Genomic DNA, 72,089 nt, shown 5'->3' with positions numbered 1-72,089 from the left:
GAAATTTAAAAAAAAAAAAGTAGTACATAGTAATGCTGAGGATTCAAGGCCCTGGGTTTGGCATTGGGCCAAACTTCTCAATGGGTTATTGAACAGGTTGAGAAATGTGAGGTATTAAAATGCTTTGTAGCCAGGCAGTGGTGGTGCATGCCTTTAATCCCAGCAGCACTCAGGAAGCAGAGGCAGGGGGACCTCTGTAAGTTGGAGGCCAGCCTGGTCTGCAGAGAGAGTTCCAGGACATCCAGGGCTGTTACACAGAGAAACCCTGTGTCAAAAAAAAAAATGCTAAGGTTCTTTATCAAATAGGAGTTATTCTTTGGAACTCCAAACACCTCAGTGGTACTCTGTAGATGAAAATTAATTCAAAATTTAATTCATAAATCTCTCTCCCTCTCCCTCATCCCCTCTACCTATTCTCCCTTTCCTTTCTTCCAGGCACCTGTCACCTATGATGCCCTGGTAGAGATGGAGTATTTGGACATGGTGGTGAATGAAACTCTCAGATTATATCCAGTTGGTGGAAGACTCGAGAGAGTCTGTAAGAAAGATGTTGAAGTCAATGGGGTGCTCATTCCCAAAGGGACTGTGGTGATGGTACCAACCTTTGCTCTTCACAGAGACCCAAAGTGCTGGCCGGAGCCTGAGGAGTTCCGCCCTGAAAGGTACAGGGACATGGGAAAGATAAACTACCCAGAACTGGGCTAGTCCAAGCATGATGTGTCTCTTGGTATTGAAGATATATTTGTAGCAACAGTCTATCTGTGTGTGTCTCTCTGCCTGCCTGCCTGCCTGTCTATGTAAACTTTTAGAAAAGTATAACATCTACCATACTTTCCTCAGCACTATCTTATTTTGTGTGTTATGCTTTTCATTCACCTCAGGTTTTCCTTGCCATTTGCATTAACTGTCCCTGTCATCTTTAGAGAGCATCTGCATCTCCCATTTGACTAGACTTTGCCTCCTGGATCTTCTATTATGGCTGTAATGGTGTCACTGTGGGCCTAGAGGCCCTCCTCCATTAAGCTTAGAGCAGCCCTGCTGAAGATAGCCCATGGGTCCTCACAGTCCTATCTCTAGCTGTCATTCTAGCCACCTCCCTTATACTTAATGACTCTTCTAAGGCCAAGTCACCCTCTTGCCTAGAAACCTGAGACATGCTTCTTTGGAGATGCCTCAAGCAGATTCTTCTGGAAATATTGGAACCACAACCAGGCTTCAGTCAAATTTTAAGTCTAAAAATAACTGTTTTCTTGATCTCCTGTTGGTAACCAAAACAGAGAACGGAGGTCTTAGCAATGAGGCTAGCCAGTCAAAGGAGCTATGATCAAGATATGAATCCCTAACTGGATTTTCTGCTGTCAGAATATGTGCCTTAGCAGTTGTAGCATTCCTGTTGCCACCATAATATTTACTGAGGGAGTCACTCGAGGTTGGTCCATGCCATATGACTTCTGTGTTCCCTCCAGCCTCAGCAATTCCACCTCCTGTAGTTTTGTAGCTATAAAAGCACAAACCATTGATTTTTTTTATTTATGATGAATTTTTTAGTAGTGAAATACATGCCTATTTGTATAGAGACTACTCCAAACACTGATAAAATGCAAATTTTAATATATGTCTATTAGAGATTAATGTTTGACAAGTGCCCAAGAATAATATATTGAAATTATATATAGAGTAATATATAAAAATTATATACTCGGCACTCTAAATGGATCTCTATGTGCCTATCAACCATTCACCCATGTCAGCTACTCCACACACATCTTCAACAACTCTCTCAACTGCCATGTGGTATGTGTGTGTGTGTGTGTATGTGTGTGTGTGTGTGTGTGTATTATGTATATATAACATACAACTCACAAATACTTCAGAATTTTCTTCAAAATATAAATTAGGGTTTGAAATACATAACCACATTACAATTATCACCCACCCTAAAAATCACTATTCTTCTCTTAAATATTTAAATGATATCAAATTTAAATAAAATGTGTCTACTCTTCTGGAATTTAATACGCAAGGAAACATATAAAGAGAAACTTTGATGATATGACACTGGAGTGACTTCGGGTATTTTGTAAGATATTGACTTAAATACTCAACAAGGAAGGAAGGGAAGTAGGAAGAAGCAAAAGAAGGTGGAAGATGCAGAAGAAGAAAAGAAGGGATGGAAAGGAAGGAGGGAGGGATGAATGGAGGAGAATAAAGAGAAAGAAACAAAAGAAAGGAGACATAGGGAGGTAGAGAAATAAGGGAGGGAGAAATGGAGGAGGAGAGGAATCAAGGGAGGGAGGGAGAGAAGGTTGTTAGCTATAAGAAAAGAAAGACAAGGAATGTAGTCAAAAACAGACGAAGAATTGAGATTGGAGAACTATAGAGTGCAAATGGAAAACAAACTTTCTTTTTAAAAAAAAACTTTCAATAGTGGCAGGTGTGTCATCCTTGGAGCCCAATGAGCACGTGACCAGCAGAAGTGTTAGTAGAGGAAAAAACATGCTTTTGTTCTACTGGTCTCATTTCTTGTGTGTCAGAATATGCACACATCACTGGGCCAAATGCACTCCTCTTGCTTCAAGATAAATTTTCTTAAACTGGGTGTGGTGGTGCATAGTCCCAGCACTCAGGAGGCAGAGGCAGGTGGATCTCTGTGAGTCTGAGGCCAGCCTGGGCTACATAGTTTCAGACCAGCCAGGGCTATATAGTGAGACTTTATTAAATAATTAAATAATTAATTAAATAATAAATAAATGTTCTTTTGAACAGCATTGACATCATCTCAACATAACTTAAAGCTTCTCCACAGTAAAGACAAAGGGAGAGGCCTGTACCCTACAATTTCTACACTATATTACCAACTCCAATGCCTAAGACACGACACAAAAGACAGGGAGGACAGACTGAGGTGGCTAAAGGGTGGGGAGGGGTGCTTGTCTTCTGGACAAGGCACGGCCATTGCCATCATAAACACACAGCATCCATAACTTCCTATAAAAGACTTGCACATGTGCATTCGCGCGTGCGCGCGCACACACACACACACACACACACACACACACACACACACACACACCAGAGAGAGAGAGAGAGAAAGAGGCAGCAAAGTAGGAGGGGACTAGCTGGGAAGAAAAGAATGAAAGAAGAGGGATCACAGTGTATTGTATGTAACTAAAAAGCTGTCAAAAATTAACTTTTAAAAATCGCAGCAGAATTTCGACAAGCAGCCCAGGCAAGCATCCTGTTTACTATTGCTTGTGTGTATCTAAGAGATATCAAACAAGGAACTGTTGTGGGGTTTTATGATTTGTTAACTTGTCTTCATCTTCATCTACTCCTGTGGGACCAGGTTCAGCAAGAAGAACCAGGACAGAATCGATCCCTACACATACCAGCCCTTTGGGAGTGGCCCCAGGAACTGCATTGGCATGAGGTTTGCGCTCCTGAATGTGAAAATCGCTCTGGTCAGAGTCCTGCAGAACTTCTCCTTCCAACCTTGTGAGCAAACTCAGGTAAGTGTGCTTCCTCACTAAGTTACATACAGCTTGGTTTTTTAATTTGGGCCATCTATATGCAGAGAAGTATATGCTTGCCCACTTTTTAATTTACTCTATGAGCCAAGTAATTTCTTTTGTAATAACTGTTGAGTTTGCAGCCTCCAGTTTGGGAGGCTGTATCTTTTGTTTTATATATATATTATATGTATATAAATATTATATAATATTTATATTATATAACATATTTTATATAATATTTGTATAAATTTATATAAATATTATATTATCAATGCAGGGGCTGAAGAGTAGTTCATTCAGGAGAATGCCTGCATTATAAGCATGAAGACCAGAGTTTTATCCCCAGACCCCAAATATCTAAAATCTTGGCTCCTATGGAATGACAACTGGGGGAAAGGTCATTTTCACGTACATCTAAAGCAAATTGGTCCTTGATGAATCTCTTCCTTGCTTCTGTGCTTGGTGACGCTTCATTGCTTGGCTCTCACTGTGTTTGTGTAACTGTTGCAGATCCCTTTAAAACTGCAAAAGAAAGGATTTTTTCAGCCAGAAAAACCCATCATTCTAAGGGCTGTATCAAGGGATGGAACCGTAAGTGGAGCGTGACATGAAGCCCATTAGGAGTCTGTGTCCCGTGACGCCAGAAGCCAATTGATTTGGTGAAGAAAATGCAGAAATCAAGATGGCATTGATTGTCTTCATGTATGGGAGTCTCTGGGAAATCATCAAACTGCTCTTTCTCCTCTATCCACCAAAGTTCAAAAATCATTTCCCAAATTAGATAAAAGCAAGAGTATTTGTGTGTATGTGTGTGTTTGTTTTTCTTTGTTTCACTTTTGGGTTGGGTTGGCGAGTTGGTTGTTTTTAAAACAGTGCCACATATACCCCAGGCTGGCTTCAAACTCACTACATGGCAGTTGATATCCTGGAATCCCTGATACTGCCTTCCAAGTGCTGAGTTTATCATCCTTCACTAGCATGCCCAGCTAAGCTGTTACCTCACAGAAGAACTGGACGACTGTATTCGTGAGATAACTGTCCTGCTCTTATTTGGATATTTTTGCACAATTGGGACTATACGGGATGAAGACATGGCAGGGTGGACAAAGCACTCACTGTGCAAACTTAAGACCCAGAATTCAGAGCCCCAGATCGAAATTAAAAGATAAGCAGGCATGATGGCCACCTATAATCCCAACACTGGAGAGGCAGGGACAGGATATCCCCTGGGCAAACTGACTGGCTAGACCGGACAGTTGGTGATCTCTATGCCTCACTAAAGTGCAGAGGGACTGAGGGAGACTTTGTCAACTTTCAACTTCCACAAGCACCCTGAACACATGTGTACACGCTCTTATCAACATGTGTGTCACCACACATGCATAGGTGCACACAACATGCATGCATACAGAGGCAAAAAAAATTATTTAAAAGATTGTAACTTCTGGGATTTGGATGTAACATGCAGATTGTTCAGAGTAATGCTTCCCCTACCTTACTGAAGGCAATTCACTCAGCCAGTGGAAGTCAGTGTTTCCCATGGGTCATAGCACAGAAGGTATCGATTTAAATGAGAAGCAATAGCACAGTGATTGGAATGCTCATGTCACCAGGTGAAGGATCAGAAGGATCTAAGGGAGAGCATTGGGTATCAGCCTAACCAATTCCATTTTGTCCAGTTTGTGCCTCTTTAACTTTTTCTTTCTGAGTTCCTCTCCCATGCATTTATCTTGGAATATAAGAAGGATGTGATGGGTTGATAAGCATGAAAGAACAAAGCTACATTCAAACAACAATGAAATCTGCAGGACAGATCACACATGCAAACACATGAGAGAGAGGAGAGAGAGAGAGAGAGAGAGAGAGAGAGAGAGAGAGAGAGAGAGAGAGAGAGAGAGAGAGAGAGAGAGGAGAGAGAGAATGAGAATCTGATGGTGAGGCTGTATCTCAGAGTAGGAGCAATCATCTCTTGGGAATGCAAATGATGACCACAACAGCTTTTCTAGAGCCCCTGAAGAAGCAGAACTAAAATAGGATTATTTACATCACTGATTTGGCCAAGATTACCCTTCTGCCTATCATGCATATCTGCCTTAAGGTTTCTATTGCTGTGATAAAGCACAATGAGCAAACGCAACTTGGAGAGGAGAGGATTTATTCATCTCACAGCTTGGAGTATTTCCACCATTCAAAGAAGTCAGAACAAGAATACAAGGCAGGAATATGGAGGCAGGAAATGAAGCAGAGGCCATGGAGGAACACTGCTTGCTTTCTTGCTCCTCATGGCTTGCTCAGCCTGCTTTCTTTCTTTTTTTTTTTTTTTTTTTTTTTTTTGGTTTTTCGAGACAGGGTTTCTCTGTGTAGCTTTGTGCCTTTCCTGGAGCTCACTTGGTAGACCAGGCTGGCCTCGAACTCACAGAGATCCGCCTGGCTCTGCCTCCCGAGTGCTGGGATTAAAGGCGTGCGCCACCACCGCCCGGCCCCAGCCTGCTTTCTTATACAATTCAGAACCACCTTCCCAGAGGTAGCACCACTCAAAGTGAGTTGGACGCTCCCACATCACTCATTAAGAAAATGCACTACAGGCTTGCCTACAGGCCAATCCTTTGGCAGCAGTTTTCTCCATTAAGGTCCCTTCTTTCCAGATGACCCTAGCTTGTATCAAGTTGTCATTAAAAAATAGCCAGTGCAATCTCCTAAACCCATAATCCTTTGATTTTCTTTCTATAAAATCTCAAGGCCCAGGAGCAAAGGAGATGAGTCACTGAGTAAAGTGTTTGCTGTGAAAGGATGAATACATGAATCACTTCCCCCAGCACCTATGTAAAAAGAGACAGGAGAATCCCTGGGCTTGCTGTTTAGCCAGTATAGGCAATGGGTAAGAGACCCTGCCTCAAAGACTAAAGTGGAGAGCCATAGCGGAAGACACCTGGTGTTGACCTGTAACCTACATGCATTCACAAAGGTGAGGGCACCCACACACACATGTGGACAACATATTCATATGATCTCAAAGCTACTGTTAACAAACTTGTCAATGAACCCCTTTGTCTGTTTTCTCACCATAGCTTCCTTGATCAAACCTCCCCTCTTTTTCCTTTGCCTCTAATCATCTCTTTAATTATTACATACAGATGGTTGATTCAGCCTATGCTGTTGGGATTCTCAGAGCCCAGACTTTTGCACTAATGCTGGTATCAGATCAATAGCAAGATTGTATTTATTTCTAAGTCTAATACTTTCTTTGCTGTTATCTACAATTGAACTTTTACTCTTTAGGGACACAGAAAAGGGTAAGTACATCAATATTAAGTCTATGTGTTTCAAACACCTGTGTGACTAATTTTACTTAAGTGTGATATAAATATCACCTTGTCTCAGACTGAAACCAGAATAGCTTCCGGCTGTAACTCACCTCTGTCCTCTGTCTGGCTGTGAGTCATCTATGTACTCTAAGTATTTATAGAAAGTTGTTAAGACATGCAGTAAATGATTCAATAAATGTGTGTGAGGATGATAGTGCTGAGACTTTCAGCATGTATTTCCAGCACATAATGTCTGCCTTTACCTCTACAGCTAGTCACTGTACACATCTCTTCATATTTAAAGCTATCATTAGAAAATAGAAGACAGTTCAGAAAAACTATGCCTCCCTTTATGGTCCTTTGAAGGCTAAGACTTTGCACTGGATTGTCCATAGTGCTGGCTGGGTTTTATTCTCAAGAAATGACTAGGCTATCCTACCCAGTTAAACTATAACCAATAAGTGGGTAGGACAGACAAAGGTCATATTGCCCCTATTGCAAGATCCTTTTAAGCAAATTAAGTTTTCAGAATAAACTGTGTTAGTCCCAAAAAAGTTTTATGTTTTATGTGTATGTTTGTATGTCTACTGTGTGTGTGTGTGTGTGTGTGTGTGTGTGTGTGTGTGTGTGTGTGTGTGTGTGTGTGTCTTACTCAATCATGCTCCACCTCACTTTTTGAGACAGGACCTCTCACTGAATCTGGAGCCTGATGATTTGGCTATACTGACTAGCCAGAGAGTCCCAGGGATCCTCCTGTCTCTGCCTTCCCACCACTGGTCTTACATGTGTGACTTTCTGGTCTAGATTCTGGGAGTTCCAACTCAGGTCCTCATAGCCATGTGAGTAAGACTTCTCCCTTGCCCTGATTTTATACTCTAAATGTATAAAGGGTATTTGAATTTGGGCAAGCTCATTAAGCCATCAACAGTTAGAGCACAGTAATCTCTCCTTGTTTTCATGTACTTTGTGTACTTTGGTTGGGATTTCCACACAACAGTGGCATTATTTGACTCCTGATTTGTCCCTGATGAGATAAGACCAAGTATCAGTTCTAGAAGTCACAATGTAGGATGCTCTGGGGGAGGAATCACCGACAAAAATCTGACTCTCAACCAAATTTTCTGTTGCAGTCTTGAATCTCACTGCTTCCTACATTGACCTTAGTGAGGGAATGTGATATTCTGACTGTTAGTCTACCACAGCAATTCTAATTTTTAAAATATATATTTTATTTATACTTTGAGTCAATATATGTGGATAATGGAAATGTGGTACATGTGTACAATGGAATACTATTCAGCTATAAAGAAAAAGGAAATTTGCAAGTAAAAGGGTAGAACTAGAAAATGCTAGGTTGAGTGAGATAACCTAGACCCAGAAAAACAAAGTGTATATATGCTCACTCACCTGCAATTCATAGAAACATACCCATGCAGGCTACACTAAAGGGATTCATTGACTGCAGTTATATGTTGATTCATTCACATGTATATGTATTTGTAGCAACAATGACTAAAGAAGATGAGGCCTTGAATTTGGAAGAAGCGAAAGAAGAAAAATTATGTAGTTGTGTTTTAGTTTATAGATAGATAGATAGATAGATAGATAGATAGATAGATAGATAGATAGATAGATGAGAGAGAGAGAGATGAAAAAGATAAAATAACAATAATAAACCCACCTTAAAATTCGATCTGGAAGAGTCCTTCCTCACCAATCTCATCAAACAGAACTGTACTACTTTATCCCCTAAACAACTTTCATTATGTCCAGTGCAAAATTCTGTTTTTCTCTCTACATCCAAAAAGCATTATCAATTTTCATGCTTTCAAGGAGCATTATAGATTTTCATGAGTGTTTGCATGGTGAGATCATAAGCTTGGATATTATTCTCAGCTATGTCGATGTTTCCCAGTAGAGTACTTTGAATGAATTGGGGGTCTGAAACTCCGGTTGAAGTTGGTCATCTGCTTGTCCTTTTCCTGTGAACTTTTGGTGACCACTTCATGACCCTAAGTTATTAACAAAAGGAGAAGGTTTAACCAGACCTCAATCACCTTATCAACACATTCAGGCTGATCTGTATGGAGCTGATGACTACACCAACCAGTATCCATTTATGTTCCTTCTGATGCATCCTATGAGAGAGTCCAAGTGAAGAAAAAGTTATCCATATTATTTATTGAAAAAAAGGGTAGGGGTGTGTGTGTGTGTGTGTGTGTGTGTGTGTGTGTGTAGTATATGTGTATGTGCACTCACAAGTGTGGGTATATATTATGTGTACATATATATGTTTAGGCCAGAGGCAGATTTCCAATGTTTTTCTCAATTAGTTTCCATCTTATGTATTGAGGAAGGGTCTCTCACTTGTGCCTGGAACTAACCAACCCTGGCACTTGAACTAGCCAGCTTGCTCTGGGGTTCCTTTCTCTCCATCTCCCATGCACAGGAATTCAAGCAGGCTACCCTATCTGCCTTGTATGTGTGCAGTAGATCTGAGTGGCAGCTCTTATCTTGCTCTGCAAGCATGTTACATTGAGTCATCTTTCCATTCCCCAAATTAGCCAAATTCCTAACTAAAAAGCATCCTTGTCTTTGAAAAGACTTCATGTCCAAGATCAACATACATGGAATGACTAAAGAGAATAGTAGCCTGAAAGGACAGATGGACCACAAATACTCTGGCCAGTAATCTATGAAAGATGTCACCACATGTTGTGGTAACACCCATGCCACCACTACCCGTTCACCATGTCCGAGCAAGGGGCTGTGGATTAAAAAACAGAGACAAAAGATGGCGGTGGGTCATTCGCCCCAGCAGAATGCCAAATGCCGTTTATTGAAAGAGGAAGGAAATCTTAAATACAGGCTTACAGCACAATGGAGGAACCCTGGAGGGCAGAAGTTCGCTACCAAATGTTCTACATTCTTGCATCTAAGTTGTTTACACCAAATGCAGGATACAGAGACAAAGAACCTCGGGGGCAGGGGGGCGTTCAGTAAGAAGGAAAGCAGCAGGGAATCAGCATAGGGAGGACATCTGGACAACACACAGGACACCCAGGACTCCAAAATAAAATGCAATAAAAATGATTCCAGCTCTAATCTTGGGGAAAGGATTGTCAAAGAAAATATTCTCCTGCTTTGTGATGGATGTCTGATTGGGCACAGAGCAGGCTCTGAGAGGTGGTTTAGAAAAGCCTGCCAGAATTTTTACAGTTGGGATCCTGACTTTGAAGGGTGTATTTTATCTCATCAGATCCTCTAAGTTCCTTGGTTCCCCCACTTCCTCTCCTTATCTCCTTCCCAGTTACCATTGAGTAAATTGTTTTTCTCAACCATATACTCCATGTCATGATGCTCTATTCAGACTGACCACATGCCCACAGCAATGGAGCCAATCACCACAGACAAAAACTTCTCTTTAAAATTTATTTTTGGTTTGGGGAATTTAGTACATGCACATGATGAAATCCAATCATATGTAAGCCCCTATCTCTCCCTTCCAGCTCCTCCATACCTCTCCAATATGTCTTCCAGCCAACTTCATGTCTTATTTTTGTTAATGCCCCACTAACTCCATTTAGTGATGCCCATAAATGAATGCATGTGGAGCCATCTACTGGAACATGGAGTCCTCACAGTGACCACATCTTCAAAAGATATCTCCTAGAAAACATCAACTGCCAGCAGCTCCTCCGTGTGAGGAGGTCTGGAGACAAGCCACCCCATCTGTGCCAGAACTTTGAGTGGCTTGATCTTTGGCAGATAACCATAGCTGTGAGCTCATAACTGTGATAGCCCTGTCACATTCAGAAAACAGCATTTCTCAGCATTCCCTTGACTCCTAGATTCTTCCAGCCTCCCTTTCCACAGGACCAAGGAAGATTGAACACTCGGGCTCTGTTTCTTAGCACTTTGACCAGTTCTTCATCCTCCATTGACCGTGGGAAAAACTTCTCTGATAAAGTATGGAAGTGTCCTGAACAGGCAAATTCATAGAGACAGACAATCAATACCATTTGTGGCATACATGATGATAGTTTTTAATTATGGAGGAACCAAAGGTGTAAAGAAGGACAGTCCTGGGCACACTGGGACAATCACTTTAGCTATGGGATTCTCCCAAGTCTGCTTTGGATAGATTCTTCATGTTTGTTTCCAGGAGTATTTTCCAGGAGTGGTTTTTGTATTCTCATATGGTCACAGACCATACACACACACACACACACACACACACACACACACACACACACACAAATCCGTAAAAACTCAAAATCAGAAACCATAATAAACAAGTAAAAGACCAGTAAGGTTTAAAAGAAATGCCAAGACAAAGAAATATAAAATTTAAAAAAAAACTCCAAAAATACCATTGAGTTCGTTTTACATTGACCATCTACTGCCAGGCATGGAGCCTGCCCTAAAGTATAGTTTGTATGCCCTATGAGACTCCTTGGAGAAACTAATTTTTCCTTTGTGAGTGGTTGTCAACTGGAACTATCTTCTTGGTTAAGCATGTGAGTGTGTGTCTATTTCCCATTGAGTGTGGTGATTGCTGCGGCCCGCGCGCAGCTGGAGCACGAAATCTGGTGAGGGATACAGAGGTTAAATGTGGGCACCATGGGTCCTGGCCCCCGACTGTGAGTGGCTGCCGCCTTGCTTGCTGACCTTGACCAGATGTCCTCCCTATTCAGATTCCCTGCCGGTCTCCTTCTCACCTAAGGATCACCGGAGAGCTTACCGGAGGTTCTTTGTTCCTACATCCTGTATGTGGTGTAAACAACTTAGATGCATCCTGTATTTGGTGTAAACAACTTAGATGCAAGAATGTAGAACAATGGGTCTAGAATGTAGACCATTGGTAGCAAACTTCTGCCCTCCGGGGATCCTCCATTTGTGTTGTAAGCCTGTATTTAAGGTTTCTTCCCTCTTTCAATAAAGGGCATTCGGCATTCAGTAGTGGCGAATGACTCGCTGTCTCTTGTCTCTATTTTTAATCCGCAGCCCTTCGCTCGGACATGGTGAACGGGTATTGGTAATGCAGGCGTTACCGCTACAGATGGAGGTTCCTACCGAGATCTGAGAAAGAAGGAACGAGCTGACGGACACTCTTGGAAGGCCGGCTGGCATTTTAAAGAAAAAAGGAAAAACGTAAGAGTGAACTGAAATGGGTGCAGCTAGCTCACAGTCAGTTGGACTGTTGAAGCAGGAAGGCACCAAAGTTAAGTAAGAGCAAGACAGCTAAAGATTTTAAATGAAAAAGGAAATCTTCCCAATAGAGAAGAGGGAAGGAAAGGAAATTTCCCATTAGAAAAGGGAGAAAAAATTTTAATCAAGAAAAAAGAATTTTCCCAGTAAAAAGGGGAAAAATTTTTGAAACTAAGCCTAAAGATTTGAGCCCTGTAGAGAAAGGATGAAGGAAAGAGAGAAGCCTCTTCCCAGTGGTAATGGAGAATGTAAAGACTTTTTCCAGTTGTAGAGTTTTCAGGATAGCTGAAAACTCTTGAGTTTTTTCGTCCTGCAAGTGCAGAGCGGCAGCATCTGAATTACAAAGAATCGGCAGGTAGGCCTCATTGCTGCTGGCTGAATAGCAAGCGAGCCCAGAGCTTAAAGTTTTGCTGTCTGTTTGCTTAATTTTGGTTCAAATGTTTTTTATTTTTCCCTCAAAATGGGAATAATTCAATATTTAGGATCCCTTCGTGGGAAATGTTTTTCTGTTTTTCCCTTATAGTGGGAATAACTCGCTATTAGGTAGTCCCTTCATGGGAGTAGGAAGTATAAACATGAGTTTGTGTGTGCGGGGCGCACACCCAATGGCATGGCAGACAAAGGCATGCACGAGATAGCCCAAAGCAGCGGGCCAGCGGGCGGACAGGTACGCACCAGTGGGAGGCAGAGCTGTGATGGGGTGCGGCCCAGGTAGGCGCTGGCAATAGAGCCTGAGCACTGGGCAGAGCCAGCAAGCTGAGGCCGGGAAGGGACTAGCACTAAAAGTTTAAACCGGGCCTAACTTCTGGTGAAAAATGGTTTCGGTCAGGACATTGAATGCTAAGTCAATGCTGTTTGAATAAAGGATGTTCTGTTCTTTTGATTGTCTTGATAAATGTTTGGATGAATGTTTGGATTCTCATGGTAGATAAACTAAAGAAAGAGGATTCACAATTTTGAACTATATATTAGGTATGCTCTTGTCTGTTGATCATTACTGAAAATTTGGCTCTGTAATTTAAGTTGCTTTCTAGAAATTCTTGGTTTAATTCTATAAAAATATAACACCTGAAATGAATTGGGTTATTAACTTATTAAATAATGTTGCTAAGATAAACCCATAAAAAGTAATCTCTTACTGATAAAAAGGTTACAAAATTATTTTTCCAGTAAATAAAATACAGATAAATTGTTTGGTCCACATTGTTAATAATTGGCTATTTGTGCTAATGTGTTACTTGAAATCTATAAAAAAGAATCCTCTTTTTAAGATTTTATAAAAATACTCAAGAGTATTACCTAAAGTTTACCTTTTCAAATCCTATAGAAATTGTATTTAATGCTTTTATAATTGGCATATGTAATAAGGACCATGGAAACAGAAGCTGGTGATAGAATTGCTCAATTATTATTGCTTTCATATTTTAAATTCAAAATGGCGCCGATATGTATAACTGGAGGCTTTGGAGGTACAGGAAAAATGGTGTTTTGACAAACAGTTATCAATGATAAACAGCCTAAATTAAAAACAAAATTATGTGGGATTGAGATTGAAAGATTATTGGATTCTGGTACTGGATATATCTGTAATTTCACAAGAATCCTGAGATCCCAATTGGCCCCGTAAAAATTCTACCTCTAACCTACAAGGTATCAGCACAGCTCAGATGCCATTACAGAGCAGGCTACTTTTAAATTGGAAGAATGAGGAAGGTCATGCAGGAACTTTTCAACCCTTTGTGCTACCTGACATTCCAGTGAACTTGTGGGGAAGGGATGTGTTAAATGGTATGAGAACAGTGCTTACTACACAGCCTGTACAACAGGTACTGAAGAGTCAGGGCTACTGCCCGGGCAAAGGCTTAGGGAAAATGTTTCAAGGAGGCCCACAACCTGTGGCAAACAAAAACTGTGTCACTAGAGGTCCTGGGGATACTAGAGGATTAGGGTCTTTTCCATAGGGGTCACTGCACAGCAGCCTTCAATAATACAACCGATAAAAATCACTTGGAAAAGTGATGACCCTGTATGGGTGGAGCAGTGGCCCCTTACTAAGGAAAAATTGGAGGCTGCATATGCATTGGTTAAGGAGCAGTTAGATGCTGGACATATCATTCCTTCCACTTCACCTTGGAACTCACCTATATTTGTTATTAAAAAGAAATCAGGAAAATGGAGGCTATTACAGGATCTTAGAGCTGTAAAGAAAACCATGCTTCTCATGGGAGCAACACAGCCTGGCTTGCCTGCCCCTGTGGCAATTCCTAAACATTGGCACTTAATTGTGATTGACTTGAGGGATTGTTTCTTTACCATTCCTTTGCATCCCGAGGACAGTCCTCGCTTTGCTTTCAGTGTTCCTTCAGAAAACCTTAAGGAACCTTATTAGAGATATCAGTGGGTGGTATTGCCTCAAGGGATGGCCAATAACCCTACTATATGTCAAATTTATGTGTCTTTGGCCCTAGCTCCAGTTCTAAAAGATTTTCCAGGTGTTTATATAATTCACTACATGGATGATATATTAATGGCTGCTAAAGATAAAAAACTTGTTTTTGATGCCTTTTCCAATTTACAAGAGGTTCTTAGCCTGGCTAATTTACAGATAGCCCCAAAAAAAGGTACAGGTATCTTTTCCCTATCATTATTTAGGTCATGAATTGTTACGCACGGGCATACGCCCACAAAAGATTACTTTGTGTACGGATCAGCTACGCACACTTAATGATTTCCAAACCTTTCTGGGAGATATTCAATGGCTTCGGTCCACTTTAAAAATTCCAACAGGTCAGCTTCACCCCTTGTATGATGTCTTAAAGGGCGACCCTGACCCTTCATCTCCCCGTAAATTAACAGCTGAAGTACGTGTAGCCCTACAACGTGTGCAAGAGGCCCTGGAATAGGCTCATGTGCAGTATATAGATCTTAATTCTCCCTTATTGTATTTGATATTTTGTTTTACTCATTCACCTACTGGAGTGTTTTGGCAAACAGGTCCAATTTCTTGGGTGCATCCCCCAGCTTCTCCAGCAAAAATCATCACTCCTTATCCACAGGCTGTCGCTCAGATTATATTTAAGGGAATCAAGATCAGTGTTCAAACTTTTGGTAAGGAGCCAGATATTGTGGTGACCCCATACACCCAATCTCAACTAGCATGGTTACAAACTAATGATAATGATTGGACCATATTGACATGCTCCATGCAGGGTTGGTTTGATACTCACTACCCCTCCAATGATGTGCGTCAATTTTTTAAATTGCATCCTGTTATATTTCCCAAGATAGTACAAGTGACTCCTATTCCTCAGGCCCGCGTGGTATTTACTGATGGCACTTCACGTGGTTTTGCTGTAGTGGTTTCTGGTAACATAGTAAAGAGAATAAAAGTCCAGGGCACTTCTGCCCAGGTGGCAGAGGTACAGGCGTTGTTGCTTGCTTTACAGATGTTTTCTGATGAGAGTGTAAATATTTATACCGATAGTCAATATGTGGCACAGGCCATTATGCCTTTGAAAACAACAGCCTACATACCATTCATTTCTTCCATTCATGAATATTTATTGCAAGTGCAAGGACTTATATGGTCCCGCTCCCATAACCTTTATGTGGGCCATATTAGAGCTCATACTCAATTGCCTGGACCTCTAAGTGAAGGTAATCAGAGGGCTGACACCATTACTCATATGGCTGTCACATTAGTCTGTTCTGCCTTTGATAAGGCTACTCAGTTGCATCAACGTTATCATCTTAATGCTGGATCTCTCCGTTATCATACAGGCATAACCCGGGAACAAGCCATCCAGATAGTTAAATCATGCCCTATTTGTATGGAATTTTTACCTGTTCCTCATTTGGAAGTTAATCCGCGAGGACTTTTACCTAATCATGTGTGGCAGATGGATGTCACACACGTGCCTTCCTTTGGAAAATTACAATATGTCCATGTGTCTATTGATACATATTCTTCTCTAATTTTTGCTTCTGTCCATTCAGGGGGGGGAAAAAGGTTAAGGATGTAAAGAATCATTGTCTTCATGCTTTTGCTTTCATGGGAGTGCCAAAATGCATAAAGACTGATAATGGTCCCGCCTACAGTAGTACGGGATTTTCAAAATTCTGCCAAGATTTTTCTATTGTTAATAAGACTGGTATTCCTTATAATCCTCAAGGGCAGGCTATAGTAGAACGCTGCCATCGTACCTTAAAAACTTATATTGCTAAAGTAAAAAGGGGGGAGCTAGGGGCTCATCTCTCCTCTCCACATTCTATTCTTTCCCTTGTTTTATATATTTTAAATTTTTTATCGGTGGATTCTGCTGGAGTATCCACTACAGATAAGCACTGGAGGGCTCCTGTTGCAAATCATCCTCTGGTGCGATGGAAAGATCTTTCTACTGGCACTTGGAGGAGACCCGATCCGGTGTTGGTGTGGGCTCGGGGATCTGTTTGTGTCTTTCCGCAGGACAATGAAGTTCCTCTTTGGGTTCCTGAACGCTGTGTGCGTCCTGTGGCTGCTGCTGAATCCCAACATGGCAGAGACCTATTGGGCCTTCATAAAAAACTCTCCCCTTCTGATGCCGATGGGGATTGAGAGCCCAATACGGCCAGCCTTGGCAAACATTATTGTAAGCCTAGGAACTGTAGCCATGTGGTTGGATTCTTCAGAAGGTAATGTATGGTAACTTTTTTCAAAAATATTGAGAATGTGCCACACCTTGGAGATTAAGGATAACTCTGAAGGTCAATGAACTTCATTTGCTAACAGTAGCATGCCAGCTAAGCCTTTTTCACATTTTGCAACCCCCCTCAAGCTGGTGTAGTACCTACTTTTCAGGAATGGTTCTGTGCAACATTTATTGGCCTCCTGAAATTCATTTAGCCTTTTTGAAGATACCTTAAAATTTGTGAGCCTGAATGTAGCCATTATTGAGACCATTAGTTCTGCTCCTTGTTTGCTGTTTTTGTTTTTTGTTTTATGTTTCTCAGTTGTTCTCTTGCAGACCTGCCAGCCTAAGTAGTGCTGGGATCAAGAAAAATGGGCCTTGGTGGTTCATGTTCCTGGAGCTGTGTCCATGCAGGTGGACCGTGGCAGCTAGACACAGATGATGCTCACACACTCCAGAAGAAACTCTGACATCGCTGTTGACGTTGTTGCTGTTATAGCAGTTGTGGCCACTGCTGCTATTGTTTCTGGGATTACCATTTCATAATTGGTTACTACAGCTAGCACAATGGAGACCCTGGCAGCAAAAATAGCTACCACAGTTAGTTAATCTTTCTTCTTATTGGGCATGATAAATTTAATTCCACTATTATACATTAAAATTGGCTTTGAAAGTTGTAAAATTATTAAAACTCAAGTTCCATTTGCTTATGGGATACCACCTTACAAGGACTCCAATTTGCAGTAAGGCTCGTTTAAGAAGGGAATGGTTCAATTGCATTTAGCCTCCTGGCTATGGGTGGATTAGGACTTCTGTTGGTCTTTTCTGTGTCGCACAGATTGCAAGCTCAGTGCCACTTTGAGATTTTTGGCAGCAGTCACTCTACAGCTCACGTGGTTGATTCTGTATGATAATGAGTATTCAGAGACGGGTAATGCTTGGGGGGCGGCCATCAACCTAAGACAGAGCACTTGTGTGGCCTGGGCAGGTGTCTCTATGACGGGTAAGGTGGTCTGCTGATGTCCCACGTAACCTAAGTCAGAAGCTCATTTAATAAAAAGGGGGGACCTGTGGGCGCCATGGGCCCTGGCCCCCGACTGTGAGTGGCTGCCGCCTTGCTTGCTGACCTTGACCAGATGTCCTCCCTATTCAGATTCCCTGCCGGTCTCCTTCTCACCTAAGGATCACCGGAGAGCTTACCGGAGGTTCTTTGTTCCTACATCCTGTATGTGGTGTAAACAACTTAGATGCATCCAGTATTTGGTGTAAACAACTTAGATGCAAGAATGTAGAACATTGGGTCTAGAATGTAGACCATTGGTAGCGAACTTCTGCCCTCCGGGGATCCTCCATTTGTGTTGTAAGCCTGTATTTAAGGTTTCTTCCCTCTTTCAATAAAGGGCATTCGGCATTCAGTAGTGGCGAATGACTCGCTGTCTCTTGTCTCTATTTTTAATCCGCAGCCCTTCGCTCGGACATGGTATCGGTAATGTGGGTGTTACCGCTACAGTTAAACAGCACTCTAGACACCCAGTTTCAGTTTATCAAGGAAGCAGCTCTCTTTATTCGTACCAACATGGGCTTATATACCCCTCTAACAGCAGGGGTCAAGAAATGGTTACTCTGTATCCAGAGGCAAGCCAGACACTGTTTTCCAAACAGAAAAAACCACAGGGGAACTGATTCCCAGCACCCTCCGGAACCCAACTGCACATTTTTCACACAAACAACTGAACTGGGACAGGACAAAAAAAGGCATTTAAAATTAAGGCAGCAAACTTACTGCTGCCAACAGTGATGACCCACTGAATGTCTTGGTCCTCTTTTGGTCCTACCTTGGTCCTGGGGACACCCACAACTACAAACTGCAGTGACATGTTCCTTCTCTGTCACCCATGAGACTGTCTTCAACACTCTCTCAATCTCCCTTGAGATGCCTCTTAGAAAACCTCCAGATTCTCTATCTGACACCTAATCTGAAGGGCCCTAAATTTATTCATTTTTGCAATCAAATTTGGCTTCAATACCAATATTAGATAATCAATCCAAGGGGCTACCTTAGATCCTAATATTATTTGGGACCTTTACAAATACTTTGAATGGGGGCTGGAGAGATGACTCAGAGGGTAAGAGCACTGACTGCCCTTCTAAAGGTCCTGAGTTCAATTCCCAGCAACCACATGGTGGCTCACAACCATCTATAATGAGATCTGGTAACCTTTTCTGGCATGTAGGCAGAACAACTGTATACATAATAAATAATAATTAAAAGAAAAAAAACAACTACTTTGAACGATGGGGGAAATGGAAAGAGATTCCCCATTCCCTATTTCTCTGCTCCAAGCCCTGTTTGTTTTTGTCTATTCTCCCACATAGGCAGACAGACAGAAACACACACACACACACACACACACACACACACACACACACACACACACACACACTGTGTAAATGCCCTGTCTTTTAAGTTACTGCAGATGGATCGGTAAGTTTGTTGCAAAGTGGGAGCTAGGAGCAAGACCAAGCAGGCGGGGGAGAAAGCAAAGGAGTAGGCCAGCTGCAGCATGCACACTCTTCACTGCCTGGTGCCTCTCTCAGGTCACTCCTGGATCATCCTCTGTCTGTAACCAGGACTCAAAAATTTCCTATCCCTAAGCCTTCTCATGGCCCACAGCATTTGTTTTCAGCTTACAAGATCCAATTCTATAAGGATTCAGGTGTCTTTTAGGTATGAGTGGCATTAGACTGTTGTTTCATGCTGTCCCACTTGAATTTAAAATCTGGCTCTAGAGTTAGTGTATGGCACCCTCTCATTTAGACCCAAGCATGCTTATTTAAAGGCTTCTTCCAAAATCTCTGTCCCACATCAGGTGAGCCATCTGCTGTGTAACAGAGGAAGGAGAGCAAAAGAAAAAAAAAAGGACAGACCGTTCCCAGTAGGGACTACTGCTACTCATCTCATACTCTTTTGGTTTTAGTTTAACTCTCTAAAAATTTTGCTAAGGTATAAATCTTATCTCAAAATTTATAAAACTAATGTGTAAACTTCCTGTACCTCAAGATTTGTAAGAATACTTGGTATGGTTAAAACCCTATAAAATCTGTAACAAAACAATCTAACACCAGGATTGATAGTTAAAAATCTATACATAGTTAATCTTAAAGGGAACGTGTGGCTTGCTGCTACCTGAGCTGCTTTCCCCCCAACTGGGATGGAGGTAGCCACTTGACTGACAATCATCTTTGCTAGGGTTGGAAAGGATGGGCTTTATTTACCAAGTGACCTCACTCCTGTCTTGATAAAAGTGGCCACAGGACATGAGAGAGGCAGCCACTCTCCTGGATTCCTCCCTCCCAATAAATCTCATGAATGAGTTTTGGGTAAAGACTTTCACTAGAGTGGAAAGGAGAAGAGAAGTAACAAGTTTTGCAGGAGCAGAATTGCTACATCTCTCCATATAAACCCCTATTTACAGGGTGGAACAGAGCTGAGCTGTAACAGCTCTCTTGGAGAGGAACAGGATTGCTACATTCCTGCTAGGAAACCATCCCCCACCAGAACAGAGCTATAGGTATAGCCTGGCTTCCAATAGCCAGGAAACCTTTCTCTTCAGAGCTGTAGGCATACCCTAGCTTTTGACAGCCAGGATACCTTTCCCTCCAGAGCTGTAACATTTACAATTGTTGTGTACACACACACACACACACACACACACACACACACACACACACACACACCAGAACCATTAGGAGTCATTTCATCTTCCAATATGGGATCTGTGGATAAAACTCAGGTCATCATTTCTCTCCAATTATCTTGCCTTTACAGTTGCACTGAACCAATCTCCCAGGTCTTGGAAAACTTTTATAAACAGTAAGCATTGACTATCTCCCCACTATTATTTGGGAAGAATCTGAAGAGGAAAATTAAGGGAGAAGTATTGGCAATGGATGCTAACTCACAGAAATAGAATGGTTGTCCAGATATATCTATTATTATCAGATAATACCAACTGGGAAATGTCCATTAAACAGCAGTGACAAGGTCATAGAATCAGTTACTAGTGAAGTGTTTAGATAGATATCTGATATGGATGGACGTGCTCTGGCCTGGCTCTTGGCTGAGTGAGACTAGTCTTGACTGAGCTGACTTAGCTCTTCCCCATACATCCTCACACACCTCTCATAGACTTAGAGGTGAAGACACCAGTGTGTGAGCCAGGATGTTTTGATTAGAAGCCAAATCTTCCGATATCAGCTCTTGCCTCCCATCTTGTTTGAGACAGTCTCTGGTTTTCATCATTGTAAATGCCAGGATGCTTGGCCCTCAAGTTTCTGGGCATTCTCCTGTCTTTGCTTCCCATCTCACCATAGGAGCATTGGGATTGCAAGTGTGTACTACCTTGTCTGATTTTATGTGGGTCCTGGTAATTCAAACACATCCTCATGTTTACAAGGCAAGCACAGTAGACAGCAGAGAAGAGGCTGGGCTCATATTAGGACATTGTTTGTGCACTGGAGAAGTTAAAGTGTAGAACGTAGAACATCATGGGCTTACTAAGAATACCAGTAAAGCAGTAAATCTTCCCTAGGAACAACGAGATCGCTCGGTAGGTAAAGGAGCTTGCCATCAAGTCTGAGGACTTGAGTTTGATCCCCAGGACCCATATGGTGTAAGAAGAGAACTGGTTGCCACAAGTTTTCCTCTGATTTCTGCATGCCCACTGTGATACAAGTGTACCCACATAAGCACACACACCCACGGAGAGTGGGGGAGGGAGAGTCAGGCAGACAGGCAGAGAGACAGAGAGAGACAGAGACAACAACTCACATGCAAGCTGCACACAAAGTAAATGGAAAACATTTCCCCACCATTTCCCTTTTTCCAAGAGCTTTAGGTGCAGAGCCCATGGTCTCAATCACTGCATGCTATTATTCTAGCATAGTAAACAAACAGAACCAGTGAGGTTATACAAGAGGTAGGAATAAGCTGTTTAAGTCAACAAACACCTATGTTTATTTCTCCTATAAAGAATAACAAAGTAAAAGAAAATTCTGTTCTAGGAACTATTTTTCTTGAACTATCTGAGACTAAATTGCCAAAATGATAGGTATAAGCCCTTAACATTCCTACAAACTAGTTGTATCAATTACTTACCTTGTAACTGCAACAAAATTGCCTGACCAAAAAAAAAGTTTCACAAGCACATGAAAGCAGGTTGGAGTCTTTAAAGCAAGGGCCTGTCTATGAGTTACTTTTCTATTGCTGTGATAAACACTATGGCCAAGGAAATGTATAGAAGAAAGAGTTTGTTTAGGTTCATGGTACCAGATGGGTTAGAGCCCATTATAAGAGGGAAGCATGGTAGCAAACAGTAGGAGCAGGAAGCTGAGAGCTGACATCTTCAAATGTAAGCATGAAGCCCAAAGAGGGAACTGAAAATGATATGAAGCTTACTTTCTTAAAGTCCACCTCTAGTAACTATAGCGGAAGTTTTCCTGGTCCCACCCAACTCCCATGGTCCCGCAGTCTCTCAGCTGCTCAGACCCAAATGAACACACAGAGGCTTAATATTAATTGAAACTGCTCAGCCATTAGCTCAGGCTAACTACTGACTGTCTCTTACACTTAAACTCAGCCCATTTCTGGTAATCTATATCTCACCACATTTTCCGTGGCTTTACCTGTGTGCCATTACATGCTGCTCCCTGGACAGTGGGCTGGCATCTCCTTCTCAGTTCTGTTTTTCCTTCCCAGAATTCTCCTTGTCTGCTTATTCTGCCTATACTTCCTGCGTGGCTACTGGCCAATAAGCATTTTATTTATCAACTAATCAGAGCAGCATATTCACAGCATACAGAACATCCCTCAGCAAGTGGCACACTTCCTCCAGTAAGGATGCATCACCTACTGCTCCTCAAACATCACCAACAACTGGCAACGTATTCAAAAGCCCAATATTTTGAGGAATCGTTCCCATTCAACCCATTACAGGCTGCGATGAGGACTCTGGTGTAAATGGGCTCTTGAGATGACTCACAGGAGCGTACGTGTGAGGAAAAACTGGACAGGGAAGGAGGGAAAGGCTGATAAAGATGTGAAGCTCTACCCCTCCCTCATAATCTACAGGGAGTTAATGATAGCTCAGGAAGATATGTTTTCTTCGGTGATGTAGCCTACTGGTAAGTGGTCCATGTTGCTGTAAATGACCCCTTATCTTTACTACCCATATACAACATTAATTAACTCATACACCCAAAAAGACAGGAAAGTAGAAGGGGAACTGGTTGGGAAGAGAGAAGGGATCAGTAGGACTGAGGTAAATAAAGTCAAAATGTATTAAACATGTGCATAAGATGCCATAATGAAACTCATTATTATATACAATTAGTATAAGCTAATAAAATGCATAAATAAATTAACTGAACAACAAAATAATTAAACAACAAAAATAATAAATTTTGACTGAGTTTATCAACCCATCCTGTTGTGTATTTATTTTTTTCTGAAATGAAAATTTCGTCCAGGGAAAAACTCATTAAGATTCAGAAGTAAATGAGGCTTATCAGACTCAATAAGTAAACAAAACTCACAAGTTTCAAGAAGTTCCTGAAACTTAGAAGACTCATAAGCTCCCAATTCCCAGGTTATGTAAGTAACAGGATTATAAGGAATCATAAGGGAACTTCAGGGCTGTAGCTTTCTTGTATCAGAGATGCACCAGTCTTCAACCAAGACTCGGTGATGGAGCTGTTTTTGAATCACCTGTGTGTATGTAAGCAAGTCCTCATTCATGCTCTTGTAAGTATCCCTAGAAATTCACTGGTTCACTAAGCTAGACTGGAGTGGAATCATTCCTTTGGTCTCCCTTTGGTGCCACATCTGGAGTAGATAGTTGTTCCTTCACAATTCTCTAGGAAAAGTCAACACCATTGACATCTCAATTTAGTAATTAACTGTAGTATGCTGCAAATAAAAATGTTTGCTAAAAATTTAGTCATTAATCTACAATCTACACAAGGAGGACCTAAAGAGGGACAAATGGATCACCCTGGGAAAGAGAAATGGATGAGATCTCCATGAGTAAACTGGGGATAAGGGGTGGGAAATGGAGGGTAGGGGATAGGGGATGAGAACATAAGAGAACACAATGGTCAAGCTGGAACAGATATGGAGTGGAAGAGCAATGAAAGAGATGCCATGATAGAGGGAGACACCATGGGAATAGGGAGAAACCAGGTGCTAGAGCAGTTCCCAGAAATCCACAAGGATGACCCCACCTTAAACTACTAGCAGTAGTGGAGAGGGTGCCTGAACTGGCTTACCCTAGTAATCAGATATGTGAATACCCTAACTGTCATCATAGAGCCTTCATCCAGTAACTGATGGAAACAGAAGCAGAGATCCACAGCCAAACACCAGGCCAAGCTCCAAGAGTCCGGTCAAAGAGAGAGAAGAGGGATTCTATGAACAAGGGCCATCAAGATCATAATGGGAAAACCTACAGAGACAACCAAACTAGTGGGAACTCATGAAATTTAGATCACCAGCTGCGGAGCCTGCATAGGACTGGACTAGGCCCTCTGCATAACTGAGACAGTTGTGTAGCTTGATCTTCTTAAGGGGCTCCCTAGAAGTAGGATCAGAATCCATCCCTGGTGCATGAGCAGGCCTTTTGTAGCCCACTTCTATGATGGGACACATCTCACAGTCCTGAGGCAGGGTAAGGGGTTTGGACCTGCCTCTACTAAATGTACCTCCCCATGGGAGGCCTTACCTTCTTATAGGAGAGAATGGGGGGTGGGCTAGGAGGGGGAGTCTGGAGGGGCAGGAGGAGGTAAGAGGGGGATCTTTGGTATGTAAAATGAATTTTTAAAATTTCTTAATAAAAAAATTAGTCATTAGCATCACTATAAAAATTCTCATTTTCAGTAGTAGTTGTTGATAAAACTAGTAATTGGTGTTTATTTTATCATCATAAATCAGGGGATTTGGTGGTGACAATGAAGTAGAAATAGACAGTCCCACAAGAACTAGGGAGTTGAACATATCTATCTTAGATTGGTGTTATCACATCCTTATGTTCCATGACAAGCTCAATGAACACCCAGAATCCTGCATGAGTGTACAAGGTTACCACAGTCTTCATCTTTGAATTTATTCACAATCTGAATTGGTTTCTGGTCCAGTGGGATGCAGCACCATAACAGACATCAAGCTCCACTTACAGTCTCATCTCTTGACACAACCTTTAGAAGGATTGGTTTTTCTGGTTGAAGAAGTCCTTGCTTGCCTATTTTTAAAGGGATCTGCAACAGTTCCACAAGCACAAGAAGTAGTCAGTGAAATGACACCAACCACAAATACAAAGAGACATACAAATGCCAAGGGTGCTTTACAAGCACACAAAAACTACTTTTACCTCCTGTGCCCTTTCTTAGGTGTTATCTACCTTTTTGGAGACAGGGTGTCTCACTAGCCTGGAACTCACAAATTATATAGTCTAGCTGCTTAGTAAGCCCTGGGAATCTGCTGGTCTGTCTCCTCAGTGCTGGGATTACAAGTGCATGCCAACACACCTGGTTGGTAATAGGTGGGTTGGTTGATTGGTTGGTTGGTTGGTTGGTTGGTTGGTTGGTTGGTTGGTTGGTGGTTGCTGGCTGGGTTTTGTTTGGCTGGTTTGTTTGCTTGCTTGCTTGCTTGTTTTGTTTGCTTTGTTTTGCATGGGTTATGGGAACTAAGTTCAAGTCCACATGCTTTCAAGGCAAGAACCTTACTGACAGATCTATCTTCTGAAGCCCCTGAAGTTAGACAATCTTTGTACTTAGGTCTTTATAAAGCAAAAGATACAAGTCTAAAACTGAAATACTTAAACTCTCCAATAGGCATTGCAAAGAAATTCCTTAAACAAATAGATCAATATACTTTTTTGCAAAACTCCCAAAAAAATATAACTTACTGAAAAAGCACACTCACCTGAGTTTCCTTGCAAGGCTGGAAGGAGAAGTTCTGCAGGACTCTGACAAGAGCAAGTTTCATGTTCATGAGCGCAAACCTCATGCCAATGCAGTTTCTGGGTCCATCCCCAAAGGGCAGGTATGTGTAAGGATTAATGCTACCCTGATTTTTCTTGCTGAACCTGGTTCCACAGGAATAGATGAAGACAAGTTAATAAAGGCTAAGAATCCACAACAGTCACTTGCTTGGTATTTTTTAGATACTCATAAGCAGTAGTAAACAGAAAGCTTTCCTGAGCCAGTTGTGGAAATTCTGGTGTGACTTTTAAAGTGTCTTACTTGTATGCAATGCATTGTGATTATTTTCCCTCCCACATTAACTTCCTGTATACCCTCCCCAACTCTATTCACTGTCTTCTTCACAACTTGTCTCCCTCCTATTTTCATGTCCTTTTTGTGTGAGTCTTTCACAGGTAGTCACAGACATTGTTCATGACAGCAAAGGCCATGTTCTAACCAGAAGACACCATTGGCACACTTCCTCTACTCTTTAGCTCCTACAGTCTTTCCACCCCCTCTTCTGTGATGTTCTCAGGCCTTAGAGTGGGTGATATGCCATAGGAATTATACAAGTTACAAGTGTGGGTGATAGGCCATAGGAATTATACAAGTTCAAAGTCTTCCCTCTCGCTTTACCATGGAGGAGCTTAGTCATATTGAGATGAAGTGAATGCTGTCTAAAACAAACATTCATCTTTAAATATGATCTTTGCATTTAGTATGATGTGTTCATTCTCTGAGACATAAGAAATGAGACCAATTGAAGAAAAGTATGTTATTGGCTGAACTAACACTCATTAAAGCAGGAGGATAAAATTCTTACCACTACTGAAATTGTTTCCCTTGCACTGTCTTCTCTCTGTTATTTTTTTTCTCTTCTCCATTATTATTTTTTCTACTGCTTACCTTCCCTTTCTCCCCACTTCTTTTCATTTCTCACTCTGTTTCTTCCAGCTTCCCATCCTCCCTTCCTCCACCCTTCCCTTCCTCTTTCCCCTCCCTCTCTTCTTTCTTTCTTCCTCTTCCTTCTCCTTCCTTCTGTCCCTTCTAGCCTCCCTTTTTCTTCCCCTCTTATTCCTTCTTTTTCTTCTTGCTCTTCCCATCCTTCTTACTGAATAGTTTAAGTCAGATGATTTACAAAGACATACAATGCTACTCTAATATATTATCATTAATTTATTTCTCTATGTGTTCCTTTGAGTATAAAAATCTAGGAGGATAGACAACTTTCATTCAAATAATATAACATGTAAATGATACTTAAGAAAAATTTTTGTTTATAGAAAAGTGGCAATTACAATATGACTATGTGTTTTAAGCTATTTTTTAATATTTTGGAAAAATTCTAATGTATATAAGACTATTATATTTCCAAAATCATAATGATGGTTTGTGGAGGTGTGTGAATAAATACCACACATGGACAAATGGTTACTGGTCACATAGAATTCCATTGAGAGTGCTGTGGATGTTGATTTGTATACAGTCCCCCTGTGAATTTGTCAAATTTTCTCTGTTGTAGACATTTATCAACATATTGCTTTATTAGTGTTTGGAGTAGTCCCTCATACACAGTAAACACAGGCTATCTGTCTCATTATTAAATAAATATAACAACAGTTTGGTCAATCATCTGTGTGTGACAAAACTATAGGAGGTGTAATTACTGAGACTGGAAGGAACACAAAAGCCATCTGGTCCGGAAGACAGAAAAACTGATGAGCTCTGGTTAAGTTCTTCAAAGACTGTACATAGACTTAATGATGTCTAAATGGCACATCATGAACAACAACGTAAGGTACCAGAAATCAGGAGGTGTATAATTAGAAGCAATGAATGTCTAAATCCTAGTCCTTTCAGCTTGCCAACCTCTGCCTTAAAAACACCATTCTTCATTTTGCTTACCAAGAAAACAATTAGACTATAGAACTATGACTGAAGCCTGACCTTGCCTCTGGGTTTCCAGAAGAGACCACCTGAGCCACATGTAAAAGAAGGGTGTTTAGGGTCTCAGACTCCTAGACAGCAGGCAACATGGCTTTGGAAAAATCACATAGGGTAAGAAAGTGGCCAGGACAACAGCCAGAGGCAATAATGGAAGGACCTGTGGTCTCCTCTGTCCTCAGCAGGGCTGCTCAAATGACAAGGCCCTCAGATGACACCATTACAGCCACAGTGAAGGACCCAGAAGACAAAGTGTAGTCAAATGGAAAATGTAAATATTCTCTAAAGGTGAGGGGAGCAGCTAAAGGGAACAGCAAGAAAAACCTAGGCATGAAAAGTCTAATGCATAAAATGAGATAGTGTGGAGGACATTGTGACAGATGCTACTCTTGTCTTAAAAGTTTGAATAGGTAGATAGGTAGATAGATAGATACGTAGACACAGAGACAGACTGCTCTTGCTACTTATGTGACTTCAACACCAAGAGACAGCACATCATGCTTGGGACTAGTCCAGTTCTGGGTAGTTTAACTTTCCCATATCCCTGTACCTTTCGGGGTGGAACTCCTCAGGCTCTGGCCAATGCTTTGGGTCTCTGTGAAGAGCAAAGGTTGGTACCATCATCACAGTCCCTTTGGGAATGAGCACCCCATTGATTTCAACATCTTTCTTACAGACCCTCTCAAGTCTTCCAGCAATTGGATATAATCTGAGAGTTTCATCCACTACCATGTCCAGATACTCCATCTGGACCAGGGTATCATAGGTGGCAGGTGCCTGCAAAGAGAGAGAGAGAGATTTTCATAAATTAAGATTTTGAACTAACTTTCATCTGTAGAGAACTACTAAGGGGTTACACTACCAAAGAAAAACTCCTGTTGATGAAAGACCTTAGCATTTAAAATGCATTTTAATAACTGATACTTGAACATGCTCAATGCATCTGTAAGAAATGTAGGATAATTATGAAATATGGAGACTTTGTGACAATCCCAAACCCAGGACCTAAAATCCTCAGCATTACTATATACTACTTTTTCTTTCTTATGTAGGGAATCATAACTAACAGATCATGATAATTAGAGTCAACAACTTGACACACTTAGAGTTACCTTTTCACAGAAAGGGCACACACATGTACTTGAAGGTATATAAACATAGGTAGAAGAAAAATCCTTATTGAACTTACTTGAAAATATCCCATGTGACCATTCTTTTAATTATATATAAAATTTGGAAGCACTAATAGGATAAAATTTTAAATGATCTGAGGAGATACTGGTCTCTTCTATATTAAAGGTGACAAAAGACAGATACAGTCATTGCCATCAAAATGCTCAGTTCCAACCCTGGTAAAAGTCACAATGAAAACAGGATCCATCACTCAGCCACATTCTCTATTGCTGGTCCAGCCCACTGGTTGTTCCCTCAGGGTTTGCCTGTGAGCTCTGAAGAGAACGATAAGCCAGACAGACAGCCCCACAGACCACATAACCTCACACCCCAAGTCTCCAGTTTGGGTAGAGTTGTAAAGACCAATGTGAGAAACGTTTGACTATTTTATGGGACTTTTAGACAAACCGTAACGCACGAAAGGTTAAGAGTTTGACTCAGGCCGCCTATGAGTGGAGAGAGATGTGTGGGACAGAACTAAATTAATCTGCCTTGCCCAGTCCAGCCAAGGCCAGTCACACTCAGCCAACAGCAGGCAACAGCACACCCCATAACATCAGCAGAGCTGACTACTGAGACACTGGACTAACCAAAGCTATCTTCCATGCCACTGTGATTTGGTGGTTGTTTCTTGATAGTTTTTGATGACATAGAATGGATAAAGCTGTACCAACATTCATGAACAAAGACATTGTTTTCATAAAAGCAGTAAGTAGCCAATGCCTGTTTCCTATTCATTTCTCTTTTTAGAACCTTAAGTAAAGGTGGTGAAGGAATCAATGCTTATCACTTCATTGAAAAAAACTCACTGATAAGGAGTCATTCATGTCAATGTGTCTCCTCTTCCCTTCCTCCCTCTCCAGGTCCCGTCCCCTCACCTTATTGGGCAGAGCTGCATCAATTTCATCCTGCAGTTTCTTCTGGACGTCAGGGTGAGTGGCCAGTAAATACAAAGCAAAGGAAAGAGCGCTGCTGGTGGTCTCATAGCCAGCAAAAATAAAAATAATAGACTGAGCCACAATCTCCAGATCGGATAAAGCTAATGGGAAAGGAAATACATTTTATTTTATTTCATTTGTGTGTGTGTGTGTGTGTGAGAGAGAGAGAGAGAGAGAGAGAGAGAGAGAGAGAGAGAGAGAGAGAGAGAGAGAGAGAGAGAGGAGTGGGGAGTATGCCATGGCATTCTTGTGAGGGTCAGAGGGCAATTTGCAGGAGTGATTTTTCTCCTTGCAACATTTGGGTCCTCGGGTTTGAACTCAGGTCTTTGGCTTGGTAGCAAGTACCTTTATCTGTTGATCTATATTGCTGGCCCAATAGACACATTTTAGGTAAAGGAGATCAGTATTTTTTTAAAAAAAAAAAATTATGATTTGTGGCACAGGAGACCACTTCCTAAATATAACACCAGTAGCACAGACACTGCAAGGAACAATTAATAAATGGAACCTTCTTAAACTGAGAAACTTTTGTAAGGCAAAGGACACGGTCAGTAAGACAAAACAACAGCCTACATAATAGAAAAAGATCTTCACCAACCTCACATCTGACAGAGGGCTGATCTCCAAAACATATAAAGAACTCAAGAAACTAAATATCAAAATACAAAAAAATCCAATTTAAAAAAAATGGATTGCAGAGCTAAACAGACAATTCTCAACAAAAGAATCTCAAATGGCTGAAAGACTTTTAAGGAATTGCTCAACATCCTTAGTCCTCGGGGAAATGCAAACCAAAACAACACTGAGATACCATCTTACACCTGTCAAAATGGCTAAGATCAAAAACACTGAAAACAGCTTATGTTGGAGAGGATGTGGAGCAAGGGAAACACTCCTCCACTGTTGATGGGAGTTCAAACTTGTACAGGCACTTTGGAATCAATATGACAGTTTCTCAGCCAGAAGATCAGGGTGTTTGTGAGATTGTGTCTCCTAGTTATGTCAGAAGCTATACCCATAAAGTCTCAACAACATGACTGCCCAAACACGAGCTGAACAAGGATGACACCAACAGATATGCCAAGGTGGATGGGGAGAGTTCATGAGACCTCAACCCTACACAGAGAATGACAGGCAACTAAGGAATGCTAGGAGGGGGAGAAATAGTCTTCTCCAGGGAAGAGCACAGTTATTCGGTACCAAATTGCCATCCCTGAAGGCATACATATGCGTAACGTCATACAGACTTAGCAGATTATATTTAGGAACATTTATGTATATACAATTGTGCATTCAATAACAATGAAAAAAGAGAACCTGAAGTCGAAAGAGAGCATGGAGGGGTATATGTAAGGGTTTGGAGAAAGGGAAAGGATAAATCTTGTGATTATATGTATTATGATCTCAAAAGAAAGAGCTCAGATGCCCATATGAAAGGCTTATTCAATGCACATGCCTGAAAGAACCTGAGTGTCAAAATAAGTAATGATAGAATTAATGCATGGGATTGTGCAGGAGAAGGTGAGGAGCAGGAGCAGGAGAAAAACAAAGGGGAGAGAGGAGGAAGAAGAAGAGTAGGAGGGGAGAGAAGGAGGAAGAATTGTGGAGAATGAAGGAAGGGAAGGAAGAGGAAGACGGAGGGCAAAAAGGAGGAAAAAGAAAAAATAAAGCAGAAAACAGACGGCTTGCCCCTCTCTTACATAGAACATAGCTCCTGACTGCCTAGGATGGACGGCATTAGAAAGCCATCGTTCTTCAACCATTGCAGCAACAGCTTCCTCAAAAGCCACCCATGATGGGAAAATAAGTAGGTGAAAAGCTAGTAAGAGTAGTGGGGTATGTGCTTAGTCCCAAGGCTTTCTCCACATGTTCCTTATCAACTATACAGGAAATCAAAGCTTGGCTGTAAATCAAAAGCTGGACAAGCATTCATCCCAGGTTTCCAGTGACCATCACCACTGTGGGGCTGTTCCTCTCACTGGGTGTCTATATGAAAATCTCCAGGCAAAGCTTTTGACTCAGTGGATCTAGATGAGGCCCAGTTGGTATCTGTTCTGTAGTACCAGATCCAGAGACCACTGGTGATCTCCAATCCTGAATTCCGTGCTTATGGCTCCCCTTCAGGCTTTGAACACAGTAATAATCCTGTGCTTCTAGAAAGTTTGTTTGTATATGTTATATGTATATGTATATGGCTGCTGTATATAATGTCTACATCTGTGGGTTGGGGTGGAATTTTTTTTAAGGGGTTGGAATTGTTTGTTTGAAATTTGGAGACATAGTCATCTACTTGAAAATCCTTCTGAATATTTCCAGGACAAACTCCTCACTCTGAGGTTCCCCATCAGTAAACATGAAACATCCTTACTTACCTTTATGAGACTCCTTGATGTTGGAACTCTGGGAGTTTATCATCAGCTGAAGAAAATCCACTCTTTGCTGAAAGAAAAATAATTTTTGAAAGATTCAAGGTCAGTTAAAAGGTCAGAGTCAGTCACAAGTGCAGAACTAGTCACCATTCTGACAATAATGCTTATTTGAAAGTCCAGAACTCTGGCTGGGACTCCCAAAGTCAATAATAAACAAAAAACATGTCCATACACATGCTTTGGAGAGCAGAATGCTTTCCTGAGTGAACACTAGCTCCACATCCAATGGCTTTGGTCTTTCCTGTCTTTGACCCTGAGTTCTCTGGCTTCTGAACAGTCCAGGTCGGCCCCTTCCCTTTGCATGTGTGCTCACACAGACGTTCTGGACTTCAGTCTGGTGTTCTCCCATCTTAATCTCAAACCATTGTCCTTATGATGAAACTTGGAGGCAGAATGACTGAGAGAGACGAGCCTGGGCTTCATAGCAAGATTATCTCAAAAAACTTAAAATTAAAAATAAAGCAGACTAAACTGTGCTGGGTAGAATAAAATAACTTTTTTTTGAAAATGTGTAAAATGATAAGCTTGGAAATGACATGATTTCTTGCCAGTATGAGATCTGGGGAGTTAAAGTACCTGGAAAGAATTTGTAAGCAGAATCATTATCCTTTTAGGAAAAGGAAGTGGTAATTTTGTCTCACATTTTTTAAATTTACATTAAATTTTGCACACAAAAAAAAATTGTACATGGAAATGGAATAAAATAAAAATTTGATGCATGCATATATTGAATGTTGCCTAAATCAGATTAAGTATATTTTTCTCAACATCCATTACTCATCTGTGATGAGAAGTTTCAAAAATTCCTCTATAGCTTTGGGAATTTTTAGAATGACTTCAATGAGCATAGGAGTACAAATGTCTTCCACACAAGCTTATGTCATCTTATGACTGACAGGAAGATGGCTGGATTACATGGGAGTTCTATTCTTAACTTTTTGCTCATTTTTCCTCTGATATGAACTAAGATCACTGAAGACTTAGTCTTTGAAGAAATTATCCATTAATAATGGTTGTTCCTGTCTGGGTGTGGTGGCTCACACCTTTAATCCCAGCACTCAGGAGGCAGAGGAAGGTGAAAACCAAAATAATAATAATAATAATAATAATAATAATAATAATAATAATAATAGCTTCTCTGTTGGGATCTTCCAGTCCAACATCAAAGTCATAAACTCTGTTCCCAATATGAAACTCTAGAACAGAATTGAGCTGGATACCCAGGGCAACTTGAACCATTGTTCAAGGATGACATGTTTGCTGATCACATGTAAGGATCTGAGTTTTGTTTTATCTCCACCACTAAGAAAATAACAAACTTTGATGTTTTTGAGATCTATCCATATAGCTTTCCATAATTCCCCCAGTTTACATCCCCACAAATCATATGCAAGCAATATCTTTTTACTAGCATGTGGTGAAATTCTTGCCCTAAAATATTTATTCTGTGGTACACTAATTGTCAGGCACATCATTAATTTTAAATGCTTTCTCTGGCTCATTTTATTTCTCTATTCCCAACCACTACACTCTTCATTCTCTTCTAAATATCAAAAATTCCCTGTCCTTAACCTACACTCCTCATGTAACTTTTAAAGATGTAGAGGAAATATATATATATGCATATTTGTTTTATAGAAAGAGGGAGAAATGCATTATCAACAAATGAAAATCCTCGTGTAAGCAGTTATTACCTTTGCTTTATCTTGAATGCGATCCTCCTTCATTCGCTGTACAGAAGTTTTAAAAAAGCTTATAACATCTTTTGGAAACAAGCAGATATTTAACGCATCAAATATTGGAATAAGGAATGGAAAGAGTGCTAGAGGGGAAAGAAAAGAGAAACTGTGGTGAAAATACAAATTTTACCTGTGAGCGCGCTCAGGTTCCAGGCCACTGGCTGGGAAAGGGTGTGTCAATGTATGGCCACTGACATAGAAGTGATATCAATGGCACCTGCTGCATAGTTTCAGGGTTAAATCCCTTGACCTCTCACCCTTGACATGTTGGACTAAGGTCTTTTTGGATGAATCAGGCTTCAGTCCAGTTGCTGCAGTTAATCGTGATGTTCAAGAAAGAGCTTTCAAGCTGGAGAGATGGCTCAGTGGCTTAAGTGTTTGCCTTGCAAATGTGAGGCTCTGGGTTCAGTTCCCAGAACCCACGTTAAAAGCCAAGTTCAGTGCCTCAGGAATGGCAACATGAGAGGTGAAGACGGTGAATTCCTAGAAGCTTACTGGCTAGTGAAGCTTGGTGAAGTTCACCTACCTACTTGGTGAAGTTCCAGGCCAATAAGAGAGTCTGTCTCAAACAAAAGGTGGCAGATGCCTGAAGTTGTCCTCTGACCTCTGCATACTTATGCACACCCATATACTCCAGTGCACCTACCCACCCACCCATGAATACGACAAATGATGATGATGGTGATGATGATGATGATAACATTAACCAAAAACACAAAACCTTATAAGATAGAGACAAAACAATATCCAGAAGGGGATTTATGGGTATTGAGGAAAAACTGATGCCATATGACAATCCTTTATAGCATGCACCACTAAAAGAGAAGAAAAAACACACTTCAGGCGGAGAGAGTGGATACTACTGACTAAAGTGCAAACTAATAAAATAAAAAACATGGAGGAAATCAATGAAAACAAAAGATTCTTCTTTGAAAATGTCTTCAGAGTTGGCAAAACGTTAGCTGGGATTGTTCTAGAATTAGAGTGATGGCTCAGATTACTAGCATGCATAGTGAAGTGGGAGGAGAATAATGTTATGGAGAACACAAGGGCATATAAAGGAATCCCACTAGCAATTGAGGGACTAGGACAATAGCCTCAATTATACATCTTAGCCAGAATGTACAAATTCCTAGAAATACACAAATTGTAGAAACTGACTCAAAAAGAAATGCATACAATGCATAAATGACCGGTGACATAATGAGAAGTTATTTGTTGCAAAGCAAGCACACAGAGATCCATAGCATTCCTCACAATCTAGAGAAAGTGGAAAACTATGACAAGAGGAGATTATCATATCAATGTGTTCCAGGATAATACTTAATCTTACCTCCTCCTATCTAGTCTTAAGTACAGAATTTAAAGTGCTGCTGATTTAAAAAAAAAAATGCTATCCACAAGGAAAGCCTAAAACAAGAAGGTTTCGATGATTAACTTTGCTAAATATTTAAAGAAAATCATATGCCATTTCTTCCCAAATATGTCCAAAATATAGAAAGGACATGAAAACATCTCCAAAATTTTCCATAAGATGAATAGTACCCTAATACTGAGACCAGACAAATATCTCACAAGAAAAGAAATCTACAAACTAACATCACTTGTAAATGTGGTTGAAAGATTTTCAACACAATATTAGATACTAAATAGAGTGACTATAAGAAGAGTTATATTACACTAACTCGGTAGGATCCATCTCAAGGATGCTCTGCTGCATAACTGAGTATATCAATGCAAATGAAAATGAGCAAAACAGATGAACAGATGAAAAAAAACAGAAAAGCCAACACTCTTGTGATTAAAGACATGTCCTTAATTAGTTCAGCACATTATATTAGATATTACTATACAACTCAGGCCTCCCCCTGAGTATACATCAAAAAAACAACTGAAAACATGTTGAAACACAAACTTACATAATATTCATAGCAAGGCCAGGTAGTGGTGGCACACACCTTTAATCCCAGCACTTAGGAGGCAGAAGCGGGTGGATCTCTGAGAGTTCAAGGCCAGCCTGGTCTGCAAAGCGAATCCAGGACAGGCTCTAAAGCTACACAGAGAAGCCCTGTCTCAAAAAACAAAAACAAAAAGAATATTCCTAGCAGCACTGTTTCACAACAGCCAAAAAAGTCAAAACATTCCAAATATCCATCAGTCACAGACAGAACATGACATGTCCATAAGATGGAATATAATTCTGTCATAGAAGAAATGAAATGCTAATACACACTTAAGATGCATGAACCTTTAACACGTACTAATTTGAAAGCCAAATACAAAAGGTGACATCATACAGTTCTGTTTGTATGAAGTGTTCAGACCAGGCAAATCTGTGCAGTTGGAAAATAGACTTATTTGTTGCTTATGCCTGAGGGAGGTAAGGAGTTAGTCATTAAAAGTACAGTTTCTGAGATGACAAAAATGTTCCACAGCTGACAACAGTGATAACTGAAAATATTTTAAATATACTGAAAACCGTCTTTTGGCCTGTTTAAGTGGACTACTGACAACATATGCAGATTATATTTCACTACACTGTTACTTAAAAAGACAGAAAGAATGAAATGTTAGGTCACGTACTCACTATGAGGAACAATGGATCAAAGATATCAAATTTTAAGATCTTCTTTATTTTTTCCACAAAAGGATCCTGTGGATTGTTGAGGGAATCAACATTCACACCAAATGATGTGGCAGTGATCACATCCATGCTGTAGGCCCCAAAAATGCTGAGGACAGAGAGAAATGGAAATTAACAGCTACACCTCTTCCTACTCTGCCTAAGACACATAAGGTGTGAAATAGTAGTAAATTCATGTCCAGCCAAGATAATCAGAGTGCCACACAGAAACCCTTCCTATGATGCCCTTGTTCCAATCATACTCAATTGTGAGAAGTTTTTCAGGTGACAGTGTTGTACCTGTCTTTGTGCTGTGAGATGGCATGGATATTACGATGGTTAGTTTTAATTATCAAAATAATATAATCTAGAAATGCCTGGGAAGAAACTCTCAAGGAGGAATTGTTTATACCAAGCTGGACAGTCCTATGGGGTATTGCCTTGATTGTGTTAATGGATGTGGGAAAACATGATCCACGACAGCATTCCCTAGATGTGGTAGTTTGAATGTAATTGGCCCCCAATAAGCTCATAGGGAGTGACTCTATTAGGAGGTGTGGCTTTGTTGAAGTAGGTGAGGCCTTGTTGGAGGAAGTGTGTTACTGTGAGGGTGGGCTTTGAGGTCTCCTATGCTCAAGATTCCACCCAGTGTCCAAGTTCACTTCCTGTTGCCTGTGCAAGATGTAGAACTCTCAGCTACCTCGCTACCACCATATCTACCTGCATACCACCATGTCCCACCATGATGATAATGGACTGACTCTCTGAACTGTAAGCCACCCAATTAAATGTTTTCCTGTATAAGAGTCATTGTGGTCATGGCATCTCTTCACAGCAATGGAAACCCTAAGTCCTGAGCTTTGTAAGTGTGGGAAAGATAAGCTAAATATTAAGCCTATGTGTATTCGTTTTATGTTGTTCTTCACTGTGGATGTCAGTTCTCTCCCTCTACCATGTGGCTCCCAGGGATCTAACTCAGGTTATCACTTTGGTGGCAAGTGCCTTTACCCACTGAACTGTCTTGCTAGACCAAGGAAAGATTTACTATTTCATTGATAGTCTCAAAAAGTTTATGATGGAATATAAATTGTTTGACATTTTAACTTTCCTGGTACACACACACACAGCATCCTAGTATGCACCGAGTAGTTTCTCTATCCTTTTCCACTGAATCAACACTAACAAGTTTGTTTAGATAATGTCCCTTCTTTCTAAATTATCTTTTTTTTTCTAGAATTTCAAAAATGGCAATTGAGTAGACAACTTAATAATGGATCCTGTATACAGAGGTGAGACTTGTTCTCCATACGTTACCTTACCTTCTTATAGCTGACACCCCCTTGCAGGGTGGCCCATTATAGTCCTAATACTGCTACAAGGATGTCTCCAGTTTCCTCTGGTCTCAAACTTCAGTAGTAGTCTGAGCTGTTGTAATCAGTTGAAACACCACACAACTCACTTTTGACCTAACAATAGGAACTTCAACTCCACAGCTGGCAGTTATGGCATCTCCTAGCATTATTGTTATGGTTTGAATGTGCACTATTCCCCTAGAGGATCATGTATTTGAATACAGCTAGTGGCACTGTCTGGGAAAAAAATGTGGAAACTCAGAGGAAGAGCCTCATTAGAAGAAGCAGATCACTTTGGGCAAGTCTTGAGTCTCTATAGCCTGGCCATCCATCCTTCGCCCTGATCGTAGATGCAATGTGACCCACTAGCCTCCTGCTCATGCCACCATGTCTTCGTGCTGTGATATACTGTGTCCCCTAGAACTGTAAGCCAACGTAAAACCTCTCTTCCTTCGGTTGCTTTTGTCAAGGTCTTTTGTCACAGCAACAGAAAAATAACTCACACAACAACCCAGCCCCAACCATGCCAGTACTCACTCTTTCATGGAGATGGAATTCCCATTCTCTGATCCATGCCTCATGTTTCTCACCAACACATCTGCATACTGGTTAATGATGGGGAGCATCTATACACAAAACAAAACACCATCCATAGTGAGCTGAGGGGGCTCAGTTCCCAGTGGACACAGCTTTCCCAAGGACAAAGCAAGAAGTTCCATTAACACAAAGAGACATTCTTAGGAAGTTTCAACTCAGAGGACACTGCTTGTAAAAGGACTGTGATCTTCCACTCTACTTGTCCCCAGATCTGTTCCTCGTATTTCCAGTGACAAGCTTATTACTTCATTACCTCCTTGAGCTTTCCACTGGTGAAGGTTGGAGACAGCAATGCTCGGATTCTCTTCCATTCCTCATTCTCAGCGATGGTGATGGCTTTTTTCAAAATTCCCGATGGACCAAATACCTAGAATCCAAAGCAAAAGAGATGTTGCCCTATATAGATTTGGAGAACTGCCAGGTTGTGGGGAAATGTTAACAGGCATCACTTACATACAAATTATTTATAACCAAGTCATTAAATGGCACAGGAAATGTGGGTTTCAAATGCCTTACTCTAGGAGCCTGGCTGTAGAGAAAGGAGGGTGTGTCAGTTGTGGAGGTTTGGCAAAGGTAGGCTTGAGTTGATTGATCTATCAATATGCATGCATTTCAATATTATGCCTAGCTCTACAAATAATATAAGATTAATAAATGTAATGAAAAAATTTAAGTGTATATGTTGTATGGAAAGTCACAAAAGCAGCAGATAAAACTAAGCCCAACTGTGGAAGAATAAAGTTTATCTCCTTTAAAAGTAAATGCACACTCAACATTCTGTTCAACATTGTACTGGAGCTCCCAGCTATCACAATAAGTGAAGAAAAATAAAATAAAAATATATAGAAAGAAAAAACTTTCCTATTTTTTATGAAAATAATGTCAAGATATAGAATTCATGGAGGACATAAACAAATATCTGGAACTTACAAATGAGTCAATTTACAAAAATTAAGGCACACTGCTAAGTGAGGCATATACAAAACTACATTAAATACACAATGATTTTCACAATCATTCCAAAGAAAATGAAATACTTTAGGTATGAATCTAACAAAATCTAACAACAGCAATAAAAATGCTCATTAAAAAAATCAATGAAAATTTGAAGAAGTGAAGAAACGTCAAGAATTCACAGATCAAAACAACCTGTTGGGGAGATGGCTCCGAGGGCAGGAAGGCTTGTTCTTTAAGCATGAGGACCTGGGTTTGGATCTGCAGCAGCCACATTTTAAAACATTTTATGGCCATGGGTGCCTGTAACTCAGTGTTGGGGGAATGGAGACAGGCAGATACCAATAGCTCACTGACCCACCAGACTAGCCAAAACAGCAGAGTAGAACACGTAAATCCTCCTTGGGGCCTCTGCAGGTTCACACAGGCACACACATGTACACACAACATTCATACAACTCTCACAAACACAAGATTCAGAATACTAAAATATTGTGCTATAGACATGCATACACACACACACACACACACACACACACACACAATGGAGTCTTATTCAGCCATAAAGAGGAACAAAATTATATCATTTACAGGAAAATAGATGGAACCAAAGATCACATTAAATGAAGATAAATTCAGAAACACGAATATCACCTATCAGTGTCGATAATAGTTTTTTTTTTTAAACTATGTTCATACAACAAAATATTACAGGGACTGGAGAGAAGGGTCAGCACTTAAGATTCAGCTTCAGTGCAGGGGGAGGGGCTTGGACCTGCCTCAGCTGAATGTACCAGGCTCTGCTGACACCCCATGGGAGGCCTTACTTTCTTGTAGGAAGGAATGGGGGTGTAGGTGGGGGGGAAGGCTGGAGGAGGGGAGGAGGGAAGAGAGGGGGATCTGTGATTGGTATGTAAAATGAATGAAAAAATTCTTAATTAAAAAAAAAGAAGACTTGCTGCTCTTGCAGAGGACTGAAGTTTGGTCCCTGACACACATCAACTGGCTCATAAATACAAGTAACTATGGCTCTAAAGGATTTGTGCCCTTTTCTGGCCTCTGTGGACACCTACACACATGTGCACATGCACACATGGAGAGAAACACATACAAACATATACATGAAATAACTATTTTTAAAAAAGTCACAAGAAAGCCTGCTGTTTTGTACAATAAATATATGCCAATGCTGTAGAAACTAAAGATAAAATGTTCTCCAACTAAAAAGAAAATACAAGCTATGTGTGGCAACTCTAATAGACAAGGATGTGAGAACCTCATGGTGAAGGAACAGTTCTGTACCTTGGCTATTGATGGCTATACATAAATGCACCAATAAACATGCATGGGGTTACATACCCTTGTGCACACATGCTACAAAATAAAGAGATGTAAGATTGGTACTGAATAAAATGTATGGATTATACAAATTTCCTGTCACAGAAACATACTAAATTTATAGTTATGTAAAATATCACCATTGAGACAAACAAGATGAAAAACATATGGACCATTGTTATGTATTTTGGGCCAATGCCCTATGAAATTATAATTATTTCATGATAAAAAACTAACATATTGCCAGGTGGTGGTTGCTCACACCTTTAGTCCCAGCACTCGGGAGGCAGATGCAGGTAAGATGCAGGTTCTGTAAGAACAAAGCAAGTTCCGGGACAGCCAGAGCTGTTATACAGAAAAACCTTGTCTCAAAAAAAAAAACAGCCAGAGCTGTTATACAGAAAAACCTTGTCTCAAAAAAAAAAACCGCCAGTCCTGGTGTCTGAGTGATTCCCAGGGCCCAGCAAAAAGGGACCGAGTTTCCAGAGCACTGAAGACAAGGGGTAATACACCAAAATATGGACTCATTTTCCATTCCACCTTTATTGGTCGAGCAGCTGCAAAGAACAAAGGCCGCATCTCCCGATATCTAGCAAACAAATGCAGCATTGCCTCAAGGATTGATTGCTTCTCTGAGGTGCCCACAAGTGTGTTTGGGGAGAAGCTCCGAGAACAAGTTGAGGAGCGGCTATCTTTCTATGAGACTGGAGAGATTCCACGGAAGAACCTGGATGTCATGAAGGAAGCTATGGTTCAGGCAGAGGAAGCGGCTGCTGAAATTACCAGGAAGCTAGAAAAACAGGAGAAGAAACGCTTGAAGAAGGAGAAGAAACGACTGGCTGCACTGGCCCTGGCCTCTTCAGAAAACAGTAGCACTCCAGAAGAATGTGAGGAAACACATGAAAAACCTAAGAAGAAGAAAAAGCTAAAACCCCAGGAGACTCCACAGGAAAATGGAATGGAAGATCCACCTGTCTCTTTGCCTAAAAGTAAGAAAAAGAAAGCTTTTCCCAAGGAGGAGTTGGTCAGTGATCCTGAAGAGATGGCTACTAGCAGCGTAAGTCCTCCCAAGAGGAAGAAATCCTTGCCTAAGGAGGAAATGGCCAGTGACCCAGAAGAGGCAGCAAGCCCCAGCGTCCCCAAGAAGAAAAGGAAGTTTTCTTTTAAGGAGGAACCTGAAGTCAGCTGCACAAAGAGCAGCACAAAGAAAAAGAAAAAGTCCCAGAAAGCATCCCAGGAGGATTAGAATGGACATGCTTGGGTGGGAGGGAAATGCCTTAAGGTGACCGTTCCTACCCATAATGAACCCCAATAAAGACACAAAAAACACAAAAAACAAAAAAAAAACAAAAAAAAAAAAAAAAAAAAAACAAAAAAAAACAAAAAAAAAAAAAAACACTAACATATAAAAACATAGGATCTGAGTTTGAATACCAAGCACATATTTAAAAAGCTGGACGTGGCCCTGTGCATCTGTAACCTCAGCTCTGTGAGGGACAGAAACTGGAAAATTGCCAGTGCTTACTGGCTGACAGCCTGGCTCCAGGTTCAGTGAGAGACCCTGTCTCAAGGGAATAAGGCAGATAGAGCAGGACATCCAACATCCTCCTCCGACTTCCATATGTGTGTAGGTATGTGCATGGGCACGCATATGCATATACCTCATGAACATGCACACAAACATTCACTCCTCAAAAAGACCCTAATATATAAATAAATAGAAACTAAGATGTTTTAAATAGGCACCTACCCGACGATTTGTGAAGGTAGAATAACATTCCTTCACCAGCACTGTTTTGATCATGTCTGGATCCATGATAGCCAGCATAGGCTGTCGGCCCTCAAAAAACCTGAATTGACAAAGCAAAGAGGATTAAATCCAGCCATCTAGATTTGATAGTTGGAGGCATGCCAAGGAATCCAGAATCTGATCCAGATGTTATATAACCAACACCTTAGTTACGCAACATGCTGCAAATGAGCACCTAGTTCAAGTCAGGGATTCTGACCATAGGTCACTGGCATCTCATGAAACGAAGTGTAATGTAAGACATTCAGGAAGGGACAAACACAAAATAGCTCTACACAGAGATCATAATTAGAACTAAATTGGAGCATGTGTTACCTGGATGGTGCCTACATGAATATTGCCCATGTACTCTTTTTATAATTTTGCATGATCAAAATATTAGAATACCAAAAAGGATATGAACTGAATGGAAAATTGAAAGTAAGTAACTTAAGTTCAAAATAGTGGAATATCCAGACACTGGACTGAAACTCAGGTGAACCATTCCTGAACCATCAAGTCCTGGAGAAAAGTCAAAATATGCAACTTTCTCCACCAAATTCTGTCTGTGAAGCACAACACTGGGGGACATATGGGACCTTTGGTAGGAAAAGCCCCCCAAAATCTTCGTAATACATAGCTTATACTCAAGATCCTGTGGGCTTTGACATTTCCCGTCTTCCCAATGGAAGTTGCCATAATACTTACCCCCACATTTTCCCATATTTTTTATGACATTGTTTGTCAAATTCCCAGAAGCCCTGGAAAGAGAAAGAAAATAAAAATCCATAGCTATTTTAAATATACTCTTCTCACCTCTAGTTGGGGCACAAATGATTTGGATCTTACAAAATCAGGCTTACTATCTATCCCTAGACAGCATTGAGAGGGGCATTGTTATTTGTAGCTGTCGGAGTGGAAAGGAGATTAATTGCTAGAGGTATTTGAAATGGGGATATTAAAGTTTCCCGAATCTTCTCCCAACATTGCAAATGCACAAAAATTCACCCTTGATTGTGAATAATTGCCTATGCTTGGCCATTTACCCTTCACTACAAATAACAGCTAACAGCATGTCTCTAAAGATTTCACTTCTCCACATGCTGTCCCTAAAGTCGCAAGACTCTCTGAACTGTTCCTTCCATAGACACAATGGAGAAACAGAAGCTAAGGGAATGCCAGTGAGATCCATTAAACTCTTTACCCAGCATCTTTTTCATTTATTTCATGCCTCTTTCTTTAGAAGACTAACAGAATTATGACAACGAAGAAACCAGTGGCCTCCTTTAATTTAGAGCATTTAGTCTCCAGCAGGTTTCTGAGTGAGAAGGCAAGAGAATAAGAATGATAATGTGTGGGCTGAAGAGATGGCACAGTGGTTAAGAGCATTGCCTGGTGTGCCAGAGGACCAGGGTTCAATTCCCAGCACCCACATAACAGTTATCTGTAATCCCAGTTCTAGGGGAACACCTTTGTGGGCACCCAGAACTCATACACAGACTTGTATGCAGGCAAAATACCCATAACACATAAAAAATATTTTTAAAAAATAACAAAGAGAGTTTGCCTTTATGGCTCCCTGGTAACATGGGAAAATGGGGAGAGGCCACCTCTATACAGAACACAGCAAAGGAAAGTACTTTCTCCTCTACACATAACATTGGAAATGAAATACTTGCTATGAGTCTCCGACACTTCAAAAGAAAACTTCTGCTAAGTTTCAGTTATAAGTTCTAATTATGCAAATAAAAATTCCAGAAGCATGGCTGTCCCTTGCTAGAATCTGCACTGGGAACAAAGAACATTGCCCTTGGAGGATCACAAGTCTGAACATCAAGTCCTCAACATGAGTGTTGATATGTCAAAGGTCTGAGCTGATGAACTGTGCCAAACTGGATTTTCCAAAGACTAACAGCAAGGCCTTCAAGAAGCTGATCTTGTCTCAGATGAAAGCCAAACATAGTTTCTGAAATGCTACCTCAGTTCTACTCAAGATCTTGTCTTTTTATTGATGAAACTAAGCCAACCTTGGCAAACACAAGAGGAAAGACAGGGAGCCCAGTGAATACTCACCTTCTGGTGGTAAGCAAAAATTGAACCCAAGAAAGGCAGAGGCTTGGGCCCAGGAATTCCCAACTTTTTAAAAATCCCATGTGAATGGGTTCCATACCTATTAAGTAAAAGAGAAAACTAGTACATTGGGATTGTCATTGTATGCTATAGTGGCTCACCAGCTGTGGATACAGACACTATAAAATTCAAACATAGAAGAGGCAACATGTAGGCAACAAATAACAAAAACTCCAACAACAATAATTATTTTTAATCTTCACATCTTCTCCATGGGACTCTCAAAGACAACAACCAGCAAGTGTATCTGAGAGTTTTCTCTTGAGAGAGGAAGCATATTCTCTACTTCCTTGTTACTCATACCTGAAGGTATTTCATTTCATCACTGGCCCATCCTCTTCCTTATCCACCTGTACTAAGGGATTCGCACGACCGGACAGATAGGTATATCAAACACTGATGAATTTTTTTAAAACCTGATAAGCAAGTTTATTTCAAAGCATACATGTGATCTATACCACGTATTTGTTTACGCATTAGGCTCCCATTCCTGGCACTATCATAAACAAATGAGTAAAAACATCAGTTGTCGAAAATATTGAAAGCAACAGCCCCACTTTAACTTTTTGAAGGAAGGTCCTGGGATATCTAGAGCTGAATAGAAAGAAGGAAATGAAACATTTCCATTAATTGTAAAATATCAGATGGAAAAGAGGCCTCCTAACATACACAGTGACCAGCTATTTGTAATCTTCTTCTGCTGAGCTCTGGTTGGTTAATCTGGAGAAAAACCAAGACTCAATCAGAGGATACCCCAAGTCTAACTGAGGTCACTCTATCCTCCTATCCACAGAAAGTAGAGTTTAGTAGAAGGGGAAGACCTATGTATCCCCTTGGAGGGATTTGCATAAGGCCAACAGCAACACCTTAGGTCTTAGCATCTTACACTCAAGCAATGTCCCCTTCATTTTCTCTTTGGATTTTCCAAACAGGTAGAGGAAAGAATTATCCAATTCGCATCCCCAAGTCTTGATCACTGAGGAGAGGAGCCTGGGCAGTTTACTCACAGGTAGAGGAGCACCAGGCTGGTAACCAGGAGCATCCAGGTTTCCATGGAAAAGTTTGGGATCAGGTCCATTGCTGCTTTCTTTAATTAAGTCTCTCTTTTGTGTTTTATTCTCAACTCTGTGTGCTGCACCTTTCAGGTCTGAGCCTGATGAGTTCCCTTCCCCACCCAGCTGTGATTCAAGGAGGCCAGCCTGCAGTGCTTAAGTACTGGGAAAGGGGTTGGGCTGGCCTTGCAACCAATGAAAACACCAGAGTGCTCCACCCACAGTACCATGAGTCAGGTGCACTCTCTATCTTAGCAGTTGGCATGGTACCATGGATGTGCCCACTTTGATCTTTGAATTCATTTGGTAATAAATATTAACCAAAAAAATGCAACCAGTGATTTCATTATCACTGAGTGCAAAGGTTGTTGCTTATCAGAAACTCAAGTGAAATTCTTGGCTTTAATTCTTTTCTAGTAGTTCTGTCCTTGTTTGCTTTCTGTAGTTGTGATTTTAAAAAAAACACTATGATGAAAAACAACCTGGGGAAAAGAGTTTATTTCATATTGCAACTTATGAAGGGAAGTCAGGGCAGAAAATTAAGGTATGAATCTGAAGGTAGGAACTGAAGCAGAGCCCATGGCTATCCACAGACTCCTCCCTGTGGTTTGGTCAGCCTGATTTATTCCCCCCTGGAAATGGTTCAGAGAGCTGGGAAGGGTCCAAGGATCAAAGACATTGGGACATGAGAGTTCCCTCTCCTTTATAGACAATTTACATAGTGCCTTCTGAGTTTTTTGGAGGAATGTGCGCGCGCGTGCGTGTGCACGTGTTTTCAAATTCTGTTTTGTTGTATGCAGCCCATGGTCAAAGGATTTGGTGGTTTGAATGAGAATGGCCCCTGTAGGCTCACTTATTCCACTTGAACACTTATTCCACTGTTTGGGAATAGTTAGGAGGTCTGGCCTTGTTGGAGGAGGTGTGTCACTGGGAGTGGGCTTTGAGGTTTCTAAAGGCCACACCATTCCCAGTTAGCCATCTCTCTCATTTCCTCTTGCCTTCGGATTGGATGTAAGCTCTCAGCTACTGCTCCAGTGCCATGCCTGCCTGCCGCCATGCTCGATGATCATGGACTCACCCTCTGAAACTAAATTGCCTTGGCCATGGTACAACAGTTACAAAGAAAAGGGGGTTTCTGTCCTTCCTCTGTCATTGATTTTCCTATACGTCAAATCTTGATGCCTCTGGAACCTCCTTTCCTGCTGTTCTCCTACATCAGGTGTAGCTGACAGGTTTATTTCTGCATCCTCTCCTGCATTCCTATCATTGTCAGGAAGATGAATGGAACCAGAGATCACCATGTTAAGCAAAATAAGTCAGATTCAGAAAGACAAGCATTGCATATGGAATCTTTTTAGGTTTTACTTTATTTTTTCAGTCATGTTGGGAGTGGATGCACATGATGTACACCCATGGGTGAGTACCTGCAGAGGCCAGAAATGTACAGTGGACTAGAACTCCCCTAGAACTGGAGTTACCGACAGTTGTGAGCTACTCAATATAAATGCTGGGCACCAAACTCCAGTCCTCTGTAAAAGCAGAAAGTGTTCTTAACCACTTAGCCATCTCTCCAGGTCCCTCATATGGAACCTTACAATAAAAGGCCTAGATAGAGAAGAATGGTTATAAAGGAATAAAGAGGGGACCATAGGAGGGTAACAAGTTTGAGTAATGAGAGGAAATATGATCAAAGAATCTTATGCAAAATTTCATACTGAACTCCCTTAGAATTTTGGACAATTTATTACACTAATTTTTTTAAAAGGAGGCCAAATAATTTGTGGTAGGACAGTAGGAAAACTATCTTGACAGCATCTCAGGTACTGGCTGCATTGTACCTCACAGGCTCAATGGTGTAAAAACTTAAAGTCATTTGAAAGATTGCTTTGGGAGTTTCAGGGCAACCCGCTCACACAGAGCCACCTTGCTGTGACAATTTCCCTGAGAAGATGGAACACAAACACCTATTAACCCCAGATAAGGAACTGATGACAGACCAAAAAACAATTACACCAAAGTCCAACTTGGCAAATCAGCTGGTTTATTGAGATTACCTGCGGGAGTAGGGGTGAGAAGTTCCTTATCAGAACATGGATAGATAGCTCAAAGACATCACGCAAAGTTTGCTCAAAAAAAAAATAAATAAAAAAAACCTTGAGTCCTGTAACTCTCTGGACATTTTTCAGGTATCTTAATAGGTCATAGAGTCTCCTCTCCTCAGCAATCCTTAGTGCTTATAAAGCTTTGAGAAGGGAGGACCTTGTTCATCTAATCAACATCGGGGACTAACTGAGCCTTTTGAGTTGTTTCCTTCCTGAGTCTTAATAAGCTTCCCTTTAGAATTTCATGAGTGTTATCCAGATTCATTTTTGAATTTCCTGAGATTTAAGGCATTTAAAGGCATTCCAGGATGGAATGACTCAGAGAAAACCACCGCATAACAACCCAAACAAGTGCTTGTCCACATTCAACGATCAAGCCATGCATAGGATGCCACAGCTGTGGTCCAAATTGGCCCTTTAACATCTGTATCTGTTAGCAGAACTTGTCGGCATCTGAATTCCATAGGAATGCAGACTGTGAGCATTGACGGGACGGTCATGGAGGCTTCCATGCTGCACAGGAAAGCCGAGAGGACGGGGCCTGTGTTCAAGTCACAATCCCCATGGCAGTTCCTGAAAGGGGGACAGGTGAAACTGTGACAGTGAAAATAATGCTGTAGTAGAGACCCCCATGAAGGGACTCTAGCCAGCCCAAGCATGGCAAGCATGGCTCTGGCAGGCCTTGCCCTTCTCCCCGACTCTGTCTTATTCCTAAAGCTAGGCCCCAAGGTCTATTCCCTCATTTGACCTCTTCCTCCTCCTGAAACTGACCACTGAGGTCCAGCTATCAAAGTATTGAAGTTCAGCAATCAGAAGCCCCCTTTGGCTGCCATAATTAACATGCCCAATTAAAATTAAACAACTCATCCTAACATGGAGTTTCTCATTTTACCTTTATAAACCACCCTTTGCCTACGAGCATGTCTGTCACCCTCTATCCAGGTGCAGACCTTTGTCACCACAAGACAAAGGCCCCTTCCCCCTCTCCCTTGTCCCCTTCCCCTTCTCCCTCTTCCTCTCTCTCCTGTCTTTGTCTCTTATTCCCGCCCTTTGTCCCTCTGGGGCAAATAAATCTGCCTTGTGCTGAGAACTTGGTCTTGGGGTGTCCTGAGCAGATACTGGTCCCTACACCCCAGATGCTAGAGATGGGCATCTACAACATCTACTGAGGAAAGACAAGGCCAGTCCGCAGAGGGTAACATGAATGGCAGCCAACAAGGCCGTAGGGACAGAGCTGTGTATGCTACAATCTGATCTGAATGACAGGTGAGGAGCCAGAGGACTTGATTCAAGGCCCAATATCTGAATACCTTGTGGACTAGGTGCACCACTGTCCTTTTTCACAAGGTCCTTCTATTTCTGTAGAAGAAGGGGGCCTTGATTAAAAGCACACATGTGGTTCACCTCTGGAATCTCTGGGATGAAAGGGTCCTACACAAAGACATGAAAAGAAGTAGAAAGGAGCTTGGGTATTTCTTGCAGGCTGCAAGAATGTATTATAGAGATTCATCTGTGTATTAAAGCTATTCCATGACTGGCCAAGAGTCCTGTCAAGAGGCAAGCCATTTATTACAAATATTTGGTGCTACCCAGCCTTTAATATTCCATCTGTCTTCTACTATGAAATTCCTGCGTGCTCAAATATTTTCAGGCCTGCTGAACTTCTAGGTAACTTCTCTGCGGGAGCCAGTACCTGGATAAGGTCGCATAAGCAAAGTCAAGCTGGCAGGAGACTTACAGCTTTGTTTCTTGTGCAAATGAAGCCCAGACCATCCCCTGACCCGAGGCCCAGCAGCTCTCCAGAGCAACTGACTGAGAACAAAAGAGGTTTTTACATATCAAGGTGAGAAGTAGAATAACATTCCTGAGGAGGCAGGGAACCTTGTGCCCAGGGAAAGAAAGGGCAGGCATTTTCTATAGAAATGGACAGAACGGCATGGCGAGAGAGAAGAGAGGAAGACAGAGGTTCCATAGAGGGTAAGCAGATCTCGGGTAGAGTTTTCTGAGTGCCAGGAGTAGGGAGTAGCAGAGATGGAGAAAGAGGATACAGAGGACGAAGATGAGGCTGGAAGCATAGGAGTTTAGTCATTAGCCGGGCTCTGAGCTAGGGAGCTGGATGGAACTGCAGTTATGGAGACAGGATTTCATCCCAGAGAAATAGAGTAGACAGATATAGAGCTTGGTATGTCTAGAGTTATTCCTCCTGCCTTGAATGCCTGGTGGAGCTATAGCTGAATTAATAGAATTTTGTCTTAGAGGAATAAAGTTAACAGACATAAGAACATAGTGTATGTAGATTTTTTTTCCTAATATCCCATGCCAGATGTAGCTAACCCCCGGGAACCCTGGGTACTCCATAGGTATTAAAGGCACACATGGGAACCTGAAGATGTGCAGATGAACTAGGGTTGAAACTCCACTGAATTCTCATACATTTCTGTCATTTTCTTTCACTTCACCAGGCAATGTCATGTAGAGTCCTGCTGCTGTCTCCATTTCAGAGGTGTTAAAACTGAGTTTCAGTGACTGTCAGCAGCTTTACAATTGCAATTTTTAATTTTTTTTCAGATTTTTTCAATTGTATGTGTGCGAATGTTTTACCTATATGTATTTATGTCCACCATGAGCATGCTTGACAACCTAGGAAATCAGAAAAGGGCATCAGATCCCCTGGAATTGGAATCACAGGTAGTTTTGAGCCACCATGTGGGTACTGGAAACCAAACATAGGTTCTCTGTAAGAGCAACAAGTACTCTTAACTGCTGAATCATCTCTCCAACCCCACATATCAACCTTTATGGCCACAAAAACATTATCTATTAAGTAAATATGGGGGGACATTTAATTCCTTTAGTTGGGACTGGTGATATGACTCAATTGATAGAGTGCTTGCCTATTATAACCAAGACCCTGGATTTAATCCCAAGTACTAGATATAACCTGGCATGGTGGCACAAACCTGTAATCCCTTAGGAGGTAAAAGATCAGGAGTTCAAGGTTATCCTCTGCTATATAGAAAGTGTGAAGCCCATGAACTGTGGACTGGTGGCTGTGGAGGCCCCATGGGACTGGACTAGGCCCTCTGGATACTGGACTAGGCTCTAACTGTTTGGGGGGCACCCAGGCAGGGGGATCGGGATCTGTCCCTGGTGCATGGGCAGGCTTCTGGGAATCCGGTGCCTGTGGTGTGACACCTTGTGCAGCCTTGGTGCAGTGGGAAGGGGCTTGGACCTGCCTAGGTTCAGTATGCCAGGCTCTGCCTACTCCCCATGGGAGACCTTGATTTGGGGGATGTGGGGATGCGGAGTGGCTTGGGAGAGAGGGCTGGGGGGTGGGAGGAAGGAGGAGGTGGGATCTGTGAGTGGTATGTGGAGTGAGTAGAAAATTTCTTAATAAAGAAAAATGAAAAAAAAAAGTGTGAAGCCAACCTGGATACATGAGTCTCCGCCTAAAAGAGGGAGGAGCTTGAGAGATGGCTCAGTTAATAAAGTGGCTGCCATGCAAGCACCAGGATATGAGTTCGGATCCTCAGAACATACATGAGAAATCACATACGGTGTGAGCCTGTAGCCCCAGCCTGGTGAAGACAGGCAGATCTCTGAGGATCCCCTGCCCATCAGCCTAACCTAATCAGTGAGCCTCATATTGAGTGAGAGACGCTCTTTAAAACATAAAGCTGAAGGGTATGGAGAAATGGTTCAGTAAGTAAGAGCATTTGCTGTTTTTTGTTTGGGTTTGGTTTGGTTTGGTTTGGTTTGGTTTGGTTTGGTTTGGTTTGGTTTGGTTTGGTTTGGTTGGTTTGGTTTGGTTTTAGGGAGAATCTCATTATGTAGCCCTGGCTATGTAGGGCTACAACCTCCCTATGTAGACCAGCAGGCCAGCATCAGACTCACAGAAATCCACCCACTTCTGCCTCCCAAGTGCTAGGATGAAAGGCATGGGCCATCACACAGGGTGTGTTTGCTGTTCTTGCAGAAAATTGGAATTCAGTTTCCAGCAGTCACTATAGGCAGCCTGCAACTCCAGCTCTTAGGAGGTCTGGAGCCTCTGGCCTCTGTGTGCAATTGCGTGCATGTGGCATATACACACAGACACAAGCATGGGTGTAAAAAATAAAATAAATCCTTAAAAAGAATAAAGGTGGAGAGTGATTGGTAAAGACAACTGATGTCAGTCTCAGGACTCTACACACACATGCTTGCACATGTACTCATGTACATACAACACATGCACACAGAGAATTGTTGTGGCAGACTAATAGCATCACCCATTCCCTGACTGTGGGAAGATGCTGGAGATTCAAGACTGCAACAGCAGTCTGACTGAAGTTCCAATTCTTGCCTGTGGCTCCCCACTCAGCAAACCCAGTAAGTGTCTTCTAGAACTAATACTCATTCTTACCATGGCAGGGGCAAACAGGAGTGAAGTCACAGCAATGTAAGGGTGTTGTGTGGAAGCTCCCTTTCTATGCCCCCAACCAAAGAGCACAGAATCCACGAAAACAGGAAGGCATTACTGTGTCCCAACTGTTGAGGACTTAATGAGCTCACCCAAATCCAAAACCCTTTTTTTACTTTTAAAATGTAAATCCAGGCTAAGGAAAAAGCTCAATGAATGGGGTGCTCACCACATAAGTTTGAGGATCTGAATTGGTTCCCCTTAAATCCAAGCATAAAAAGCCATGCCTGTGCCACCAGCACTTGAGAGGCAGAGGCAGGTGGATCTCTGTGAGTTTGACTCCAGTCTGGTCTACAAAGTGAGTTCCAGGACAGCCAGGGCTGTTACATAGAGAAACCTTGTCTCAAAAAAAAAAAAGCCATGCCTGTGACCCCGGTGATAGGAAACAAAGACAGGAAGGATCCCTTGGTGTTACTGGCCAGTCAATGTAGCCAAATCAACAAGCTCCAAATCCAGTGTGTGACCCTGTGTCAAAAAGTGAGGTGGTCATGGGAGGCCTGCCCCCACCCCACCCACCCCACCCCTTGTCTTGAACAGAAGCAGAGGAGGAGTGGATTAGGGGTAGAGGGAGGTGGGAGAAGGGAATGGGAGGAGAGGAAAGAGACGAAACCATGGTCAGGATGTAAAATAAATGAATAAATTTAATAAATAAATAAAGTGAGGTAGAGCAGCAATTGAGAAAAACACTCGATATGGACCCTTGGTCCCAAACCCACAGTTTCACAATGCAAGAGCAAACAGACACACAACCATACACAAGAGGTAAAACCATCTGTAGTTCATCACGTTTTGCTCTGAAAAACATACTTAGTTAAGAGGATCTTGTGATATGAAATATGGCCTTCCCCTGTCCTATCCACCTATTAGCCTGTTGTCTCTCTGGGTGGGATAGCCTGGTTATTCCTTGAGATTAAAAAGCCCAGGCAACATTAAGGCTAACTCACTGTGTAAGCTCTTAGCCTATTAATGAAGGAATGCTTTTGTGAACCTTGTTCTATGTGAGGTAATAATTTTCAGCATGAAGAAACAGGTACACTGAGAACTGAGCTGAAGATGTGAAGGTACATACTGTGTGCCGGAAGCGCATCCTCACCTCTGACGTGTACCGAAGCATTCACTACCTGCTGTACTTGGAATGGACAGATGACTCACAGCCAGGAGTAAGCTGAGTAACAGCCAGATGCAGCCCTGGTTGCAGATAGGAAGAGTTGTTAACGAAAGTACACTGAGCTGAAATTAATCACTTAGGTATTACATACATACAGCCTTATCAGTATTGAATTGCTTATCTTTTTCTGTGTTCCTACCAAGACAAAGTTCTCTCTTTCATAACAGTAAAGAAATCATTAGGCTCAGAAATAAATATAACCATGCTTATTGATCTGTTCCCAGTTTTAGTACAAATGCCTGGATTCTGAGAATCCCATGAGAAGAGGCTGAGCCACCCATCCCCATGTGAGAATTGAGGAGATGGATAAATTTGAAGGACAAAGAGGGAGATTTAATCCCTGAAATCATGTTAGGAATGGATAAAAGGATTCATTGACTCCAAGTCTGTCTTCTAAGGGCTTTTGGATTGTGTGTGTGTGTGTGTGTGTGTGTGTGTGTGTGTGTGTAGTATATGCATGTGTGTGTGTAGTTGCACCCACCCTTATGAACACAGGTGTCTTCCTCTATTGCTTCCTCTATTGTCTACATTTTTGTATATACTTTTTAATTTTATTACATTTTAAAGTCTGTTTTGGGATGTGTGGGTGTGTGTTACAGCATGCATATGAAAATCAGACTGACAATTTATTCTCTCCTTTCACTATGCAGGTGCCACAGATGAAACTCCAGTCTTCAGACTTGGCCACAAGTGACTTTACCTGATTGAGCATATCAAATTCAAATATCATAAGTCACAATCTTTTTTAATACTTATTTTTAATCATGTGTATGGGGACAAAGGTGCACATGAATGCAGTTGCGAATCCAGGCCAGAAGAGGGAGACAAATCCCCTGTAGCTGTAGTTACAGGTTGTTGTCAACAGTGAGAAGCAGAAGCTAGGAATGAGGTCCCCTGAAAGAGAAGTATACACTCTAAGCCACTGAGCCTAGTCTTATTGCGTCTTGTTATGTCCTGTTCAGTAAATATCCCTAGGAGGTCTGCTCTTTTCTGAAGAGAAACAGAGGAGCAGTAGACCGGGGGTGGGAGGTAACTGGGAGGAGTGGAGTGAGGGGACACTGTGGTTGGGTTGTATTGTATGAGAGAAGAATAAAAATAAGTTATCATTGAATGTGAAAAAAAGATAAGGTCTCTCAACTGATATTTTTTAATATGTCTGTATGTGGTGTACGTGCACGTGTGTGTGTTCATATCTGCATTATGGAGATGCACATGAGGTTAGGGAGGTTCATGGATATGTGTGCACATGCCTGTGGAGGCCCGAGGTTGGTGCTGAGTGTCTTCTTTGTCACTCTCTACTTGTTCTAGTTTGACTTCTCTTGCCCAAAACTAACACAGGGAGGAAAGGATTGCTTGGCTTATATGTCCAGATCGCATCCACCTTTGAGGAAAGTCAGGCAGGATGCCACTCGGGAAAGCAGAGGCCGGAACTGTGGAGGGATGCTCCTGGCTGCCTTGCTCACTTGTTTGCTTGCAGACCCATGCTTAGTTTTATACAGCCCGGGACCACATGTCCAAAGAATGATGCAGCCCACGGTGAGATGAGCCCTGCATCAATTAATAATCAAGACAATCACACACACACACACACACACACACACACACACACACACACACACACACACACGTGTGCCCAGGCCAATAGTCTCTGGTAACTCCCCAGTTGGGGTTTTCCCTTTTGAAAACACCACTCCAGGCTGAAAATCAAGGCTAACCACCATTGCCTCATATACTGAAGCAGGAGTGGTCAGTTGAACCTGGAGCGAGTCAATATGGCTAGTGTCACTAGCCAGATGGCGTTAGGCATGCCCTGTCTCTTCCTTCCAAGGGTAGAATTACAGGAGGCCTGTCACACCCACATGAGTTCTGAGAATGTCAACTCCAATTATCATACTCGTGCTTAGAGCTTTAACTGCAGAGCCATCTCCACAGCCCTGGTTGTTTTCTTTAATTGTGTAGATTCATAAGGTTTGCTCTGATAACACAATATGCATAACCGATTGTATCTCTCTGTCCTCCTACCCCTACCCTCTTTGCTCCCATCACTCACTTTCCAGTCTCTGATAATCCCTCTTCTATTTCCAGGGTGTCGCTGAGATCTACAATAACCTCACATGCTCAGATATCAAAAGTGTGGCTCCCAGTGGGATAGCGTTGAGACACAAAGCCTTTGGGAAGTGATTGAGCATGAGGGCTCTGACCTCATCAGTGGATCAGCCCGCCGATGGATCCATCGTTTCACAGGCTACTGGGAAGTGGTGGAGACTTTAGCTTGTGCTACTAATTGTGCTATTACCATCCCTTGCCAGGAAGGTCTGGCTTTGGGAGTTCCTAAAAGTCCAAGTCTGGACATGAAAACAAGAATGGAAAAGAAGTGATTATGATTGGTATAGTAAAGCCAGGGAGGAGCAGAAGGGATGCCAGCCACCCTCAGTTCCATTTCCCAGGAAACAACGGTGGGGAATAAAAGGTAGGAGGCAGGAAATGTGCAGAGTCAAGCAGTCTGAGCATTTAGAAATTTTCTCTGGCTTGACTACACACTATTGACAGCGGTAGGAACGCTGTTGTTGCCTGGGGGCAGTTTCATCTCTAGTCAAAAGACGATTATTCATCACACCTGCTGTTCTTGGAAGCCAAGGTCAATGGAGGAGAACGTGACTCACAGAAAAGGACAAGTCTGAACAGCAAGATGGAGCTGGTTCCCTTAGGGTTAGTGCAATGACTAAGGAATCCTAGACCATGCTCCGGTCATGGGGAGCAGGACAACGTAAACCTTGTGGTTGACAACATGCTCATTATTGTGTACCTGTAAATCCTGAAAATATCTTAATAACCTTGGTGTCTTCAACCTTGAATAAGGATTATTTATTATCTATCTGACTGCTTGTTCAGGGATTGATTGACATGTGTACACACAGAGTTGAGCAAGAATCCAACCCAAAACTGAGATACAAAATGAACACTTAGATGGCAAGCTTTCATCCTCTCACCGGGACATCTCTGTTTACGAGAAGATGCTGTCTCTAAAGTTGGAGGGAGTAGATTACAGGAGCCAGGCTCTTGAAGGGCATATTTTTTCCTTAACTCCCTGTGTCTCTTCCTGACTGCCGTGAGGTGAACCGATATCCACCACCTATTTATTGAATCACCACAGACCTGAAAGCTACAGATCCAAATGACTATGGACTGAGACCCTGAGAAAAGGAGTGAAAATGTTTCTTCCCATGAGCTTATTTTTCTCAGGTCTTTTAGCAACAGAAAACTGTCTAACACAAACTGCTGAGAAATAAGGCAGTTGCTGTCTCTAGACCTAATGCTACGATTCACACGCTTTTAGAATTGATTTGTGATAAATGATGAGAAAATATACAAACTCACAGAAGCTGAACAACTCACCACCTGATGAAAACTGGGCCAAGACAGAAATCAAGAAGGAAATTTAAAACTTTTTAGAATTGAATGAAAGTGAAAATACAGCATACCCAAACTTGCGAGATGCAATGGAGGCAATTTAAAAAGACAAGTTCATAGCACTACATACCTACATCAAAACACTAGAGAATTCTTGCATCAATAACTTAATGATATTTTTCTTTTTTAATATTTTTAATTTAAATAGAATTACATCACTTCCCCCCTCCCCTTTCTCTCCCCAAGCCCCTCAGCCACCTTCCCTTGAACCCGTCATGCCCCCGACTCTCCAGTTGATAGCATTTTTCTTTTACTATATTTGTAGCATACACAGATAAATAAAGACAACCTACTGAGTCCATTATTGTTGTTTACCTGTATATAGTTTCAAGGCTGACCACTCTGCACTGGGCAACCAATAATGGGGCTCATCATTTATCCACCATGATTAGCATCACCCCAGAGATTCAGAGATAGTTCAACCACATAAACATTATAAACATAATCCACCATATATAAACAGACTAAAAAAAATGATCATCTCATTAGATGGAGAAAAATCTAATATCACTTCCTAACAAAGTCCTGGAGAGACTAGTGATACAAGGGACATATCTCAACATAATAAATACCATTTACAGCAAGCCCACAGCCAACATCATCCTAAACAGAAAGAAAATCAAAGTATTTCTGTGGTGGTATTCTAATTGTACTGAAATGTGATTTTGATTGTATGTTAATAAATAAAGTTGCCCGGGGGTCAGAGCTATTAGAGCCATAGACAGAGTGTGGTGGTGGTGGTGGTGGTGGTGGCGGCGGCGGCGGCGGCGGCGGCGGCGGCGGCGGCGGCGGCGGCGCATGCCTTTAATCCCATAGATCTCTGTGTGTTCAGGGATACAGCCAGCATTGGAGACATATGCCTTTGAGACCTCGGGGACTGTACATACAGACAGTGACGAGACAGTCACGTGTTTGGGTTTACAACCAATGGGAAGGCAGAACAAAAGACTATGAAAAGACGGACAGACAGGAAATAGCTCTCTTTTGGGAAGCTGGGAGCTCGCAGGAGGAAGGGTGAGATTTTAGCTGTCAGCTCTGACCTCTCCGCTTTCTCTTTTACATTGGTTCTGTTTCTTATTTAATAAGACGGTTGGTTACATCTACATATTTCCACTAAAATCAGAAACAAGGCAAGGATGTCCACTCTCACCATACCTATTCAATATAGTACTTGAAGTGTTATCTAGAGGTATTGTAGTTTTATCTTAATATTTTGGGGTATGTCAATAGCCTTTATATGTCTTATTGGGGGTTGGTTGGTTGGTTGGTTGGTTGGTTGGTTGGTTGGTTTTGTTTGGGTGGGTTAATTTTGAGGCTAAAACTCACTATTTACCTGAGAAAAAACATGAAATTCTGATCCTCATGAGTTCAGAGATCACACACATTTACTACCATACCCAATTCCATGCACTCCTGGAGATCCACGCCAGGATTTTGGGAATGCTAAACACTCTACCAACTGAGCTGCATTTCCCTATGCCTCCTTTCAAAACATTGTTTTTGTGTGTGTTGGGTTTGGGGTTGGGTTTTACTTTTTTCTTAGTCCTTCAAGAGCTTCATGGTATGTACCCAATAGTGTATGTGTTAGAAAATAGATGACAAACCAGAGGAATCTGAAGTCAGAAGCTTGTTCAATAGAAGTTACGAGCTTATTGTGGAAAATCTAAGAAGGGCTCACACCGATATTCAGATAATAAGAGTGTTTCTCTTACAAGCTAGGGAAATTTTGTTGGGTTTAAAGATTGGGAAGGGAAGGAGATGTATGTATGGTCAAGTGTGTAACATGAATATTAAAAGATCTTATTAATAAAAAAAATAACTCAGAACCAGATATTGGGGTGGAAGCTGAAAGATCAGAGGAACAGAAAAGCCAGCCATGTTCTTACCTCTACAAAATCCTCACCCTCAAGAGAGACTTCCTGTTAACTCATGCCTTATATAACTTTCTGTGCCCTGCAATCTTCTTCATTCCGAGTGCTGTGATTAAAGGCTTGTGCCAACACACCTGGCTCTGTTCCCAGTGTGGCTTTGAACTCACAGAGATCCAGACAGATCTCTGCCTCCCCAGTGACAGGATTAAGGATGTGTGCCACCATGGCCTGACCTCTATGTCTAATTTAGTAGCTGGCTCTGTCCTCTGATCCCCAGACAAACTTTATTGGGGTACACAATATATCACCAGACAGGTGGCAAAATTTCCTCTTTCCCTGAAGGCATTGTTTATTGTGGTGTGGTTGGTTTTCAAGCACTTGGAATGTTTTGTAGAATACTCTGTGTCATTCTTAGAACAAAGAGTTCATGTTAAGGGTCAAAGATGGAAGAACAGCTATTCTATCAGTTTGCATGATGGAAATCATACTACAATAGTAGAGTTACATGTTATCCATGTTATTTATGTACTAGTCAAAAAGCATCAGGAATTTGCTCAAATCAGTTTAAGGCAAATCCTATTCAAATATATATTCTGAAAAACTACAACAGTAGTCACTAGATGAGAATATCTCTCCTCAACACTTTCTTTAGAGCCTTAGCAACATCCTTATTCCTGAGAGTATAAATAAGAGGATTCAGGGTGGGAGTAATGATGCTATAGAAAACAGAACCAACTTTGTCTTGCAATGGAGTGCGCTGGGACCTGGGCCTCATATAGGAGAATATGCAGGCACCAAACCAAAGGGAAACCACAAGGAGATGTGAGCTACATGTGGCAAAGGCATTTCTCTTACTCCCAGCTGAACGCATCTGAATGACACTGTGGAGAATGAATCCATAGGATGTAGAGACAAGAATGATGGGAAGGAGAAGAAGTATAATGCTGCTGATATAGACTGTGTTTTCATACACAGTAATGTCCCCACACACCAACTTCAAAACAGCTGGAAATTCACAATAGAAGTGGTGGATGATTCTCGAACCACAAAAAGGGAAGCTCATCAAGATGGATGTGTGGATTAGGGAGTTCACAGATGCACTCAACCATGACATGACAGCCATCATCACTCCCACTCTTCTGCTCATGAGCACAGTGTACCTCAAGGGGTGGCAGATGGCAACATAGCGGTCATAGGACATGAGGGCCAGGAGGAGACACTCTGCACCACCCAGAGACAGGTACAGGAAGTGCTGGGTGGCACAGCCCACAAACGAGATGGACTTCTTGCCAGACAGGTAGTTGCTAGCCATCTTGGGAATGGTTGTAGAGACGTGCATCAGATCCATGAGGGACAGCTGGCTGAGCAGGAAGTACATCGGTGTGTGAAGACGGGGATCGGCGCAGATGAGGAGGATGGTGAGGCTGTTGCCACTCACTGCGGTAAGGAAGACCAGCAAGATCAGGAGGAAAAGACAAAAGTGGTTGAAGGAGTCATCAAAGAGCCCTTGGAGGATGAAGTCTTCCAGAGAGGTCTGGTTCCACCTCCACATGCTCCCTTCCTCAGCCCCTGAGGGAACAGGGAGAAGACAGGAGTGTCATGCAAGAAAGGCAACTTCACAATGAGCACTTCTTTTCTCAAGAAAAATGTGAAGAATATTTTCTCTTTATTTTACATATTTGAAATGTCTTTGTATGTATTCACTGGACATGATACTAGGTCACATGTGGACATCTTGTACAAGTGTATATCTATTTCTAATGTGCAATATCCAAATCATCCTTTTAAAAAGAGAAACCTAAAACACTTTCTTAAAAATCATCATCACTGTGAAGTTCCAGTATATCTGCATTCAATTGAAAGCCCAGTTTGGGACTGGGGTGATACTTCACCAAATAACAAAAGGTACCCTGCAAGCCTGAGGACCCAAGATTGATCCCTGAGACATACCTAAAAATTATCAGATCTGGATGGGGAGAAACATTGTCAAATGCTGTCTTCCAGACATAGTATGCCCACTGCACTCATGAACTCACCACAGTTAGAACCACCTGCACAAGGTCAAGTCAGCAAAATCAACCAACATCCATCCCACCAAGGATTGTAAACCAGACTGAGTAAGCTACAAATAAAAGGTGGGAAGACCTCATGAAGGTAGGGGAGAAACTTGATGGAGGAGGGAGAGGAAGAAGTCAGGGTGGGTATGATCAGATGGATATGGAATGTTCTGAGGGTTGCTGCTTCTGCATTCTTGTTTTCTTAAAAGATTAGCAGGTTTTGGTTCTATAAGGGACAGTCATATGAGAGTCAATGTATTTCATATTGTTCTTCTGCAGAGTCAAGGACAGTTTAAAGTAGTGGTTCTCAACCTTCCTAATGGTGCAAGCCTATAAGACATTTCCTCACGTCGTGGTGAACACCCAACCATAAAATCATTTTCATTTCTGGTTTTCCGTGATGACTCACAGATTGAGAGCCACTGGTTTAAAAAAACACCAATGAATAGTGAGATAAAACATAACGAAGCCGCTCCATACACACACACACACACAGAGAGAGAGAGAGAGAGAGAGAGAGAGAGAGAGAGAGAGAGAGAGAGAGAGAGAGAGGGAGAATGAGCAAAAGATAAGGCCTGCATATATTTGTGACCATCAAATTGTGAATCATGAACAGGAGAAACTAGGATTGTAGCATTTCATCAGCCAAGCTTCCCTATCTATACTTTATACTCTCCCATCTGAATACTGCTAAGATTGGCCATTTAATCTCCATGGTGAAGCTGTATAACAAAAAAGATACCAGATTGATCTTACAAGAATTACCTACCTCTCTTTGGTTTTCTTTTTTCCCTCTCTATTGTTTTATAGCAATGTTCAGCTGATTGAAACATTCCCTAAAACATGAAGGAGGGAAGATGCTGGTGAGACTCAGGAAGTAAATAAACTTCATACATCTAGGAAAGCTGAAACCTGCAAGAGCCTTACGGGTCCCTTCCCAAAGATGTGGAAACAGTAAAGAGAGGATAGCTAGACAGGAGACACTAAGCAGCCATGTTGCTAAGAAGAGACTCTCTTCCAGTGTTCTCCCACTCTGTCCCTCCCCCAGCTCAACCACCCCATCCCCTCAAGTTCTCATGCCCCATCCCCTTGATAGAGGCAGACATTATGGGGTTAGGCAGAAACTCGGTGCTAGGGAAATTCCCAGGAAGTCACTAGGACAACCTCAGATTAGACAATTAGCAATTAGTGGAGAGGGTATCTGAACTGGCTTTCTTCTGTAATCAGATTGGTGAATATCCTAACTGTCATCATACAGCCTTCATCCAGTAACTGACAGAAGCAGATGCAGAGATCCACAGCTAAGCACCCGGCCAAGCTCCAGGAGTCAAGCTGAAGAAAGGGAGGAGGGATTATATGAGCAAGGGGCATCAAGATCATGATGGGAAATCTACAGACACAACCAAAACAAGCTCTTAGGAACTCAAGAACATAAGACTGATCAGGTCCCTGCATGGGACCTGACTAGGCCCTCTGCATACAGAAGACAAATGTGTTGCTTGGTCTGTTTGAGGGTCTCCAGCAGTTGGATCAGGATCTATCCCTGGTGCATGAGCTGGCTTTTTGGAGCCCATTACCTATGGTGGGTTACCTTGCTCACCCTTGATGCAAGGAGAGAGGCTTGGATCTGCTCAACTGATCTGTGGTTGGTACAGAAAATGAGTGAAAAAAATTCTTACATAAAAAAAGAGAGAAGAGACTCTCCTACCAATGAGGCTGGCTGCAGATCATGCACAGAGCTCCAGGGCTCTGTCACTCTCATGAATCATCATGAGTGTTAGGATGAGCTTTTCTGCGATGCAGCTACTTTTGAGTTCTCCCTGCTCCTGCAAGTAGACATTCCCCCATTCTCCAATAAACTCCTTGGTTCACCAAATTAAACTTTGCTGTAGTAGTTACTCTGGTCTCTCATGGATTCTGGGATGAATAGATGCTGTGTTGCCATGTGTCCCTGGAGAAAAGTCTCACACAACACTCACTAAAGATCCACCAAGGTCGTCATATATTCCAGATTGTTTTTGTTCTCAAACAAAAAACTCAGAACTAAATGTATTCTTCAAAGAATAATTGAACCAATGAAGAGTCATATTTCTTAAGTTATATGTTGACCAAGGCAACTCAATGTCTCACCTTTAGGGCTATCGCCTTATGTGGCTAGTTCAGTCTTATCCTATGAGGATTAACATATGAAACTTTAGTCCAGTAAGATGGTTCCTGGATGAAGGAACCTTCCTCCAAGCTTCACAACCTAACTTCAACCCATAGAGTCCAAATGATAAAAGAAGAAAACTGAATCTACAGTTGTCCTCTGACCTCCATACACATACCATTGAAGGTCATGGACACACAAATTAAGAAATTAATTAATTAAAAAATAAATAAATAGTTTGAAACCTGGGGCTAATGCAGGAATGCTTGGCTCAGTCTAGGAGAAGGGGACTGGACCTCTCTGGACTGAGTCTACCAGGTCCATCTCTGTCCTCGGGGGAGGCTTTGTCCTGGAGGAGGTGGGAATGGGGGTGAGCTGAGAGGAAGGGGAAGGTGGGCAGGAGGGGGGAAAACAAGGGAATCCGTGGCTGATATGTAGAACTGAATGATATTGTAAAATAAAATAAAAGGAAAAAGAAAAGAAAAAATTAAATTAATTAATTAATTAATAATTTTAGAGTCACAAATGAAGTTCTCCTCTGCTACCTCTGATTACTTCAGCAGTTGAGAGAAGTATACACAAAAATACTTAGCCATATACTTCTCAATCTCTTACCTCATCTGTATCCAGCCAATGGTCTCAGTGGACACTCATATCAGAAGCACTTCTCAGTATCTGGTTCCTTGCTTCCTCTAGGCATTTCCTGACATTTTCCCATTCTTCCTCTGGCTCTTCAAAGACCTTTTTCTCTGCCTTGTATGGAAGCTGTCCTCCTGTGCTGCCTCAAAGATACTTTCTGACTTAAGAAATAGCTGATGTTGGACAATTTACTAATAAAAGTTTCCAGGATACTGCAAATCCAGCATTATCATACCTGGCATTTCCTAAGCAAAGACCTGGGGTCAGAACAAGCATATGTGTGCAGTGGAGCTGGCAGGACAGTCCACCCTGACACACTCACACAATGGCTACTATTCTGCCAAACAAGGCCTCCCTTTGGTGCACATCACAGTCCTTTCTCTAAGCCCGGACATCTTCACCCACTAGTGGAGTTGCATTATTTACCCTAATAGCAGCAACACAGGAGCAACAGAACCCTCACAGACTGTGTCCTCAGTCTGAAATCTTCCAGCAAACAGCACCACAATCTTGCTCAGACCTGTGTCCTTATCAGCCTATTAGCAGGACAGATTGAGCAACAAACAGGGCTTCTGCCACCCATGCTAGTTGGACATCACATGCCGAGAGTTCTCTCTGACTCTAAATCTCTCCTGTAGTCCTTTCTATCTCAGCCCCAGACATTGGGCAACAGGGATTTCCAGGGATGTGATACAGCTTTGATCATCACATTCCCGAAGCCAAGAAAAATTAGAATCTGGGTTTGCCTGCCATTTGGATTCCTAAAGCTCTCTTTATAGATACACTCTGCTTCTGTTATTAAGATTGAAATCAGCAGATCTAGTCAAGAAGGCCCTTTCTGACTCTACACATGTCACTAGAAACACCAGAATGGACTTGGCCTGGTGTGAGCCAGACATGAGGAAAGAGGAGCACCATCGATGAGAAATGAAACCTCTCCAAGCACAGGGGACCGATGATGCCAGCTGAGCCAAGATGACAACAACTAAATTGGCAGCTTAGGGACTTCCCACAAAGAGTGTGTTCTGGTCCTCTCCTGGGAACGCCTACCCCAGACACCAGCTATTAGGTGCTCTGCCAAGACTTATTTACTTGGAGTTTGTGGGGTCAGGGGAATAAGGTATCTGTGAAGAGTTGGCCCTGAGAAGAATGCAGGAATAGTCTCACTAGGGATGAACTAACCATGATGAACCATTGCTATCGTCATGGTTTCTTATTTTAGACCACATATCTCTCTTGCCTCTGTCTGTCCTACCCTTTGATAGAGTCTAAGCCAACATCTGAGAAAGAGGGTGTCCCTAGAATGCTGAGAGGCAAGAAGAGCACAGTCTTCTGTTTTGAAAGACTCTAGAGAATTAGTCACTGTGCCAGGAAGCCTCAGGGATCATTCTCTCTCCCCATCCCCTACCTAGGATTGGAGTTATAGGTGTTCATGACCATGCTCAACTTTTTACATAGGTACTGTAATTTAGTTGATACAATGCTTGCCTAGAATACATGGAGCCCTGAGCATTACATAAACCAAGTATGCGGTCTCATGTCTGTAATCCCAAGTGGAAACAGGAGGATCACAAATTCAAGGTCATCTTCAACTGACATAGCAGGTGTGAGGTCAGCGTGATCTGAATCAGACCCCACCTCAAAAACAACAGCAAGGTGATAAAATGGTGACATTATAAGAAAGCAGGAGATGACACAGAACTGTAGTTAGTTTTATAAAAAGGTTTTCCTGGTTCTGATTATTTTCTAAGTATTCTCAGCCAAGTCTGTAAGAAGTATAAGAAAGAAGAGATCTGTATTTGGAAAGGATCATTCTAGCTACTGTGTTGAAGAAAACACCAGGGACAGGGACACCAGATTATTGCTGTGGAGCTGGAAAGAAGGGTCATCGATTCATGTGCCTGCGGCTCCAGAATGGAGACCTGAGTTTGCACCCCAGAAACCATGCACAAGTCACACCTAATACAATGCCTCTGTAATCCCAGCATTCCTATAGGCAGATGAGAGGTGGAGACAGGACAGTCCTCTCCCTAGTTTACAGATAGCTGTCTCCTCTTTGTGCCCCCACAGGTCTTCTCTTTAAAATCTCTTATTTGTCTATCTGTATATGGGTTACTCTACCCAGGATGATTTTTTTCTAGCTCCATCAATTTAACACTCCACAAGATGTAGCCCACACCTGACATGCTTGGATGGCCAAAACCTGAGATTAGATAGGTCACAGGCCAAGGAACAAAACTCAGACTATTGTTCTTCTAAAGGAACACAGCAGTAATATGATTCCTAATGACATTCTGCTGTACCCATGCATCAGTGCCTAGCTTGGCCATCATCAGAGAGGCTTCCTCCTGCACTAGATGGGAATTAATACAGAGATCCAGGATAATGTGCAGAGAGTGGGAGACTTCATAATGTTCAGTCATAAATGAGATGTCTTCTAAAACCCCTCCCCTCAGGGCTCAGAGAGATATGTGAAAGAGAAGGTAGAAAAGGAGTAAGAGCCAAGGCTGCTGGGTAATAGCAAGGAAACAGTGTCTTCCAGACACAACAGGACTGATGGACATATAAACTCACAGAGCCTGGGGCAGCATGTTCAGGGACTGGGCAGGTTTGAGCCAGATGGGTCCCAGACCTAAGAGGAGAGGTGGACAGGAGTTCTCACCCCTAACCAAGAAGCAATCTGCAATTGACACCTTCTCTCAAAGGAAAACTTAGTGATCTCTCATGGAGTCTCCCTGAGTAAATAAACAATGCTTCCACCCAGCGGTAAATGACCAACAGGAAATGAATTCAATGATATAGTTGTAGACTTTGTCTCTTATTGCTCTGTGCATTATTGTCATGCTGGTCTTTTGCTTGTATAATATGGTTTTGGGGTTTACGTTTTTGTTGAGATTTGTGGTGTGTGTGTGTGTGTGTGTGTGTGTGTGTGTGTGTGTGTGTGTGTTTGTGTGTGTGTTTTATGATTTTACTTTGCCTTTCTTAGTATTTTTTACAACCCGATCACAGCTACCCCTCCTTCTTCTCCTCCCAGTCCCTCCCCTCCCAGCTACCCTCAACCCTCCCCATCCACTCCTCCTCTACTTCTATTCAGAGGAGGGTAGGCCTCCCATGGATTTCAACCAAACATGGCATATCAAGTTGATGGTTGGCCAAAGGCAACCAAAAGTGAGGAAAAATGTCCCAAAAGACAGCAAAAGAGTTCAGAGACAGCCCCAGCTCCTACTGTTATGAGTCTCAAAAGAAAACCAAGCTACTCAAAAGTAAATTATATGCACAGGGTAAGTTCAGCCAGTTCAATCTCTATGAACCCCTATGAGGACAGGTTAGTTGGTTCTCTCGTGGTGTCCTTGACCCCACTGGCTCCTACAATCCTTCGTGACCCTCTTCTGAAGGATAAGTCTGCATAATGTTTGGGGATGGGTCTCTGTATCTGTTTACATCAGTTCCTGGATGAAGCCTCTCTGATGGCAATTGGATTAGACATCAATCTATGAGTAGAGCAGAATATCATTAGGAACCATTTCATTAATTTTTTTGCCAATCATGTATAGTTCTATCCTAGGTCTCTGGGCAATCCAGCCTCTGGGTCCCTGCAGGCAGGGTGGGCTCTCTCTTGTGGCATAGTTCTCAAGCTGGACCAGTTACTGCTTGGCCACTCCCACAGTTTCAGCACCACCTATACCCCAGCACATCTTGTAGGCAGGACAAATTGCAGGTTGAAGGTTATGTGGCTGGTTTGGTGTCCCAGCCCTCCACTGGAAGTCATGCCTGGTTACAGGAGATGGCCTGTATGCCCTACTCATAGGGTCACCTTCATAGATTCTTGGAAATTTCCATTGCACTAGGTTTCTAGTTTGTCCTGAGATGCCCCCAAATTCCAGTTGTCTCTCTGAGGACACTCTACCTCCATCCTTCCTCCACTTGATCTTTCCTCTTCTCATACCCCGACCCCCAATTCCACCCATAATGTCTATTCTATGACCCCTCCCCGAAGATTTCCCCCTGCCCACTTGAGCCCTCTTTGTTAGTTATCTTCTCTGGGTCTGTGGATTATAGAATGGGTATGCTTTACTTTACAGCTAATATCCACTTATAAGTGAGTACATATCAGGTTTGTATTTCTGAGTCTGGGTTACCTCACGCAGGATGACTTTTTCTAGTTCCATCCATTTGCCTGCAAATTTCAAGATGTCATTGTTTTTAACAGCTGAGTAATACTCCATTGTATAAATGTGCCACAATTTCTTTATCCATTCTTAGTTTGAGGGATATCTATGTTGTCTCCAGTTTCTGGCTGTTACAAATAAAGCTGCCATTAACATAGATGAACAAGTGTCCTTGAGGTATGATGGAGTATCCCTTGGGCGTAAGCCCAGGAGTGGTATAGCTGGGTCTTGAGGTAAATTGATTTCCAATTTTCTGAGAAACCACTGTATTGATTTCCAAAGTGACTGTACAAATATGCACTCTGCCTGAGCTTAGAGTCCACACCACACCTTTCTGTACCTTGGTTCTGGAGGGTTGAACTCATATCCTCAGACTTGCTCAGCTACCATTTAGAAAATGAACCATCTCCCAAAACCAAGCTTAATTCTGTAGGGCTCCCTCCAACTCTGTCTTATTCCCAATATTGCTTCAGTAAAACCATTCTCCAACAATGACATTCAGGTCTCAGGTCTCTTGCTCAGAACTCATACCAAAGCAAACATAGAATATCAGATACTTGTGTTTTATATATAAGATTTATTATACAATTTATTAAATAAGCTGGTTGTGTAAGTTTGCTGAGGCAAAGGAAGGTTCATTTATCCTATGCTATAGTGTTTACGAGTGATAGATTCCAATTCAAATATGTCTGACTCCCATTCAAAAGTCAACAACAAATCCTCAGAAAACACAAAGTTTTTTGGTGTTGTGGGCTTTGAGATGTTGAATCTTTAGATCCCTCTTTGGTGCTGCAGGTTCACTGCAGAACAAAGAAATCAGAAGCATCCCAAAAAGGATGTGAGATTTCATAAAGACAAATCCCAAAGCCCACCAAAGCACTTGGCTGATAACACACACTCAGTAAATCTGTGTGATTCAACACACGTTATAAAAACTGTACACATATGTTTTCACTAAGAACACATTAAATGTTGCTAGCCGTGGTGGCGCATACCTTTAATCCCAGTACTCTGGAGGTCAAAGCCAGTGCATCTCTGAGTTCAAGCCAGCCTGGTATACATAATGAGCACCAAATCAGCCAAAGATACATGGTGATGTCCTGCCTCAAAAGAAAAAAAATTATATATATAATGTTATTCATTTTCTCTGACTTCATTTTTTATGAGAATGAGCTTTTATTATTTTTATACGTTTGTGTGGATTTGGAGACCAAAGGACAACCTCTTCCATCATGTGAGTCCCAGGAATTGAACTCACATAATCAGGCTTGGCAGCAAGCCTCCTTTACCCACTGAGCCATCTCCTCAGCCCCTCTCTCAATTCTTGTCTATTGACTAAAATGACACTTTAAAGTCCTATAAATATAGATTTCCTATCATCTATGCTTTCTTGTTTATTTATCATTTTGTGCATGTGTGTCTTTGTAGGTAAATGCTATGGCATACATTGGAAGTCAGAGAACAGCTTTCAGGGGTCATTTCTCTCCTTTGATATTTGTGGGTTATGGGGATCAAACTTGAACTGTCACCACCGTTGAAGCAAGCACCTTTTCATTTTGGGTGCTTACAAGTGACAGATTCCAATTCAAACCCAGCCATCCTGGGCCCCACATCCACCCTTCCTTCTAAAACTTGCTTTAATCTACACACTTTCAATTAAAAGCAATGTATGTGTCTGTATTAGTTAGGGTTTCTATTGCAGCTCAGAGACACCATGATGAAGGCAACTATTATAAAGAAAATCATTTTATTGGGAGATGCTTACAGCTCAGAAGTTAGTCCATTATCATCATGGTGGGACATGATGGCATGTAGGCAGACATGGTGCTGGAAAAGGAGCTGAGAGTTCTACATATTGATCACTGGCAACAGAAAGTTTACTGGGTCCCACAGTAGGTGTAGCTTGAGCATATGAGACTTCAAAACCTACCCCCAATGTGACACATTTCCTCCAACAAGGCCATACCTACTGCAACAAAGTCACACCCCCTAATAGTGACACTCCCTACAGGCCAAGCATTCAAACACATGAGTTCATGTTGGCCATACTTATTCAAACTACCACAGTGGCCCAATTTCTCTCTCTCTCTCTCTCTCTCTCTCTCTCTCTCTCTCTCTCTCTCTCTCTCTCTCTCTCTCTCTCGGCATGCTTTGCCTATTTTAAATTAATAAAAACAATAATTGCAAATACCCTTGTTTCACTACCATACCTTTTTTCTACTGGCCTTTATGTGTCTTCTTTACCCTTTTTATAATCTGTCTGTCTGTCTGTTTGTCTGTCTGTCTCTATCAGTGGATTCCTATCTATTCTTATTGCCCCTCATCATGTATGTGTGTGTGTGTGTGTGTGTGTGTGTGTGTGTGTGTGTGTGTGTGTGTGTGTGTAGAGCAGAGCTCAACCTTGGATGTTACACTTCTGGAGTCATCCAACCTCTCTGAGCCTCCCTGACCTGAAACTGCCCATTCAACCAGGCTGGCTAGACTGGGAGCACAGACATCAGCTTGTCTCCACCTCTACAACCCTGGGATTATGAATGCATGCCGCCATGTGAGGCTTTTAGTTCTGGGGATAGAATTCAGCTCATGCTTGCACAACAAGCACTTTACCAACTGAGCTGCTGCCCTGTATGAACTCCTCTAAAGAGATATTTTAGTATTGCCCCCCCCTGCAAACAGCTTACTGGGCCATAATATGTCGAATGGCCTGCTGGAAAAAATATTGTAATAGTGAGCTTCGAGCTTAAAACTTCACTCATGTCCTCCTCAAAGAGCATCAGAAATCTGGATCCTAAAAGTCTTAGTGATTTGCCCTGATCAATGTAAGGAGTACTGTATCCAGGGCAAGTATAATTGCAATCCCTAGGCAACAATATCCCTCCTCAACACTCTCTTCAGAGCCTTAGCAACATCCTTATTCCTGAGAGTATAAATAAGAGGATTCAAGGTGGGAGTAATGATGCTATAGAAAACAGAACCAACTTTGTCTTGCAATGGAGTTCGCTGGGACCTGGGCCTCATATAGGAGAATATGCAGGCACCAAACAAAAGGGAAACCACAAGGAGATGTGAGCTACATGTGGCAAAGGCATTTCTCTTACTCCCAGCTGAACGCATCTGAATGACACTGTGGAGAATGAATCCATAGGATGTAGAGACAAGAATGATGGGGAGGAGGAGAAGTGTAATGGTGCTGATGTAGGCTGTGTTCTCATACACAGTGATGTCCCCACATACCAACTTCAAAACAGCAGGATATTCACAGTAGAAGTGGTGGATGATTCTCGAACCACAAAAAGGGAAGCTCATCAAGATGGATGTGTGGATTAGGGAGTTCACAGATGCACTCAACCATGACATGACAGCCATCATCACTCCCACTCTTCTGCTCATGAGCACAGTGTACCTCAAGGGGTGGCAGATGGCAACATAGCGGTCATAGGACATGAGGGCCAGGAGGAGACACTCTGCACCACCCAGAGACAGGTACAGGAAGTGCTGGGTGGCACAGCCCACAAACGAGATGGACTTCTTGCCAGACAGGTAGTTGCTAGCCATCTTGGGAATGGTTGTAGAGACGTGCATCAGATCCATGAGGGACAGCTGGCTGAGCAGGAAGTACATCGGTGTGTGAAGACGGGGATCGGCGCAGATGAGGAGGATGGTGAGGCTGTTGCCACTCACTGCGGTAAGGAAGACCAGCATGATCAGGAGGAAAAGACAAAAGTGGTTGAAGGAGTCATCAAAGAGCCCTTGGAGGATGAAGTCTTCCAGAGAGGTCTGGTTCCACCTCCACATGCTCCCTTCCTCAGCCCCTGAGGGAACAGGGAGAAGATGGAAGTGTCATGCAAGAAAGGCAACTTCACAATGAGCACTTCATTTCGCAAGAAAATGTGAAGAATTTTTTAAATTTAATTTACATATTTGAAATGTCTTTGTATATATTCATTGGACATGATACTGGGTCACATGTGGACATCTTGTACAAGTGTATATCTATTTCTAATTGTGCAAAAATTCTAATTATCTGAATGGTACTTTTAAAAAGAAAAACCTAAAACTCTTTCTTAAAAATCATCATGACTGTGAAGTTCCAGAATATCTGCATTCAATTGAAAGCCCAGTTTGGGACTGGAGTGATACTTCACCAAATAACAAAAGGTAGCCTGCAAGTCTGAGGACCCAAGATTGATCCCTGAGACATACCTAAAAATTATCAGATCTGGATGGGGAGAA

General features: G+C 41.9%; 4 protein-coding genes across 4 annotated transcripts in view; 1 reads left to right on the top strand and 3 right to left on the bottom strand.

Annotated features, from left to right (window-relative positions):
• LOC102913063 (cytochrome P450 3A9-like) overlaps positions 1 to 4,318 on the top strand; it is a 28,713-nt gene extending 24,395 nt beyond the window's left edge. Inside the window, exons 11-13 of the mRNA XM_076560176.1 lie at positions 436 to 662; positions 3,347 to 3,509; positions 4,023 to 4,318. Coding sequence (XP_076416291.1) covers positions 436 to 662; positions 3,347 to 3,509; positions 4,023 to 4,118 — 486 coding nt within the window. The 3' untranslated portion in view covers positions 4,119 to 4,318. The remainder of the gene's footprint in view (positions 1 to 435; positions 663 to 3,346; positions 3,510 to 4,022) is intronic.
• Positions 4,319 to 24,634: 20,316 nt separating this feature from the next.
• LOC102912747 (cytochrome P450 3A9) lies at positions 24,635 to 46,034 on the bottom strand. The gene is made up of 13 exons (XM_076560175.1): positions 45,727 to 46,034; positions 44,663 to 44,759; positions 43,298 to 43,350; positions 42,551 to 42,650; positions 38,762 to 38,875; positions 38,449 to 38,537; positions 36,520 to 36,668; positions 33,892 to 34,019; positions 32,141 to 32,207; positions 29,709 to 29,869; positions 28,208 to 28,434; positions 25,673 to 25,835; positions 24,635 to 25,005 (listed from the first exon to the last, which is right to left on the bottom strand). The coding sequence occupies exons 1-13, from the start codon at positions 45,795 to 45,797 to the stop codon at positions 24,910 to 24,912; spliced, it is 1,515 nt and encodes a 504-aa protein (XP_076416290.1). The 5' UTR covers positions 45,798 to 46,034; the 3' UTR covers positions 24,635 to 24,909.
• Positions 46,035 to 59,458: 13,424 nt separating this feature from the next.
• On the bottom strand, positions 59,459 to 60,407 carry LOC102915247 (olfactory receptor 2AE1-like). The gene has a single exon (XM_006996655.4). The coding sequence runs from the start codon at positions 60,392 to 60,394 to the stop codon at positions 59,459 to 59,461; it is 936 nt and encodes a 311-aa protein (XP_006996717.3). The 5' UTR covers positions 60,395 to 60,407.
• A 10,308-nt stretch (positions 60,408 to 70,715) lies between these two features.
• LOC102914933 (olfactory receptor 2AE1-like) lies at positions 70,716 to 71,664 on the bottom strand. The gene has a single exon (XM_042268571.2). It carries the CDS (start codon positions 71,649 to 71,651, stop codon positions 70,716 to 70,718), a length of 936 nt encoding a protein of 311 aa, XP_042124505.2. The 5' UTR covers positions 71,652 to 71,664.
• Positions 71,665 to 72,089: the final 425 nt, after the last annotated feature.

The sequence above is a fragment of the Peromyscus maniculatus genome, chromosome 23 (genome assembly GCF_049852395.1).
Source record: "Peromyscus maniculatus bairdii isolate BWxNUB_F1_BW_parent chromosome 23, HU_Pman_BW_mat_3.1, whole genome shotgun sequence".
NCBI classification, from domain to species: Eukaryota; Metazoa; Chordata; class Mammalia; order Rodentia; family Cricetidae; genus Peromyscus; species Peromyscus maniculatus.
This window is presented reverse-complemented; position numbering and strand designations above follow the sequence as displayed.

Excerpts from the sequence above, each read along its gene's own strand:
- LOC102912747 (XM_076560175.1), bottom strand. The coding sequence starts at position 45,797 with ATGGACCTGATCCCAAACTTTTCCATGGAAACCTGGATGCTCCTGGTT. Across the intron at positions 42,651-43,297 it reads AAATATGGGAAAATGTGGGG|GTTTTTTGAGGGCCGACAGC; the intron begins GTAAGTATTATG and ends TTGTCAATTCAG. Across the intron at positions 34,020-36,519 it reads TCCATTGTTCCTCATAGTGA|CACTCTTTCCATTCCTTATT; the intron begins GTACGTGACCTA and ends TTTCCCCTCTAG.
- LOC102915247 (XM_006996655.4), bottom strand. The coding sequence starts at position 60,394 with ATGTGGAGGTGGAACCAGACCTCTCTGGAAGACTTCATCCTCCAAGGG.
- LOC102914933 (XM_042268571.2), bottom strand. The coding sequence starts at position 71,651 with ATGTGGAGGTGGAACCAGACCTCTCTGGAAGACTTCATCCTCCAAGGG.